Below are 56,836 nucleotides of genomic sequence, written 5' to 3'. Positions count from 1 at the left end.
CTTGATAGCATCTGCTCACTCCCGTGCCAGGTGCACAAGCTGGACGCCTCGTGATCACGTCGAGAGGCTCGGTCTGGCACAGATAGTTACAATCTTTCGGCTTTCTCCCTTCATTCTGCTGAACTTGTTTACATCTCCCAAGGTCTTTTGCTAATCAGAGCAAGAATGTCCTTCTTTTCTCCCGGCGATGCACAGAGTAAAGGAAGCAAAATACAGGACCTGGATAAACTAATCGAGGGGGCTTGGAGAGCATTCAGAAACAGAGGACACAGAGGTGCAGGCTTCAAAACAAGATAATAGTTCCCACCTCCCTATTATGGGCCATAATCATGGCTGAGCACAGGAAAACTCACTGGGGAACCGAGACCCTGTATAAATACTTGAGCCAACGGGTTGTGGCTTGGAATTTATACACCACCACTAAGCAGGTAACACAGCAATGTGAGATCTGTTTACAGAGTAATCCTAGAACAGGCCCCAGGGTGCCCTGGGACAAACAGGGAAGGGAATTTATCCTGGGCAACAATGGTGAATTGATTTCCCTGAACTCCCAAGAAAAGGGGGGTATAAGTATATGCTGGTATTAACAGACACCTCTTCAGGTTGGCCATAGGCTTTTCCCTTGCAGGACCAACAGGGTGCAGGGAGTAACTAAAGTACTGTTACAAGAGATAATTCCAGGATTTGGGGTTCCAGAACATATCATATCATATCATATACAGCGATCAAGGTGAAAGAGCAAGCTTGTGGAGCTACACGTGAGTTAAGAAGACATCTCAACCCCAGTGGAATATTAAGAAGACTGGACCATTGGAGCTAAGGATTAAGAGACAGTAAGTTTAGAATGTGTTTATAGATTGCACTTGCTTTAGCCTGGTGTGAAATCACCTATTCAAATATCACTAGCGGTTAGCCTAAAGCTCACTGATTGTTGGATACGTACAGCCTTACCAAGAGATGGACGAATGGAAATCCCTCAGTGTGGGATTCCCTCCACCAATTGGACACTATGGGTGGAGCAGGAAGTAGGCGTAGGTGTGCAAATAAAATCACGACAATAGGAAAAAGGACCTAAATTCAGTATACAACTATAGACAGGCCTCAATGTGAGACCCTTCCTGAGAACTAGAAAGGACATTATGAGGAGGATACTTAGTGCTTCAATGGAACAGCGCCTCCTCCAGGGATACTGAGAACCTCTTGGAAAAGGGTGAAGCAGGTGATAACCCCCATATAGACAGGCCCTCTGGGTTCCGTAGTTTTATTGGATGGTTTATTCCTAGACTAGGAGTAAGTGAATCAGAAAAGGCAATTATCAGTATAGCAGCTACATTAGGGAAATCAAGAACTCAACTATGGATGCTATACTTGGATTGCAGACAGAGGTATCCTCTCTTAGTCAAGTAGTATTGCAGAAAGGAATGGCTCTTGATCTCCTGACGGCCAAAGAAGGAGGGGTGTACGCTATAATCAATCAAAACTGATGAAACTCAAAGAAAAGAAACAGATGTGCACACTAAACTATGGGAATAAATTCAGGTGATCCACCAAGTTATTTTGGATAACACCTCATTTGGATTTACAGAACTGTGGAGCAGATTAACCAGTTGGTTACGGAGCTTTGCCTGGCTAAAGCAACTCTTCAAGGCTTGTGTAGTCTTACTCTTTCTTGGAATATTCGTATGTGTTGTTACATTGTTTCTTGAGTATGTTTAATGGAAACAGCATAAGATACACTAGAAGATGGAAAGCGGGGCGTTTTTCATAAATCCTGAGGTGAGAATGGTGTCATCTAGCGACGTGACAATTGCTAGATTGTAGAAAAGGGGGGAATTGATGTGGGACTATTTCTTTAGAATTGTTTCGGAATTATGTACTAGGTAAGGAGGTGTAGAGCAGAAAAAGTGACGCAGATGTGGGGAAGTCTCTGGACTCTCAGGACGCGCTAGAGACATAACAGCACACCAATGTGGTTAAAGGCTATTAGTCTGCTTTATTGTTAAGCACTACTCTATTTATACATGTTAACAAAGCATTCTGCAAAACACTCCTCAACCGTTCACACAGGTGCTTAGCCAGTCAGAGCCGTGAGATGTTCTTTCTTCTTCTGAAGGTGTCCTTGGTTCTCACGCCACTTATCTTGCTCCGCAGCTGCTGCTCCATGCAGTTTTTTCTTACGTTCCCACATTTCCCCCTTTTTTGTTTATTAGCAAACTTCTACCATACTATAAAATAATAACACTAATTATATTAATAATACAATCATTATAACTCAATCAAGGCCTCCATTGACAATACTATAAGTGTGAGAAAGGAAACAAGGCAAACATAACATCATGACAAGAAATACTGTTAACCTACTAAAAAGAACAAACACGTGTTTGGTCTGCAGCCCAACTTTCTGCAACCTGGAAATAAATCCCCAAGGGCCCCATTCTGTGCTAATCTCTAACTGCTTTGAAAGAAGTCTTCAACTTTTATATATTCTGATGTATTGATTTTGAAAAATCACTAAGATTTGTACAACAGATGCTTTTAGAGTGCTCATGATTGTGCCTTTGGGCTAATAGAAAATTAATAGTTGAGGAACTTTGCATGCCAGATAGAACTAGGGGCATTATTACTTACTGACCCTCAAGAAACAACAACCTGCAGAAAAAGGGTGGTGAATGCGATAGGCAGTGCCAGCAGGGCGTCCCCTGCTTCAAGGTGCACTTTTCCTCTCTCACCCACCACAGATTCTCTCTTTCTTTTGTTCTTCTCAGGGTCCAAAGAGTATTTTCCATTTGTACACTGCATCCGCATGGCCAGTGCGTGATACAGAGGCCAAATGGAACATCTGCTTGCAGAATAAACTATCAAGGTTAACTCTCTTAGCGTGTGCCTTTGTCTCAGGTGCTGCATGATCATATTTTAAATTCCTGAATAGTGGGATGAAAGAGAGTTAATCATTCTATAATATAAGGTCATCCCTTTGCTTGGGATTCCTTTCCAGGTTTTGTCTTAGCGCTACTAATACATTAAAATAGCTATCTCCATAGATTTCAGCATTAGTAACATTAAATCCTGTTAATTCACATTCAATCTATTGCAATACAACAAGTTACAAAGCAAAACCAAATAATAAGAAGCACACAATCCCAATCACTATGAGTTCATGGTCGTTTCAAGCCTGGTTTCAGTCTTTCTCATCATTTCGCATCCTGACACCGTTCTTTTTGTGGGTTCCGTGAGCTGCAATGGCAGTACGCACAACCATTCCCCCTTCTTCCTTTTGCGCAAGCAAGACAGTAGTGGACAGTTTGTTAAGTAAGCATTTTACAATACAGATAACTATACTTATGGTTATAATGCCTATTCCTAGCAACAGCTCCTGGTATAAGGACAGCTAAATGCTACCCGTGCGCTATGTTTAGAGTGGATATCACGCATGTCCTGGAAAGTGAGAGAAAATATAGTGAATTTACCAATGTAACATGGACCCCCAAAAACATTTCCTGGTATTTCCAAACATAAAACATGTTTTCTTTCATCCCTTAGATGTGTTACCGACCTTTTGAGTTCCAAGAAGATTTAACTCCTGTGAGTCCCAGGGTATTGTGGTATTGAGACTCCTAAGAAGTTTAAAAAAGAACAATCATCTGGAGTATCCAGTACATTGCAACTACCTGTGGAGTAAGCCGAAAAGTCAGAATCATTGAGAAACAACATCCCTATAAAACAAGTTTGGAAGGGATCAGTGGCAGAAGCAAGTATTAAACAGAAGTTGGTCCAGCCTGTTGATTTAGTCCAGGTGACCCACATATTTTGCCACGAGTTGATTTGGTGCGGTTCAGGTAGTGCTTCTGCACCAAGGGCAAACACTGCGAGCAGGAATCCAAATAGGGCCATCATCTGTGAAAAGGCAAAAATAACCTCTTTCTACAAGTATGGTAGTACTTGGGCCCTTCCAATCTCCAGTCAGTGGATCTTTGTAAGATACTTTTGCAGTCTCAGATAGCATTCTCATACTAGTGCCTGAATGATGCACAGTTATAGCATGTATGAGCTATATGAGCCTCCTCCTACAAAAGGGAAGTTAAGGGAGAAAAGAACGCTCATGAGGCGATCTGGCACATCACGTGTATCGCTCATTCGGTTTAGTTGTGTTTTTAGTGTAGCATGTGTGCGCTCTATAATAGCCTGACCTGGAGGAGCATGTGGGATCCCGAACTTATGTTGAACTCCCCACTTTTGCAAAAAGGACTGTACTGACTGCAACTTTTAGGTTGGCCCATTATCCATTTTAATTTGTTTTGGAACTCCCAAGATAGCAAGACATGCAATCCAGTGTTTAATGACGTATCTAGCAGATTCACCCGCTAAGGGAGAAACCCATATAAATCCAGTAAGTGTCGATAGCAACATGAACACATCGCAATCAACCAAAACTCTGCAATATGGGTGACATCCGTTTGCCACAGTTCCAATGCTTTCAATCCTCGGGGATTAGTCCCCAGCCCAAGGCCACTGTTATGGTAACTGCACTGTGGACATGTTTGAACTATCAACCTTGCATCATTCACACCAATATTAAACTGTCTATGTAAACCACGGGCATTTTGATGAAACATCTCATGAGAGATACGAGCAGCATCGAACAGATTAACAGGAGTTACAACAACCAATTTATCAGCAAACAGCATTACCCTGCCCTAAACCAACAGTGTTTAGGTGACTGCGAATGTGGATGACACAATATGGTTCCTTTCTTCGCCGTAATGTGTGTTTAAGACGTAAAAACAGAGAGATAAGGCACACATTCTTGTTGTCTCTAATGTGGGCATCCTCAATTCTTTGACATATGCCAGCCGCGTAGAGGGAATCAGTTACAACATTTAGAGGTTCATTTGGCCACGCAGTAAAGGCCCATAAAACTGCTTTTAGTTCCATAGTTTGTAAACTGTCTTGCAGCTCCATTGGCACAAACTGATGCTTCCAGCTATTGTCCCACCACACACAGACAGCTTTGTGGCTCCAGCATCCAGTGTCAGTATATACTGTGCGACCATCCACCGATCATTTCGAATACCGAGGTATTCCAATCCAGTCAGTTTTTTTCCAGAAACAACGCTACTCGCTGATCAGGGCGTTCTAAATGAAAATGACCAGGGTACCCTTCTGAAGCAAACTGTAAGGAGAGGGAGTGACAGTACGCCCACTCTGCCCACAGCAAGGTAAAAGGTAAACTAATATCGTCAGGTTCTTGCCCCGCTATGCAGAGAACTCTCTCTCTGCCTCAGTTCAGCTACTATATTGATACGAGTCATCAAGGACGACCGAGGCTGAGCAGGGGGAAACAGCCATTTCAGCAAAAAAAAACAAAAACACAGAAGGAGAAGTAGAAGATTGCTTAGTAGGCCTGTTTTGAGGAGAAGTGTGGGTTTGTTTGTTTGTTTGTTTGTTTGTTTTTGTTTTCATTGACAAATGACTGCGACAGCATGCTTCTCCTGGACATACAAGACAAGGGAGATGTTGTGATGTAAGGACTGACAATAGCTAGCTGCTGATTGAATTTGGGGGGTAATCTGAATTAGAGCCTGCTTAGCCTCAGGCGTCAATAGGATAGCATCATTAGCACATCTCCCTCTTGACAACAACAGTTCTAATTGAACATTGGAAATGCCAACCGTTGGCCGTAGCCATTGTAAGCGACCTAAAAGAGTTTGTAAGTCAGTGAGTGTGGAAATGTCAATTTTCAATTCTACAGTCTGAGGGCATATCATAGCATCTGATAATTTCCAACCCAAATTTAACATAGGAAAGGTGCGTTTCACTTTCTCCGGTGCCACTGTAAGGCCAAATTGAGAGAGATGGGAGATTAATTGCATTTCCCAGCTATTATCAAAAGGCTGTTCCTGAACAGCACAGTATGCCATCCATGTAATAATAAATAATCATATGAGGGTTTGCTTTACAAATAGGTTGCAAGGTGTGGCTACGAATATCTGACACATAATTGGAGAATTCTTCATGCCTTGAGGCAGTACAACCCATTGATACCGAGAGGCTGGCTCCACTTTATTGACAGATGGCACAGAGAAAGCAAAACACTTACAGTCTTTCTTGTGGTGTGTCTCCCATATTCCCCTTTTTTGTTTATTAAGAATGGATTTCAATGTTAGATGAGTATGATGAATGATAGCTTGTCCAGTGGGAGAATGAGGAATGCCTGTAATATATCTAACACCCTATTCTTGGAGGGAAGTTCGAATGCCTTTAGAAATATAAGCAGGTCCGTTATTGGCTCTAAGTTACACGCAGGCTGCAGAGACGCAGCGTGAGGGAACGTAGGCGGGGTAGAGGAAAGCAGCGTCACCCCGAGCAACGGGGGTGGGGCGGAGGGTGGGAGCGAGATGAGCGCCAGGGACGGAGCCGAGGGCAGCAGCGATGGGGGGTGGGGGGGTGAGGGAAGGGAGGGAGTCGCGATTTCTTTTCCCCGCGGTCAGGGGTGGGGTCGGGGCTGCGGACCGAATGCGGAATGCGGACCAGGGCTGCTTTCTGCACCGAGGGGTAGCGACGGGGGTGGGAGGGAGGGCGATGGGGAATAATCGGAAGAAATTCTTCCTTGTCGAATTTGTTTAAGCCCTTCCATTATTTGGTTCCAAACAGATAAAAGTTTAGCAGCCGTGCTGTCATAGTAACAAAAACCTCCCGGAGCTTTGCGCCAACCCTGCCCCAAAACTCTCCATAGAAAGAGAATCCAGTTTTCGGAAATTCAGGAACATTTTTGCTTTACCATTTGAGAAAAGTAACCAATGCTAAGGTAACTACAGGCTGATTCTGAAACGTCAACTAACTGTAACGCTGCAAGATTTACCGGCTGCTCCCTCACCAGTGATGAACTCCGCACAGATCCCGACCGCTCAGCCCCTGTCCCGCAGAACGGTGCGGGCGCGCGCGAAACGAGCTCTCCGTAGTTCAGTCGGGCGGCGCTGCCAGATGAGTCGGTGGAGCAAAAGGCACTGTCGGTAGGTCAGGACCCGTAGAAGGCACTAGTTGAGAGCCTCGGTCAGGCCCCGTATCTTTTTTTTGCCACATACAGATTTCCAGATTACATAATCGCTCTGTTAATATTTTAACCTTGCAATCCAGTTTTTCTAATCCCTCACCCTCACCAACGCTCTCTGATTCTGCAGGAGGCTGCTCCTGGCAGTGTCCATCAGGGGTGATGTCAGATACAGTCCTTTTTTCCTGCTGCACTACTGCAGATGACTCAGTAGCAGTGTCATTTGAAAGATCAGGAGCTGCAGCCCCTAACAATGCTTTTACTTGACCCGCCGAGGAACACACAGGGTGTGTGATACCCCGAACAGGCACGTCAAACTCTGAAGCCAAATTAGTTGTTGTACCGGCCAGTGCCTGCATAGCTGCAGCGGCTGCCTGTTGCGCGGCTCGCATAGCTTTCAAAGAGTTAATAACAGACCTCCACAAGGGGTCAAGGGGCCGCAATAGTTTTTCTTCCTTTCCACCATTAATGACTGATTCCCACATGCAGTCCCCAATATCACACCATTTGTCGACGCTGAATATCAGTGCCACTTCTGACAGATGTCCCTTCTTCCGAGCCCAGTGCACCAGGGTCTCGGCCATGCCTTTAGGAGATGACTGCTCCCCTCTCTTAGAGAGAATATTTAACGGCAGTTTCTCCGCAGCTTCCCACTCCATCGTGGATACAGAGGGTGGGTCGCGACCCCGCTTCCAGCTAACCGCAGCACTTACGTTGGCGCCTAACCCAGCTACCGCAACACGGTGCCAACCTCTGTTGCGACCGTCCTGCCGTTGTCCACTTCCCCGAATCGTCCCACGAAGGGTCCCTGTTCGGGCGCCAAATGTGGGGAAGTCTCAGGACTCTCAGGACGCGCTAGAGACATAACAGCACACCAATGTGGTTAAAGGCTATTAGTCTGCTTTATTGTTAAGCACTACTCTATTTATACATGTTAACAGAGCATTCTGCAAAACACTCCTCAACCGTTCACACAGGTGCTTAGCCAATCAGAGCTGTGAGATGTTCTTTCTTCTGGTGTCCTTGGTTCTCATGCCGCTTATCTTGCTCCGCAGCTGCTGCTCCGTGCAGTTTTTTCTTACATTCCCACACGCAGACGCTTCGGGGGGGACGTCAGACGGGGGTTGACTCACCCTTCCTAGCAGCAGCCTGGAGAAGGGAGAGGTGAGCCGAGGAACGCATCTCTCGCACCGCTCCAGGCACTCGTGCTCACTTACTGGTTCCTTGCTGTGCCACTACAGCAAGGAATAAGAGCTGCAAGCCACAGTAACTCAGCAGTTGGGGTGGAGAATATTATAACTTCTTGGAACCAGTGAATATCTCCTCCTATACTAAGGGTAATATCAGAATAATCTACGCCTCCTTCCTTAGAATCAATCGTAATATCCTCTCCTATTCTTGCATATGTGTAACTTGTCTCTGTAAATATCCTTAAACTGTCCTTTTACGGTGTGCATGTTAGGAGAGGTTACTCCCTCAGTACCCAGCGGGTGTGTGCAGTGCTGTAACTCAAAATATACCTGCTTTATAACCACTTTGTGGTTATGGAGTTTGATTTTCCACAAGTCATCCTGTTCAGGCCATGATCTGTGTTCTTCCACACATATGGAAGTTCTGTTTAGCCTTGAGTGAGACAGAAGTGAGAACACTTGGAAGAATCTGGTGAACCATGTCCCAGACTAGACTAGGGTGGGCTTCTTTGTTAGCTTCCTTATTTTTTTGTTTGTTTGTTTGTTTGTTTGTTTTTTTATTATTTTTGTTTTTCTTCTCAAGAGCAGAGTCAGAAGAGGATGTGTTAACCTCCTCTGCCATAGCGATACTAGCCCTTTTGTTACAAAACCATTGCTTTCTAGAAGACTTTGATGTGAGCGGAGGAAATAATTTTGCTCATGCGTGCAGCTGGGTTACCAGCACAAAGGAAAGAGATGCGGCTGTGATCACGGCAAAGTTCAGAGGAACATCCCCTGCAGAAAGATGTGTAGAGTTTAAACATTGCCAAGTGAAACTTGGAGCCCACTTTTGCCCCACAGAAAATGCAATAGAAAAGGAAGCAGTCTTCTCCGGACACAAACCCCCGGTTACCCCGAGGGCGGTTCCTTCTGGGTGACCTTAAAGTCAGTAGATCTACATAAGTGAACAGCAGAGCTGGCCCTCGTACACAGAGAGCTTAACCATGCTCATGCCTTGCAGAGAAGACCGAATTGAGAAAGCAGGATAGGAAGTTGTTAGCAGTAGAAGTCACTCGCTCAGTGAGGAGAAACGTGCCATGAGTGCCATGGGCAGCGCTCAGTGAGGAAGTGAGCCAGCTGCAGGGAGATGCTGCCCTCGAGAGCAGGGCAGCCGGAGATTGCCTCCAGCTGGGACCTGCTCACGGGTGAGAGGAGTTAAAGGAGCGCCAGGACAGCAACGTGGGGATGTGCGACCCCAAGGATGTGCGAATGTCCCCAGCAAAGGCAGCAAAGGGACGGAGCAGAGAGCGACGCTTCATTAGCGTGACAAAACACAGCCCCCATCCTCCCCTCTCTCCCACGGCTGCAGATGTGCCACGAGAACGAGCTGTGAAACTGCCCACGGCCTGGCAGCCGGCTCGGGGCGTGCTCGCTGTGGGAATTGCTGCCCGGCACCTGAGGCTGTGCCGAAGCGGCCAGAGCCTGGCTGGAAGCCATCCGGGCAGCACCGCGGCGGCAGGAGGTGCAGCAAGGCCGTCCTGCGGCCAGCTCCGGGCTGCGGGCACTCGGCATCCCCTGCTCTCCCAGGAGCGACTCCCAGGAGCCCGGTTGCCTGCACCAGAGGTGGGAGCAGCCTGCTCCGCACCCAAGGTAGGAGCCCTTCGTGCCTCGTGCAGAGGAGCGCACGCTTCCTGCCCCCTGCCAGCAGCGGCGGGAGGGCAGCGGGGAGCGGCACCGGGCGGGGCGGAACCGGCGCTGCTGTAGCCCAGGCGGGAGCCCGGTCCCGGCTCCAGCTCCTGCCCAGCACGGCAGGTTTGCTGGGCCAGACGGGCTGCAACGAGGGGAGCAGCGGTTCCCAGGCGTGTTGCAGCCCGGCTTGGGCTCCGAGAGGCACAGGAAGGGGTTGGAGCTGGGACAGTGAGGAAGTGAGCAGAGGAGCTCAGCGTGCTCTGCTGCCCGGTTGGCTCTGTGTAACGCAGCCCAGCCGGGAGTGCGTTTCTCCCTCTGGGCCACGGCAGACACGAGATGATCCCGCTCCACAGCTCTGCACGCATGGATTGATGGCAGCTTTCAACTCCTCCTTTGGAGTGTCTGAATGGGAAGCCTCCAACGGGGGAATTTCCACTCCCCTCTCTCTCCCCGGCAGCCCGCAGTTTCCCTTCGGGGACCCAGCAGGCAACATCTGCCTCTAGCGGCCCTTCCAGCGTTCCCTTCTGTGCGCTTAGCGCCGGGCTGACGGCTCACCTGGGGTCGTGCAAACCCCTCCCGAGGCTTTTCTTCAGGCTGTCCCGGCAGCTGCAGGTGCCTTTAGCGCACACCAGCTCCGGCACTGGGCTGTGTAATAGACGCTGAAAAGCCGACAGCCTGCGGGCTGACTGGAGCACACGTTGTGAACGCGGCCGAGCAGCACGTCAGTAAAGCGCAGCCCGGGCTGCCCGGTGCAAAGGGCGCACGCTGCTGAGAACGCCCCCTGGAAGTGAGCGCAGGGTGCGTGCTGAGCTGGATGGGGAGCAGCGCCCCCTGGTGGGGGACGAGGGAAATGCAGCCGCCGAGGCATTCTTGGTGCAACGAGGGACCGGGGCTTGTTCAGCTTGGAGAAGAGAAGGCTCCGGGAGACCTCCCAGGCCTTGAAGGAAACGTTTAAACTGGAGGGGGAACAGATGTTTACGAGGGTGGATAATGACAGGATAATGGAGAATGGTTTTAAATTGAGACAGGGGAGATTTAGTTTAGATATCAGGGGGAAGTTTTGCATTCAGACGGTGGTGAGGCATTTTAAAAGGTAGCCCATAGAGGACGTGGATGCCCCATCCTTTGGGGCATTCGAGGCCAGGCTGGATGTGGCTCAGGGCAGCCTGGTCTGGTGGACGGTGTCCCTGCACATAGCAGGGGGTTGAAACTAGATGGTCACTGTGGTCCTTTTCAACCCAGGCTATTCTATGATTCTTTGATTACCTTTAGATCTTCGATGTAACGCATGGCCTTAGAGAAGCTCATGGATTTCCAAACTAACTTTGCGTCTCTTACAGAAGATCTGTGTCAGCAAGGTGTCTTGATATCAAGCTAAGAAGGAAGCTGTGTGCCCAGTGTCATTCAGGCAGTGTGGTTTCTCCCTGGGAAGGGACACAAAGGGGAGCTGTTGAACAGGCACTGTGTCAGAACCTCTGCTTTCCCCCCCATCCCCCACTCTCTGCCCCTAGACTTCCTTTACTATAGAAGCTCCCCACAACTCCCTAGTTTCCCCATTCCACCCCTCTCTCCATCACCAGATCCTCTTTCCACCCCACAGCAGTCCCACTCACTCACACCTTCCCCCCCTAGATTCCACACAACCCCCCTTTCCAGCCCAAAAAAGTCCCACTGACCCCTTTCTCACCCCACCCACACCCTCCTTTATCCCCTCTTACCCCCCCTTGGAATCATGCAGAAGGATCTGCATGAGACATCCTAGAAAGGTTTGGGGGCTCCAGGGGGCTCTTCTGGACTCAACCAGAAGAGTCTGGAGATATCCCAGAGGGACCTTGGGGTGTCCAGGGAGTCCCCAGGTTGGTCCTGTGGCACCATGGAAGGATCTGGAAGTTCCCACTATGGGCCCAAGAGCTCTGAGGAGTCCCTGGGCTGATCTGGAAATGTCCAAGTAGGGTTTTGGTAGGGCCCAGGGAGTTCTCATGTGGGTCTGAGTGGTCCTGGAGTCATCCAGAAGGGTCTGGGGATGTCCCAGAGGAGTCCTGGGGTGTCCAGTGGGTGCTCATGCGAATCTGGGGGGTCTGGCCATCCATCTCATCATCTGCTGTAACATGATCACAGCACTTTCATCAGTGGTTTGGACTCACAGCAACAAGACGCACTTTGTCAACTGTGTCACCAAGGAATCATAAGAATTGGAATCGTTGGGACTGGTTAATATGGACTGCTGTTTGTACTCTACAGAACCCATCCTTGCTCAGTGTATTAATTTTAGTTTAGCTACTTTTAGGATTGTTTTAGAACCGTGCTTCTTTTTCTCTTAATAGAGAAGGGGGAGATGTGGGATAAAGTCATTATCTTGATAATTGTTGCTGCTCAACATCGACCTCTGGCGAGGGGACAGTCGGACGGACCGAACGACCAGCGTTCCTATGCCGAAAGCCAATTTATTGCTGCGTAACAAGCACTTATATACCGTGACACGCGACCGCCCAGGAAACCCACGAACCCACCCAGGAAACCCATGAACCAATCCCCACTCTCCTTGTACCACCCCTTGTTCCACCCTCAACCCCACCTATTACCCTACACTAATGAGTAAAAAAGCTTAGCAGTAACTTGAGCCAGATGTAAACACACACGAGGCTCCTGCTTCCTACATGTAAGTTGCTGTTTCACGGGTATAAAAGGTTGTAAGCATCTTCAGTAAAGGTCCTTCATCCTTCCTTCTGCACCAGCAAGGGAGTCTGAGCCTCTCTCTCCGCACCAGCAAGGGAGCTCGAAGCCCTCTTGCCAACAAAGAGGAGAGGAGAGAAGAGAAGGAGAGAAAAAATTGAGCAGAACAAAGGAAAAAGGGAAGAGAGGAGCTTGTAAGGGGGAAGAAGAGTGATGAACGAGTGCCACTCACGCTGCTATTCTGCGTCCCTCCCCAGGACTCCCACAGCTTCCTCTTCCCAGCCCCGCTCAGCTCCTCGCGGGCTGCAGACGCTGCTGAGGCTCTCGCACTCCACGGCCGTCATCTTCTTCTCGTGCTGCCGGACCGCTCTCTGCAGGGCTGCGCTGAGTTCCTGCCGCTGCAGCCAGAACCGCAGCTCCCGTGCTGACGGATGGAGGAGCTTCGTGCCGGCACCCACAGCACGTGGTCCCCGGGCTGCCGGTGGCACGGCAGGATGCTCCCCTCCCTGCCTCCCATCGCCCCTCAGCTACGGCACCCTCCTATAATCTGCCTAAGGATTCCAAGACCCTGCAGAGGGCTCCGGTCAGGCCGATCGACGGCTGATGCCAACGGCACGAGGTTCAACACCACCACACTCCGGGTCCCGCACGTTGGTCACAACGACCCCAGGCATCGCTGCGGGCTTGGGGCAGAGCGGCCGGAAGGCCGCGTGGAGGAAAAGGATCCGGAGCTGCGGGCCGACGCTCGGCTGAACGCGAGCCAGCAGCGCGCCTTGTGCAGGCGGCCGAGAAGCCGGCCGAGCAGCAGCAGCCGCTGATCGCCCCGCGCTCAGCCCCGCCCCGCACAGCGCCGGCCTCGGGCCGGCACCGCGACCGCCGCCTGCAGCGGGACGCCAAGGTGCCCCGGAGCCGCTCGTCTCCAGCGGGTTCCCCACGCCACCGCAGGGCCGCGCCGCCCGCCCGGACGCCCCGCTCCCCCACCTGCCGGCGGCCGCCAGCCCGCGCTCGCCGCTCTCCAGCAAGGCCCGCGCGGAGCGGGGCGGGGCGGGGCGGGGCGGGGCGGGGCGGGGCGGGCCCGGCCTCGCTGAGGCCCCCCACGTCCCCGCCCTCCTCCCGCAGCCGCAGCCGAGGCCCCGGAAGCGGAGCGGGCGCACGACGGCAGGCATCGCCGAGGGCAGCGGGGCCGGGGCCACGGGGACGCGCGCGGTGATGTCGCAATGACGGCGCGCCCGCGGACAGAAAGGACCCCGCGCGGAGCGCCCGCCCCGTTCGGCGCACCGACCAATGGCAGAGCGGAGGAGGCGGGGCCGAACGCGGGCTCTCCGCCAATGGCGGCTGCGGACGCGGGGCCGCCGCCATGGTGATGCCGATGGCGCCGGCGGGATGGAGGAGCCGCGGCGCTCCGCCGCCCCGCCGCCGCCCTCGGGGACGCCGCGCGGTCGGGGGAAGGCGGCGCGGGGGCACCGCCGCCGGCCCCGTCCGTCCCCCGTCAGAATCCGGCTGTTCTCGGAGGGGGAACCGAGCCGTCCTCGGTCGTTGTGGCGAGGCGCTGCCGGGCTGCGAGAAGCGGCGGCTGACCGCGAGAGGCGGGACCCGTCCGGTGTCCGGGAGCGGCTCCTGGCTGAGCCGGGCAGCCCCGGAAGAGAGGGAGCGATCGCGCGGATCGAGGCGCGTTCGAGCCCGGCACGGAGTCTGGCCAGCGCCTTCGCTTCTCGCTCGGCTCCAGTCATCGGCAGCGCTGTGCTGAGCTGCTGCCCCGCAGCTGCAGTCTCCAAGCGCCGTTTTCCATCTGATGCCGTGGCGACGGTGCGCCCTCCCTCATTGCAGCGCGTGAAGCCATCCTCGTGACGACAGCGCATGCGTGATGGCGTCGCCATGGCGAAGGCGCCTCAGCGCGCCTGCGCCGCTCCGTCGCTGTGGCGCCGCGCCGTCCCCGCTGGGTGACGTCATCAGCCCCGCGACTGAGGAGGAGGCGGAAGTGGGGCGGGGCACCCCGGGGCTCCGAGCGCCGCCTCAGCTTCTACAGGTGGGTGTTCCGGGGGGGGCCACGGGGTTAAGGGGGCTGGGGGCCACGTGCCGCTCTGCGTTGGCCCCGTGGGGTCTCTGTGGCGCTCGGGGCTTCCGCTCGGCGGGGGCAGCTGCCCTGTGTCTCCCCGCCTCCCCCACCCCGTGTATTTCACTGCTCTCCTCCCCTCCCCCTGCCACTGGTCGCCCACAACCTCCCCCGTCTCTCTGTGTGACCCCCGGGGTTGCGCCTCCCCTCCCCTTTTTCCCCCTTTCAGTTCCTCCATTCTGATCACTGTAGTCCTCTTCCACCCCTCCTGTCTGTGCCTCCCCCGTTCTGACCCCCGGGGTCCACCTGTCTGCCCCCTCCCCCTCCCGATCCCTCATTGCCACGTGAGCTCAGGTGCATCACCAACTGCCCCAGCACTTTACCATCACCCAGACCCGCAGTCACTGCGGAGCCCCGTTTGCAATGAGGATCTGGAGAACCTCTCCCAGCCATGGGCAAGTTGCACAGCAATGCATCCATCCCACGGTGAGGCGTCCAGAGCCGCTGCAAGCAGCTCCAGTCTTTCTCGCACGGAATAAACCAACGTACGGAGCGGTGCGGGGGGACAGCCGCTGCCCTCTTTCTCCTCGTGGCTTTCTCCCCGCAGCCTGGCCAGGGCTCAAGGGGAACGAAAGGAGTCGTGCTGTCAATCCTGCTGTAGCACAGGCCTCTTTAGCAAGACTGTCTGCCCAGCCCCTCTGCGTCGGGCTTCATCGGGTAACGAACACAGCAGCAAAGCCGCCCTCGGCTCCTCGGGGAGGGCCCACCGTCCTCGTGGAAACGCAGCGTGACAGCACGCGGGTTCCAGCAGCACCGGCGCTGTGACTTCCTCTGCCCACCCTGGAGCCGCAGCCCGCGAGCTTTCCCGGCCTCGCACACTGAGCAGCCGAACCTGCCATGCTGCACGCGGTCCCTCCGGGCAGAGGCCCGCCAGCTCTGAGCCTCACCCGGCCGCCGCTTCAGCCGTGGGGAACGGCGGCACGCAGGCTGAGCCGGCCGCCATCGGCACGGGGCGACGGCGAAGACCCGGCCTCTCATTGGTCAGCGCTGGCACCGCCCCGCCACTGGCCTCCCTCTCATTGGTCAGCGCCGGCGCCGCCGGCTCTCTTCTCGCTCCCCTTCCCTTCAGCTCCCTTGCGGCGTCTCTCCCCTGCCCCGTTCCCGTCCCCTGCCGTTACCTTGCAGCATCTCCCACCAGTTTCCTTCCCTTCCCCTCCCTTGCGGCGTTTCCCCCCAGTCCCCTTCCCTTCCCGCATCTCCCTCTGGTCTCCTTCCCTTCCCTTGCATCATCACCCCGGTTTCCTTCCCTTCTCTTCCCTTGCGGCATCTCATACCGGTCCCCTTCCCTTTCGTTCCAGCGTTTCCCCCTGGTCCCCTTCCCTTGTAATGTCTCACCCTGGTTTCCTTCTCTTCCCTTCCCATGTGGCAAATTCTCCCAGTCCCAATCCCATTCCCTTCTCTTCCCTTACACAATTTCCCCTGTCCCCCTCCCTTCCTATATGGCATTTCCCCACAGTTGCCTTCCCATGCCTTCCCTTCCCTTATGTCATCTCTCCCATTTCCATCCTTTCCCTTCCCTTCCCATGGGGTGTCTCCTCCTGGTCTCCTTTCTCTTCCATTACCTTGTGGCATCTCCCACCAGTTTCTTTCCCTTCCCTTCCCTTCCCTTCCCTTCCCTTCCCTTCCCTTCCCTTCCCTTCCCTTCCCTTCCCTTCCCTTCCCTTCCCTTCCCTTCCCTTCCCTTCCCTTCCCTTCCCTTCCCTTCCCTTCCCTTCCCTTCCCTTCCCTTCCCGTTGCCCCTTGTGCAAGTCATGGAATCGTGCACCATTAAGTTTCATTATTACCATCAGAACACGCTGGATGTGAGAGTCACCTTTTTTGCCCCATTAGTAGGCCATGACAGAATTGGATCTCCTCTGAAAGGACTCTGGGTTCCCACTGCTGCTGTGTGTGTGTCCCTGCATGGTCCCTGCTGGATCACAGAACCCACAGGGTAGGAGGAGAGAAGCTTCAGACGAGACAAGGGGCATCGAGGTCAGCTCCTGGACATCAAATCACGTGCCTCAGAGCGTATTCCTCCAGCATCTCTGGATGCTGCCTGCTGACTGAGAGAACCACCAGGGAGTGTGTCATCAGTGACAAAAAATACAAAATGAATGTCTTCTGGTATTGCTGGAATACAAAAAAAGCCAGAAGGGGCAAGACAAGAAGCGAGACGAGGTAAGGGGAGGCCAGAAGAGGATGGCAAAAGAGGTGAGGTGAGATGAGGGGATGCCAGAAGGAGAATCCAAAAGAGGTGAGACAAAAGGCTAGGGGAGACAAAGGGGGATGAGAAGGGGATGGGAGAAGGGGGTGCCAGAATGGGACACCAGAAGGGGGTCAATAAGAAGTGAGATGAGATGACACCAGATAGGGATTCCAGAAGGGGACACCAGATAGGGCAAGATGAAAGGTGAGATGTGATGAGGGGAGGGCAGAAGGGGGCGCCAGAAGGGGCGAAACAAAAGGCAAGACAAGACAGGAGGTGAGGCGAGATGAGGGGACTCGAGAAGAGGAGTTGGCAGCAAGGCTAACCACCATGAGCCCAGGTCCTTTTTTCAGCCGTAGTTAATTAACTCTTGAATAACTTCCCAAATGCCCCTAGGCTTGGCAGAGTCCCCTGGCACAGTCTGAGCCTGGTTTGCAGCCAGCTCATACTTCGGCCCCAGGGCATGGGAAGGAGCCGTGGATCAGGAGACAGGCACTGAGTGCTGGGAACCCAATGGCACCGAGCCCCAAGCCACCAAATCAAGCATCTGGTACTTGCCTTCTGTCTTCCAGGACCACCTGGAGATGGTCCCTATATCAAGGATTTGTCCAAGTAGGTATGCCAGAGTCCTCTTAAGTCCTGTGAGGCACCAAGGTGAGAGACCGATCCCTTGGGGCCCTAGGAACATGACATCTGGGGACACTGAGAAGTGAGAGGCCAATGGGGACATGGACAGTGGGGACATCATGGTGATACGGGGACATCGTGGTGACATGAGGACAGGGGGACACATAGAAGCAGGTGGGTGACAGGGACATCAGAATACAGGGCAACAAAGACACGCATCCCTGGCAGTGTCCACTCAGCGCCCTTGTTGCCAAGCAGGAGATCAGGAGTGAATAAAAATCTGGCAGTGGCAGCTGGGTTTCCTTGTCATTTACTGCTGCAAAACCCAAAGACCATGACTTTTAGATCTTTGAAATCTCAGAATCGTGGGGTCTTAGACTCATAGAATGAACAAATAATGGAACCACAGAATCACAGAATCACAGTATCGTAGAACTATAAAGTCAAGGAGTCACTTGGGTGTGACAAGACCCCTACAGTCTCATCAGGAGACACGTCATGTATTTTCTGCTCATAACCAACATCAGGAGTCACCACGTTACATCCAGAAATCTGCATCGTGAATCTGAAACGGCAGTAGTGCTGCCTCTGTCCATGAGGACAATTTGTCCTTAGGACACGCAGTCAGGCAATCAAAAATTTGTGTTGGGGTTTGGAGTCACTGGGCTGTGTGCCTGAGTTTCAGCAGAACAAAAGGTGTCCTACTGGTTTTGTTCCCGTGATGGTCCAGCCTCCTGTCATGGCTTCAAAGAAAGTGACTCTTGTTTTATCCAGATGAAAAGAAATAATAAAACACTGATAAATGGCTCAGAACTGTAAATGGCTCAACGGTTCCTCAAGGAAAAGCGGTGTGCTAATTTTGAGTGTTATGTCTGGCAGAATGGATAGCTGGTCACGGCCTTGTGGGACGTTTCCCATCGATAAGAGAGCTGCTGTGCTCTGAAAAGATCACTTGAATGTCTGCTTTGGAAATTGCCCAGAGAGCAGTCAGCTGGAAGAGTTTTCTTTGGGCTGCTTCTGCTCTGCAGCGTTTGTCAGGGAGCTTATCAGTGCTGTGTGTTTTGCTGTATTTAAATACAGACTGACATCACACTTAGGTGAGGTGAAGACTGTTTTTAAGATAAAGGCATGTGGTAGTGAGGGTCTGGCGCCCGGAAGATATCGCGTTGTACGGGAAGACAGGGTCCCCCTCCCGATAGCCAATAGCGTTCAGTGCCCAGGTTATATAAGGCTGTTTTTCCTGCCAATAAACACCATTTGCCGTCCACCACATTGGTGTCAGCGAGCCGATGGACCGAGCGACCTGGGATTGGTCGCCGTGCCGTTCCCGAACCAGGTCGCCACGCCTACGATAGGCAACAAGGCAAAGCAGGTGGGTGATACTTGGTAGTAACTTCACATTAAAGGTTCCACTCAGGAAAACCCTCTTTGCTGGTTTGATGATATCTAAAAAGGAATCCTAAGTTCTTTGTGACTGTACAATGCTGAAACGTAAAGTGTGATGGGGTCCGAGGTTCTCAGGCTGCTCAGCCAGCAGCTGAGCATGGAATCATGGCTTCTTTTAACTTGGAAAAGACCTCTCAGGTCATCCAACCATTAACTCAGTGCTGCCAATTCCACCGCTAAACCCACAACCTGTGACATGTCACCATATCTGCATCATGTCACCCTGCTGGGCCCCGGGCTTGTGGTGCTGGGGAGTAGGTGCAGGGACAATGGCATGGCACATCCTTGGTTGGGCTTGATGTTCTTAGAGGTCTTCTCCAACTTCAGTTCTTCTGGGATTCTAGGACAATAGGACTCTGGGATTCGGGCATGATATTAGGATTCCCCCCTTTGGGGCTCGGTGCCATTGGGTTCCCAGCACTTAGTGCCCTTCCCCTGATCCCTGGCTCCTTCCCATGCCCTGGAGCCAAGGTAGGGGCTGGCTGCATGCCAGGCTCAGCCTGTGCCAGGGGACTCTGCCAAGCCCAGGGGCATTTGGGAACGTGAGGGGGGTCCCAAGAGAATAAATGCAGTCCTGGCTTCTTGCAGCCTCACCCAGCTCCCAGCGTACAGTGGAAGATGAAAGCAGTTGCTGTCATCGTGCTCCTGCTCCTCGCCTCCATGTGCCTCCAGGCACAGGCTAGGGTGTGCAGACGGGTTCTTGGTAACGGGCTGGCTCGCAACCACTTTCTCCTTGGGTTCCCTTGCTTCCTGCTCTTTGGGTCCCCTCTGTCCCCTTGGTTTCCTCGCTTTGGGTTCCTTTGGTTCCTTCTCTTTGGGTCCCTGGGTTCACTTGGTTTCCTCTTTGTGAGTCCTATTGATTCCCTTTCTTTGGGTCTTCTTGGTTTCTTCTCTTTGGGTTTCCTCTTTAGGTCCCCTCTGTCCCCTCTCCTTGGATCCTCTCGGCCCCCCTTCTTGGGTCCCCTTGTTTCCTTCTTTGGATCTCCACCTTCTGGTCTCCACCCCCAGCCGATCCCCACATTCCAGGGACTCCAGATGACATGTGGAAGCAATTGGGTCTGTGGGAACCAGTAGGGATTTTCGCTTTAAGACCAAGGGGAGGCCATATGGGGTTGTTGCGAAGGCATCACCCGCTGCCATATGCTTTGCTATTAACTCCAACCCAAACTGTCCCTCATCCTCCTTCCTCAGCTCCTGGATGACTTCGAGGTGGGAGCAAGCGGAGCTTTTGATTTAGGAGTGAGTACTACGGTGCCCTCAGGAGGTGCCTCCCATTTGGGGAGCCCCAGGTCCTCAGTGGTTTTTGAGGAGGTTCTGGTGCCCACTGGGATCTCCTCATTTCTCCCACTGCAGCTTAAGTTGCTACGAGGAAAGCGGAACTCCCATTCCCTTCCCCCTCTGCTGGCGCTCCCAGATCCCGTGGTTGTGAATCTTCCTATCAAGGTGAGTGACACTGGGGGACCCCTGTATCCTGCAGGGTCCTGGGCTGTGGGGGGACCCCAAATCCCTCTGGACTGGGAGGTGTGGAGGAGATCAAAAAGGATCCAAGAAGAACAGTGCCATCCCTGTAAGGTGCAGGTGATCGTCGTGGTACCATAAGGACCCCATAAGGTCACCCAAAGAACACAAAGGGTTCTGGTGCCATACAGACCAAATAAAGTGACCATAAGGTCACCGCCTGCACTTTGACTTTCAGGATGAAACACTGGTGCTGTCCCCACCATGTTCCATAAGGACTTGATCATCCCTGCATATCGCCACCAGATCTTTGAAAGAACACAGTCCGTTTTCCCATAAAGAAACACCAATAAACACCCCCAGCAAAGGTCCTGCGTCTGTGTGTGCCTCTATTCTTGCATCCATCAGTCCCTTTGTCCTTTTGTCCATGTGTACCCATTATCCCTGCAGTAACTCCATTATTCCACGATTCTGTGATATCCAGTGGGTTGAACACATTACTGAAGTCGAGGAGATGGCACTGAGTGACGCTGGGGGGGACAGCCCACCAGAGGTAGCACCCAGTGTCCTCTGGAGCCCTCAGCACAATTTCTGACTCCTTTTTGTGCCGTTTGGATGCATTCTGTCCCTCCTGCACTCTCCCTGTGGGGCAGCTGCAGCCCCTGCCCTCTGCTTCCCTCTCCCTCCATCTCTTCTTCCCTCCATCCCTCCCTCCATTCTTCCTTCAATTCCTCCTCACTTGGCCTTGCCTTCTACCCGCCCTCCCAGCTAGTGGCAGGGCACCCAGTCCATTTGAATTGAAGCCATAAGAGGGTGCTGTAGTCCTGGTGCTTTATAATCCTAACAAAGCTTTTTCATTTTCCCCTTGATGTAGCCCACCAAAATCTTTCTCCATTGCAATTAATGATCCCTTTAAAGGCTGTGATCTGGGGAGGTCAGCCAAAATTTCCTGGTGTATCCGTTGTTTCATACCTACAGAAAAGGAGCACCTTTTACTAAGTCAAGCTTATGCGAAAAATAAAGAAGTGTTTTTGAGGTTGCTTACATTCATTTTCTTCCCGACTAATATATATATTCTATATATTATCTATATTATCTATCTATATTATCTATATAATCTATATTATCTATCTATATCTATATATTATCTATCTATCTATATATTCTATATATTCTAATATATTTAGCTTTTTATTCCCTTCAATCCTTTCTACAATATGGCAATCAATGCAGAAGAGAGAAAAAAACACATTTGAAATAAACAGAGAAAGACAAGCTCATTGTCACTGATGTGTCGTTTTGCTGTTGTGGCATGCCTTCTGGTATTCTGCCTTCTCTGTTATCTGTCTATACTATTAGCTTTTTGGATCAAAGCCATTTTCTCTACACATAGAGTTATACGAACGATATTGTAGAGCCTTTGGTTTCTCAGCACTGGCATTTGTCAAGGGATAAATTGCTACTGCCCCGTTGCAAAAAGGAACTACTAATACCAAGATGCATTTGTTGCTCTGAGCTGTCGTGGGCTGGAGTCCTGCAAAGTCAATCTGCAGTCATTCCCCTGGGCCTTCGGTACACTGGTGCTGGCCTGAGGCTTTTACTCCAGCATAATCAGCACTGGTCAGGGCACAAGCATGACAGTTCTTACATCAGCAATCTACTGTCTTCCTCATGTTACGTCACAAATCAGTGTCCTTCACTCCGCTTAGACCATTTGTTTTTGCTCATAGGTTAAGTGGATTAGACAGCTTTTAGTAAATTGAGGCACAGTCCAATAATGTTTGCCTTCTGCCACTATAGCACAATACATTTGATTTTCCCTTACTCAGAGGACTGGCCGGATGGATCTTTTCACACTGTTCCACTTAACTTCCCTAGCTGGAAGGAGATGTTCTCCCCAAATAATGGATTCTACCACAGTTACTTGGCGTGACCTGCACTCGACTCTTTCAGTCTGAGTTTGCCACAGATAATCCAGGACGTTTCGTGGATATCTGGATATCTACTAAGAATCAGGAAGAGTTTCTTGGATTCCAGTGGCCACTTCAACTGTGGATCATCCCCAACGATCCACTGTCTTATTGTGGGGGGGAGGATTTAGTGTGCCGGGCTGGGCTGCAGTACAGGGACAAAGACAACTGCTAGCAATCAGATCCCTTGGGGCTCTCCTTCCAGGCTCCATCTGTAGTCCCAAAGGGTTCTGGTCTCCTGCAGGTTCTCTCTGACAACTGTTAGTCCCAGGCAGGTACCTCAGGAACACCAGGGCCTCTCGAGATGGCACCGGCTGCTTGTGGTCACACGGTGGAGCTCTGCTTGAAAACCTGAAGTCATCTTCAGTGTTTTTCAAACACTCAGCACCTCCTCATGAGCTGCCCTGGTTCAATCCTGTCAGTGAAACACGCACACAATAAGTGGAATTTCTATCATGAGAAAACGTGACCTTTCAGGATGGATATTCACTGTATGGAAAGAAATACCAATCTTCCGCTGTTCTTGCACTGACAACTCTCTCTCATTCTGTGCATGTAACTGCCCTCATTTTACAGGTATTTCCACCTGCCCTGATTAGGCTGACCATGTTGGAAGCCACCTTTCCAGCTGCCTGTCTCAACCTTTGCAGTTTCTATTGTTATCCCAATTTCCTCTCCCCTTAATCTCTGATCATTTATAGCCCTTTTAATGAGTGCAGTTCTTTGAGTTTCAGGGAGCTAATGTTTGTCCCTCCTTAGCAGTTTGTCTCACTGTGTCCTTAGCCAGCTAACTGTTTAATTAATATGCCTTTCATATTAATATTTATCATTTCCTATCTATGTACGTGACATATTTCTTGTACAGTTATCTTTTGGGAAGGAGAACTTCAGTGGAGGCATACAGCTGAGGAGTACGTTCTATTTCTTGGTAACCTGTGTTACGCTTTGTTACGCTTACTGTTCTTTGTTTAAAGGTAAGAGAAACCCTTCTGCACCCGTGTCCTCTGAGGAGAGCAGGTGGCAGCTGCTACAAAGGATCTGAAACATTCAGTGCAGACTTTAGAAGAGAAGTCTGATGTAAGGAAAAGCAAGGCAAGTGCCAGGTGGCATTAAGCAGACAGGGCTGGGGAGATGGGCAGTCACGTTGTCCATGCAGTGTCAGATTAAGCAACTGCTCTTCCTGCCTATGCAGGTCTCCTTAAGGGACACCCTGGATCCACCCTGGATCCACATCAATTGGAGAACGATGCTCCAGAGCCAATGGAAGAACATTATGGAACAGACACAGCTCACTGTAACCTTCTGCACTTTAGAAAGATCCACGGTATATTTAGTGCTACTTCTGCGAACGTAAGGTACTGAGAGGAGAATCACGGAATCATTAAGGTTGGAAAGCTCATCCAGTCTAACCATCCACCTGCCACCAACACTGCCCAACAAACCCTGTCCTGAAGTACCACAGCTACCCTTTCCTTATGCACCTCCAGAGACTCCACCGCTTCCCTGGGCAGCCTGTGCCAATGCCTCGCCACCCCTTCTGGGAGAAACTTTTCTTAATATCCAATCTGAACCTCCCATGGTGCAATGTGAGGCCATTCCCCGTAGTCCTATTGCTATTTACCTGGGAGAAGAGGTCCCATCTCACTGTAACCTCCCTCCAGGTAGCTGGACGGAGCGATAAGGTCTGCCCTGAGCCTCCTCTTCTCCACACGGAACCATCCCAGCTCCCTCTCCCACTCCCCGTTAAGTCTTGCGCTCCAGACCCCTCCCAGCTTTGGTGCCCCTCTGTGGATACACTCCAGGGCCGCCATGTCTTCTTGTAGGGAGCGGCTGGGCTGGGCTGGGCTGCAGTTGATGGGACAAGGACAACCGCTAGCAATTTAGATCCCCTGGGGCCACTGGCAAATCACAGCGACGATCGCATCCCCGCTCCTGACTGCCCCATTTCAGGCTGCCATTGGGCTCCTTGGCCACTGGAGGGCACTGCCGGCTGTCACCAGCACCCCAGACCCTTTTCGTCCGTGCAGCCTTACAGCCGCTCTGCCCCAAGCCCGTAGTGACGGTGCCTGGGGTTTCTGTAGCCGAAAAGCAGCACTCAGCTCTTGACGTTCTTAAAACTCATGCAGTTGCAGTCAGCCCAGTGATTCAGCCTATCTCAGTCCGTCTGTGGGACGCTTCCTCCTAACTTGGTGTCATCTGCAAACTTACTGAGGGTGCACCCAATTCCCTCATCCGACTCGTCAGTGAATACACTGAACAGGACAGGCTGCAGCGCCGACCCCTGAGGAACGCCTCTCAGAACTGGACTCCATCTGGATCTCTCTGGGCCTGGCCCTCCTAGCAGTTTTTTACTCAGCAAAGAGTGTACCCATCCCAGCCATGGACTGCCAGCTTCTCCAGGAGAATGCTACAGGAGGCGGTGTCAGAGGCTTTGCTCCAGTCCAGGTAGCTTCCACCCACAGCATCTCATCCACCAGGTGGGTATGTAGTCATAGGAGGACATCAGGATGATCCTTCTCGTAGATGGGCACCACATTAGCAAGTATTCAGTCACCTGGGAACTCCCTGATTGATTAGGGCTGCTAGGATGCCATGTCCACCAACTGCCTCAGTACCCTCAGGTGGATCCAGTCCAATCCCATGGATGTGTGACAGCCCGGGTGGAGCAGCAGGTCACGTGCTGTTTTATTCTGAATTGTGGAGGGTTTATTCTGCTCCCCACCCTGTCTTCCAGTTCAGGGGGCTGAGTACCCTGAGAATAACGGGCCTGACTATTAAAGACAGATGTAAAAAAGGCGTTGAGAACCTGTCTGCTTTTCCTCATCCTTTCTCCTTGCACTGGGGTGGAAGGGGATCCATCCTGTGCCAGCCACGTGCACTTGTGTTAGGCTGTTAGGGTGCCTTGGCATGTTTATACAGATATTTATTTGGGTCCCAGATTGACCAACTGAACCGAGTTAGATTCAGAGAATCATAGACTGGTTTAGATTGGAGCGATATTAAAGATCATACAGTTCCAACCCCTCTGCCATGGGAAGGGTTGTCATGCAGTAGATCAGGTTGCCCAGAGCCACATCCACCCTGGCCCTGAATGCCTCATAGGATGGGGCAATCCAAAACCTTTCTGGGGGACCTCTTCCTGTGCCTGACAGCCCCCACAGTGAAGAATTTATTTGATCACCAACAAAGATATTAAAAACAGCAGTCCCAAGATGGAACCCTGAGGGATTCCTTAATATAACCACTTATTGTTAGCCTCCACCTGGACACAGAGCTGCTGACCACAACCCTCAGGCTGCAATCATACAGCCAGCTACTAATCCACTTTTCAAATCCACGTATCTCCAAATTAGAGATAAGGATATGGAGTGAGACCATATCAAAGCCTTGCACAAGTCCAGGTAGATTACTTCAGTGTATGGGAACTGCTGAGTCACGGCCTGAACCTCTGATTAGTCACCTGAGGCGAGCAATGAGGCAGCCCTGGGAGCACAGGTGAAAGCAATTCACCTGTGCTGCAGGAAGGGGTGGAGCCTGGCTGCACCTCTCCTAGACCCATTTAAGAGCTGACTACCAGGGGGGAAGGATCTCTCTCTCTCTCTTCGGAAGATCCACTCCACTGGTCTTTCCTGAGCGAGCCCACGACACGGGTGAGCCTTCTATTTATTCTCTTTGTCTCGCTGTGCCTAACTCTCTTGCTTATTTCATTACTATAACATCTTAATATTATTAAACTATATAATATTCCTTTATATAATTTTCATTAATTATACACTTGGTGAGCCAGGCAGGCAAGCTGAATATACTGAAACTTACACTATGTCCTTTCTTTGGAATTTCTGTAAATGGTTCAAGGGGGAGAACACTACCCCCCTAGATAAAACAATTCCAGGGCAGATCCCAGGATTTGCGGGATCCCCTTATTATGAATTGGCAACTATCATTGAAATTTGCGGGATCCCCTTATTATGAATTGGCAACTATCATTGAAAAATGGGTCCCCTACGTGTTGTGGGAAACGTTTCCCCATATCGCCTAGCGGATTACTTTCAGGGACTAGGCAAAGATATATTAGTCACTAGAGAAAGACAATTAGCTGCTTCTACAGTGGCATGGCCACTATTAAATGCTTTAAACAATGCCGAAATAAGGAATAATACTTCAGTGAATGAAAATGAACTTTTAAAAGATCGTATTGAAAAGTTAGAGCAGGAACTTGGCCTATTAACAGGAAAAAAAAACCAATTCTATGTCTTCCAATAGGTCAAGTTCGTAGTATTTCAATAAACAATGACCAGGCTCCTGAATCAACGGACTGTGTTGATCAGGAAAATAAACCATCTAAATCGAATCTTGAATCCCCAATTTTGACGGACGCACTAGAAGTCCGTCCTGTTATATCTCAAAAAACAAAAAAGGTACAGGACAGACCAGCAGGGGTGCCGCCTGATCAGTGGCCCCCCACTCAAACCCACTTGCACGTAACAGCCCAACCGTACACGGCAACAGAACTGATGGACTTAGTCCAACGATTCAGGCAGAAACCTAGAGAAAGTGTGCCGGCTTGGTTATTAAGACTATGGGATTCTGGGGCAGAAAGTGTTCTGGTGAATGGCCTGGAAATAGCCAAATTGGCCACAATGACCGTCCATCCTGCTCTTAGACAGAGATTATATGCAGGTAATCAATATAATGATGAAAACCATTCAATAATAGAATGGTTAATGGTGGCCTGCCGTATGGTATGGCCCAATAAATCTGATATTCCTTTACATACAGGGATGTGGTCCTCCATAAAACCAGGTAACGGTCACAGGATGTGCATTTTCAGTAGCCTAAGCGTAGCCTAAGTTGCTAAATATTGCAACATATTGGCATTGTGTGTTTATTGCTGTCTTTTTCAGGGCTTGCAAGAGTCAAAATGGAGCATGAAAACTGTAGTTAGAGAGTTTATTCTGCTAGGATTGTCTCAATCCCACAAAGTCCAGTCAATTCCCTTCTTCTTCTTCCTCCTGTTCTACATCATAATTCTCCCAAGCAACATCCTTATCATTCTCACAATTCAGGGGGATTCCCAGCTGGGATCACCCATGCATTTTTTCCTGGCTAATCTGGCATTCTTGGATATCTGCTACTGTTCTGTGACCCCACCCAAAATGCTGGCTGACTTTTTCTCAAATCCTAAGATCAACTCCTACAAGGCCTGATTGACCCAGCCTTTGTTTCTTCACTTCCTGGGAGCAGCAGCAGCTTTCCTGCTGTTGGCCATAGCCTGTGACTGTTACGTTGCTATTTGCAAGCCTCTCCACTACACCATGCTTGTGAACAGGACTGTATGCTGTGCCCTGGCTGGAGCTTCGTGGGGCGGTGGCTTCATTCATGGCATCATTCTATTTGCTCTCACCATCAAGCTCCCCTTCTGTGGCCCCAACGTCCTGGACGACTTTGTCTGTGATGTGCGTCAGTTGGTGAACTTGGCCTGTGCTGACCTTACACGGCGGAACTTCTGATGTTCCTCAACAATGGAGTTGTCATTGTCATGTGCTTTGCACTTCTACTCATCTCCTACATAATCCTCTTGCTGAAGCTCCAGACACACCAAAACAAAGAACAAAATAACCTCCACCTGCGTTTCCCACATCATCGTTGTTTTTGTCATGCTTGGCCCAGCTGTCTACATATATGTCCTACCCTCTGAGGCTGTCCCAGTGGAAAAGGTTTCCATTGGGAAACCTTTCTTTTCCATACGGTTGTCTTCCCTTGACTAATCCCATGATCTACATGCTGTAACAAGGAGATCAAAAGCTCCGTGTGGAAGTTGGTCAGCAAATACATATTAAAAAAAAATTTGAAAGAAATAAATGAAAGTTTATTTGTTCCTCGTTTTGTTCATGCAATTTTCTTAGGAACAAATCCACACTGTACGTTATGTAAAAGCATAATGTACAAGTGATAACCTTCAAGAAGTCCTTTTCTATCAAAAAAATCCCTAGAGTGATACTAAAACCTGTATGGAATAAGTTAAGGAAGAACCAACCTGTGTAAAGGAACCAACTCATGCACTATGAAGTTATCATTAAGAATCTTTTAAATTCATTAGAAAGTATCTGGTAGGTGTTGAGACTTCATAGAACTATTACTGGACTACTGGTTCAGCTTCAACCATGGTAATTCATTATTTCAGTTTATAGTCAAACTTTCACTGTTGATGCTGCCTTCTCGTTGGACTCATTCATGATCCCACCATTGAATGAGTTGATTACATTTCCACAAAGGGAGAGTGTGAAAGCTGCTGGATGATCCAGCTTGCAGGCAAGCTTTGCAATTCATATAGCATAGGCAAGACATTGCAATCTGTTAAGTAAAAATCAAAGACAATGTAGCTATAGCTTTACAGGACGTGCAGATCATAAACTTTATCCATACAGTTACAGACATTTGCAGCACAGATGTCTGTCTGAATTAGTCACTAAGGATTCCAGCAAAACTAACAGGCATTTCTAGGGAGAAGTTCAGCTAACCCTTTCTTAATTTCTACTTTGAGAAGTAATAAACCATGCCTTAGGCGTTTTTGTCTCGCCCCTTGTACTTGCCCTGTAATCCGCTTTATAGTTTGACCCCAAGGTGGTCAGCCAAATAATTCTTCTCAATGGGAAACTGTGCTTTCAGAGAGCATGGTTTTCTTACTGCAGTGTAACTTCCTTAGGCAGTGTAGATGATGCAGAGTGAGCTAAACACGTCTCCGTCCACAAAGTCCTCCAATAATCTCTCAGAAGACATTGCATCCTACAGGTCATGGAGTTCTTGGTTCTCACATAACGCTCTAGCATGCTGTAAATATCCAAATGCAGTTGCCCTTGCAGTAGGGTATTTTTGTTCTTGTTGTTCCTTTCTTCACTAACTTTCTACATATCACTAGGTGAAAGAAAACGCCATAAAGAGTGCCTTTCTCAGGAATGCACTCAGCTCTGAGCACCACCACTTATACACGGCCTTCTGTCACACTGCTGCCATCAGCTGCCGCTGTCGGCCTCCCCAGTGCTTCCACCATGGTTACCTGACATCCCTACAGTCCTGCACCCGCTCAGAAGTAATACTTAAAATGCATTCTTCCATACTTCATGACAGAGGACTGAAGAGACTCACTTTTGCGTAGTGCTAAGGATGGTCCATCCCCAACACGTCCCTTTGCGCGCTGCAAGGCCCAGCTGGCATTCTGGCAGCCTGCTGGCTGCTGCTCCCTAACGCAGGGAACCGCACTGTGCTGCTTCTGAGGAGAGAAAGAAAGGAGGGTCCATGGAAATGGGCACCCAACATCTGCAAAGAGATGCAGCGTTCCAGATCGTGCCAGAGACAGGATATCACAGTGCTGAGTCATTAGCTACCACTAAAGGAAACAAACATTTGGGAGAGTATTCACAGCAACTGCTGCAATTTCTGGGCATACCCCAGCTTTCTTACTGTTCAGGTGGAGAAGACTGGCGCTCACAGACATCAGTTCAGTGGGTTAAACCAACACACCTGCAAAATGCCAGCATTATTCAGGAAACAGTCTTCAGGTGCCACAGTTCAATCCACGCAAAGTTATTGTGCAGAGCCTTAGCTCTTGACTTCCATTTCTTCCCTAAATTTTACTACTGCAAGCAGCTAGAACAAACCTTTCAGGTGAAATTCAGGGCAGCAGGGACCTGGCAAACCATAACTAGGTGCAGCTGGCAGGAGGGCAGTTCACGCTCTTTGCTCCCACCCTGCCCCAGCAGGTTAAGGAGCCTGGCAATGCTGTCCTGTTGCAGCACATGCAGAATCCAACCGGTTATGGAGGTAACAAAGGACCAGTAGTGCTCCCCCTGCTCCAGCTTTTCCCCTTCAAAATGAGAGAAAGGAAGAAAACCCAAACAAATAAATCCAGCCATACTTTTCCATATGCAGAGCAGGAATGGGAACTGCGTCTGTCTTCTCATTGAGACAGTGGTGGGGAAGCTCAGTTCCTGGGGTCCTCTCCACAGGGACTGCCCCCTGGCTTCACTCTTTCTTCAACTGCCTCAATCCCCAAAATCTCCTTTTGGAAAGAATCCCTAAAGAAAGAATCTGCAAGTGAAAAATAGTAAGGAGAAGCATTTTCCCAGCTTTCTTCTATCATGCACTCTAAAGTACTCTTGAGTAGGACAGTGTCTTAAAATCAACTGGTTACAAGAACCATCCCCAAAATACAACTAGATTCTGTACAGCTGCCATGATTTCTGACAGCAAGTGTTCTCCATCTCCTCAACATTTATACACCTTGAAGCAAGTGGCTGGTGTTGCTGTCATGAAGAAAACTCCCTTTGTCTTCCACCCCTACTGCAGCCGCAATAGCTGCACTGGTACGATCCACGTGTTCAACAGACCTCAGCTCTGCCTTAGCCAGGCACAGTGGCTGTCCTCCTCCCTCCCAGCTCACACACCAGAGCACTGCTGTGCCACATGGTAAGAGCAGCAGTGACAGTGGGCAGCACCCATCAGCCTCCACCCTGCTCTCACCACCAGCTGGGACAAGGGCTGACATAGCGGGCCCACCCCAGCCCAGCTTTTCTTCTGAGACACCTCCCAGCAACCACTCAGCACCAAACCCAGTTCACCCACTCGGCCTGCTCAGCCTGAGCTGTGCCCAGCTCATGCACGTGCTGCAGCAGTGCTTCTGACGGGTTCTCACAGGGCGATCTCTCTCAAGGAAGGCCCAGAACCCAGTCTCTGCGTGCAGCACCAGCTCTGCTCACCAGCTGTGGGACAAACGCTCCCACCCCAGCAACAGTTGTGACCTCTGTGAGTGCCCACATCACTTCTGGGCCTCCATCAGACGTAATCCAAATTTTAAGAAACCAACAGCAGGGTCACCCAATGGAGTTATCTGAAGTAAAATAACAAAGAAGTTAAGATGACTCTTGTGTAGCCAGCTCAGGTCACCCTCTTGCTCAGGTGCTGCATGATCGGACAAAGGAGATGTTGCCTCTGAGGTGGAGGCTGGAAGGGTCTGGGCTTTCAAACTGTCAGCAAGCATTTGGATGAGCCACCTTCCTGCTGAGGAGCTCCTTAACATCATTCCTGCCTCCTCCGGTACCATACTGGGAGATGCTCCAGAGTTCATTAGCCTGGACTCCCATCAACAGCTGCTCCTGCACTGACCTTCACTCACACTCTGATACCGTCCACTTCCAGCACAAGTTGACCTGCAAGGAAATGTGGGATTAATGCAAATGCAGAAGCCCACGGCTGTGTCACCACCACGTATTGCAGCCTTGGGAAGTCAGCTACAACTACAACCTTGGTCAGAATTAAAACAGGCACAGTACATTAACTGTGACCTCTAAACTGAAGTAATTGTCACGATCAGAAATACATACTGAAATTGCTCACTTAACTATTGGTGGTTACCTCCAAACTCTTTTGCTTTTGGGAGAATATGGACTCAGAATTGAAGGATACAAGAAAAATGACATCTGCTTCACTGGAGGTGGTTAAGCTTGGAAGTAGGATTCCAAAATGAAAAGGTTTTCAACTCCTTATAAGGCAGAAAGCGATGGGATGATTGCTGACGCCTGCAGAAAGCCTGATCTGCTCTGCCACAGGTGGCTGAATGACACAAAAGCTGTGCTGCTCATTCAGAAGTGTGTGGGGCATGGGGTGGGCATGGGGCACCAACACACGGGATGTCAACACTCCTCGGGCACTTTCCCATCAGAAGGGAATTCCCTTCTCCCTGCCATGCCATGTCCACACCACTCCTAAGGGCTGTACTGACACAGTCAGCACAGAATCCATGCAAACGTTCTTTTCTCATCGTGGTGGTTTTTAACAGACGCAAGCAATGAGACATCAGGTCACTGTGTGGGCTGCTGGGTGACACTGCCATCATTTCCAAGCCATTGCTTCCTAGGGGCAAATAAAGTAAAATACTTTAAGAAAATTTCACACAGAGATTGCATACTATACTATTCTTTTACACAAAGCAGAAGGACAAAACAGGAGATACGTGCAGCTGCATCAACACCCCAGTTGCTGAAGGAATGGAAAGAGATCAAATGACAATACGTTATTCTCATACAAGGACTGCTCATCAGCACCCACTGCCCAAGGAGCAATGCAGGGAAGACTTGCATTTCTTCTTCTCCTAGCCAGAAACTGTTTTTCCTACCTTAAAAAGGAAAGGAAAAAAAGCCTGACATAGTGCTGACAGGGCAGGCAGATGTGGCACACCAAGGCATACTGAATCTGCAGAACATTTGAAACTTTCACCTTTCCTCCAAGAGCAGTCTAAACCTTCCATACCCACTCCTACTTTCACCACTATTCTTACCAAAGCTGCTTTTTCAGCTGGGGCTCCTCTCTGTCCTCAGCAGTATGACTCAGCACACAGATGCACCTCAGCTACATTTCGTTTCCACGCCCACTTTGTGGGACCGTGGGTTTCCCATCAGAAGGCTTCACACACACCGTGCGTTCAGCTCAGTGAAAGGAGACACAACTGATACAGGCTTGTTGTGCAAGAGAAATCCAGGTTCTCTTCTCATTCCCACAATCCTTCCAGTAGTTCAGTCCATTTGGTACATTACCATGTCCCGGATTCTCAGCTGTGTTTTCCACACACTAATCTGTCTACCAACAATGCATACACAGGAACCAAGAAACCAATAGCTACACTCAATCATAACCCAGGGCAAGGAAATCTCAGAGCAATCCTAAGTGAAATCACCACTTTTCTGAAACTCTGCCTCAAGCTCCTCACGCTCCCCCTCAACTCTTTTCTCAGAAGCCCACTCCTCTGCTTTTTCCTTTTCCTCTGAATGCTTGCATTTTTGTGCAGCCAGGACTTGGGAGAAAGCTGGGATGCAAACTGCAGAGAACTGTCCCAGCAATGAACAAACAGAAAGCCTGGGCAGAAAGACAGTGCATCAAGTCCAGATGCCTGTTATGTATCTGTACCTCTCTTTGGTGCTTTCTCCAGCTCTGTCTTCTTCCCCAGCCTTTCCGCACGGCCATGCTGCAGTGGAAGGCCACTGGCGTCAGTTTCTCGCAGAGAGAAAGCAGGAAATACTTGAAGAGCAACTCTTTGGAAGAAGATTTTAGCACAGCCAGCCACTAACTTCAAGTTTTCAAGCACAGTTTCTTAAATTTGCCTTTCCACTGCTCTAACATTATGCCTTCCTTACAGTCAACACGAGGCACTTTTCTCTCTCCTCCATCACACACACCCTTTCACAAAGTCCTATTTAGATGAAAGTACCCAAACTACAGCTCACAAAACATTCTTACCCACAGAGGCTTTCCATTTCCCCCTTTCTCAATAAGAGTCAATAGAATCCCATGCTCCATCCCTAAAATAAAGTACAGCCTTTCCATGTCACAGAAAGCAGTTGCCAATAGAATCCTTGTCCTATTAGCCCACATCCACCAAAATCCCTCCAATACACCATTTCTACAGCCAAAACAAACTCATTTTTTCAACTGAAATGCATTTACAGAAAGTATTACTAGTCTCATTCCTGCTGAGTGAGTGGCAAATGAATCCACATCTGTCTGACAGCTCTACAATGCACAAAGCAAAGCTGCACAAGCAAACACAACGCTGTCAGGTGCATGAGCTGAGAAACACTTCATTCCTAAGTCAAACAACTGTGAGTACAAGTACCTCCACACTGTTTGGCCTCTCCAAGGAACAGACACAGCTCTAAGAACCATTTAGACACAGACTCGGATCGCTCTACTGCCACCGACAGCCACTGTCAGCCTCTCTATTGCTTCCAGTACAGCGCTGCCATCAGTCACTCTTTCCTCTCAAGACTCTCTTGTTTTCTCACTTACCTCCTTAGTTGCACTAAGGAAATGGTTCTGCCATTAGCTACGGCATCCACCCCCAACCAAACCAACACATCTATCAGTCAGCAGGGTTGCACCCCATGAGGCCAGGCCTCATGCCATGACAGCAGAGGAGCAAGGTCCAAGGCTGCAGCAAGGGAGAATTTGCTCAAAGGCAACAGCCGTGGGCACAGGCAAGAAGCTGCTTATCTTCAGAAGGATTCAGGTAGGCAGGGATCTCCTTTGCCTACACTGCCAACCCTTCAATGAGGGCTGGGAAGGGGTGGATCCTGGCTCCACCCCTTCTGTCATTCTGGAACATGGAATGCTCTGGGTTGGCCCTGCCTTTCTACCAGGTGAAAAATCAGGTTTCAAGCCATGTCTCAGCATTTACACTACAGCATCCCTTAGCATTAACTCCACAGGACAACCCTTAACCCTTTACCTTAACCTAAAAGGCTAATCCTTAACACTCACCCCAAAAGATACTCCTCAGCCCTAATCCAAAATGCTAACGCTTAACCCTCATTCCCATCTCAAAAGTGCTGCTGTAGTCCCTAACAAAAAGGACAAGCCATAAACCCCCAACCAGGTGGGCACACCCCCACCATCACTAACATCAAGTGTTAAGCCTTAACCTTTAAACCTAACAGAAAACAGTAACATGAAACCCTAACCCCAAAGGGTTACCCTCAGCACTTAGCTCTAGCACTAAACACTAACACTTCATCACAATCCACAAGTGTAAACCTTAGGATCATAGGATCACCACGGTTGGAAACAACATCTAAGATCATCTAGTCCAACATTTCCCACTAAATCACATCCCTCGGTACAATACCTAAACACTCCTTGAACACCTCTGGGGATGGTGATTCCACCATTTCCCCTTCCATAAAAACCTAACCCAAAAGGGTATATCCCATCACCATCACCCACAAGGGTAACTGCAGACAAAGGCAATAGCAAATACAGCTGCTTTAAACCAGTCCTAAATTACCCAAGAAAAGTAAAGGACACAAACCTGTAAATACAGAATGAGCCAGCAGGATGAGGAAATGAGCAGAGATTTCAGAAACGCGTCTGCTGTCAGGGAGGGGAGTTCAGGCCTGCCCCAGCACCACAGATCTCCATGACACGACACAACATGGGGAGGTGGCAAAGGTGACAGGGCTAGGAGGAGAGCTGGCGGAGGAGGAAGGTTGGATGCCTGGCAGTTTGAGAGGGACTGAGGTAGCCTCACCCATCACAGACGTGGTCAGCGCAGACACTTTGGTGTCCGACATGATGTAAAGTGTCTTCGTAGGGCTGGACGTGGTCACTGCAGAGAAGGAAAGAACGTGGTCAGCAGTTGTGGGGACAGGGTGCCTACCCTGGGCTGCAGCCCTGGCAGCAGAGTTCAAAGCAGGTTTCAAACAGGCTTCAAACTGCACAGAAAACCCCCTTGTCTCATTTTGTTTTCAGACTGACTCCAAAATAAACCCCAGCACTGCCACAGCCTGCGCAGAGCACAGCAAGGGAGCCCCAAACCTTTCAGCTCCCTTTCTAGACCCCTCAGAGTCTAAGAATCCTCCCTCCCTTTAGTGATCTCACTCTCTCCCCAGGGGGCTAGGACCATAGGCTTCTTCCTTGGCCATCCCACTCTCAGAGCTGTCACACAGCTCGTGCATCTTCAACTCTGACCCACCAGCACTGAAGCGCACACACCACCTGACATGGCTTCACAAGCAACTATCTGCCTTCGCATCACATGCCTCTACCTGCCTTTGCTAAGCAAGCACGCACCTACCTGCCTTTGCTTTGGAAGCATGCACACGCTTCCCTTTGCTAAGCAAGACCACAGTCCCTTTTAATCTCAGGAGGGAATAAAACAGCCCGAACAAAAAGGGTACAGCAAGGCTCTCTCTAGGACGCCTGTTGTCTCAGCAGAGTTGACAGTTACTTAAAATGCACAAAGTACCTACAAAACCATCACGCTCAAACAAGGAAAGTAAACAAGTCCAGGATGCCGTGAAGGGTTCCTAGCTCTTTGTAGGTAATACCTGCTCCGTGGGCACAGGATGCGCACAAATTGCCCCTCATCTCTTCCCCATCCCCTTGCCCCCCCCACCCCCCTGTGATTTCCACAGGCATTTAGAGACTCTGTGGAAAGGCAACATAAGGCTCATGGAGAAGACTGGATGTACATGAGGTTTTTCCCTTCCCTGGTGCTAGAGCACTGCTTGTCTAGATGATGAATGTTTTTCATACAAGCACCAACCAAGCGTGGCAACAAACAGCTGAAATGGCATTTCCCCTGCAAAACAACCAGCCTGTCTAAAGACCTCACCTCAGAGACTTGCCAAAAAGGCCAGAACTCCCTTTTGGCAGGCTTACTCACAGAACAGCAGGCTTCTCTTCACCGTGCATCACATGGACACAAACAGGCTGTTTGTGCAAGGAGGGCAATTTCACCTGAGCACCTCACCATATGTGTTCCCTCCACCCTGCTTTTCTGCAGAGATACAAGGATAAAAACCTCAGTTCCTCTGAGCAACGACTGGAAGGAACTCTGGAAAATTCTCCATTCAAAAGCAGCTCCTTTGTGGTCTTGGTTCCTGAGGGCTCCTTTGGATCACCTTTCAGGCAAAGTGTAGGAGGTTCTACTGTACAAACCTATGTACCTGGGTACCTTTTTCCACCCCAAAACTAATTCTGACAGAGTTGTGATGCAGACATTGGACACGGAGAAGAAGAGAAAAAGAACAGAAGAGAGGATAAAATTAAGGATACCGGTAAGGAAGAAGCGCAGAAGATGAAAAGCACAATAGGATACAGGCAAGACAGCAAAAGAGATGAGCAGTAGCGGAGAGAATAAAGGGAAGAGACGCTGAGAAGGATAAGAGCAGAAGGAGAACAGACAAGAAAGAAAGAAGAGCAGAGAAGAAGAAAAAGGATGTAGGTAAGAAAAACAAGCAGACAAGGAGAAAAGCAAAAGAGGTATTAGCGTATACAGAGCGTATACAGAGAAGACAAAAGCAGAAGTGGAGAGAAGCTGAAGAGGAAAAGCGAGAAAGGAAGTCTGGCAGAAGTACAAGAGACGGTAAGAGAGGAAAGTGGCAAATGAGAAGAGCAGAAGAGAAGTGAGTACAGAAGAGCAGAAAACGAAAAGAGCAGTAAAGAAGAGCAGATCGTGCTATGAAGAGAACAGTAAAAGGAGAGCACATGAAGAAAGAGGAGAGAGGACAGTGAAGAAGGAACTGCAGAAGAGGACAGTAGAAGGTGTGAGGACTGGAAAGAAACAAAGTGAGTGTAGTAACAGGACACCATTTCCCTTGGGACTCTGCAATCTCTTTCACTTCTGACAGACAGAGGCGCTGAGAAGAACAAGAGCCATGTCTGTGTTCACCAAGGACTCACCTCTGCACGTGCAGCGGCAGCTCTCAGAGAAGCCTTCTTTAGTCCCACTTTCCTCTCTTCAGGTCCTGGCAGGCATGGGGAGGAGCCTGACCACCAATGAAGACCGAGGCAAGACACTTATTGAGCACCTCAGCTCAGCTTTTTCCATGTCTGAGGAAGCCAGTTCTCTGTCCTCATTTATCAGAGGGGGAACGCTCTCCTTGGCCTGTCTTCTGCCTGCGTACCTGTAGAACCCCTTCTTGTTATTTTTCACATCCCACACCAAGTTCAGCTCCACCTGTGCCTTGGCTTTCCTAATCCTATCCCTGCACACAGACAGCAGCCCTGGCAGGAACGCAGCGCTGTGGCAATTTGCAGAGCATAACATGCAGTTCCATCAGCGCATTGTGTTTTCGCACTCAGACGTTACTGGCTGCCGAGCGGAGCGGCTGATAAGGCCATAGTGAGCCACTTTTTCCTAGCAGTGTATGTGGGACCTGAGGAAAATGTCCTCGCGCGTGTTGAGGCAAAAGATACAAGTATTCTACTGGGACTCTGGTGCTTCTCATGAGGCACAGTCATGGAGGCAGAAGGTAGAAGTATTCATTTGTGTCCCCATGCAAAGTTATTGAGGAGGAACGAGGCTGTTCTCCCACTAAAGCTGAAAGTTTCAGAACGATCACTCATGGATTCCTTTTGCTAAACTCATGCGCTGGTTCTTAAACTGATGTGCTAATCCCTACTGCTGAACAGAGCAACCCACATCAATCCCCCCTTTTCCTTTGAGGATTACGATGTTCACATCCTAATCCTCACCACCTTTGACCTTTCATACTTAGATACATCTCCACAGTCCAATCACACTACAAGGAAGGATGCATACATACAGCGATTACACACACCATCCCCACAAATAACTTCTTTAACCAGTGCAATTTGGGAAGCCAGGAAGTCACGCTGGTTTCAGCTCACATCGTCTTATGTTGTGCAGTATTTCACTTTGGTGCCATATCTTATCTCCATCTGCTTCAATTCTACCACTCTGACCTACATGAACACAACAATATCATTTATTGCTGCATGAACTCCTTCTTGTGCACCTAACAAGATACCTGAAGCCCTTCTACATTGCAACACCACCCAGGCCAAGCTCTGGACTTTTTCCCTTTTCTTCTTCCTTTCTGCCCCTCTTCCCCTCTCTCCTTCTTCCTTTCCTTTCCTTCTTTTCCCTTGTCCCCTTTTTTCCCCTTTTTCCATTTCCCTCCCCCCTCTCCCTCCCTCCCTTCCTCCCTCCCTTCCCATTCCTCCCTCCCTCCCTCCCTCCCTCCCTCCCTCCCTCCCTCCCTATCAGCCTGGCTCTCACGCTGTTGTCCAGATGCCCGTCTTCCTTTTCCCACACCTCCATGCTCTGCCCACATCCCCCTGTTTGGCTGCATCTCCCTGCGGATGTCCCACCCCACAGCCCCACTCACAGCCGCCATCCCCGGAGCTCTGCCCTCCCCCAGTCGCTCCCCCACCTCCCCAGGAGATCCCTGAGGGCTCTCCGTTCCCCCCCCACCCTTCTTCGCCCCCCGCTGCCCCTCGAACCCCACTCGGGCTTCAGGCCGTGCGTGCAGGCCGCGCTGCCACGGCGACAGCGCGCCCTCCCTCCTTGCGGCGCGGGAAGCCGTCCTTGCGGCGCGGGAAGCCGTCCCCGCGGCGACAGCGCATGCGCGGCGGCGTCTCCATAGCGACAACGCCCCGGCGCGTCCATTGCTCGAGCGACGTGCCGTCCCCGCTCCCCGCGGAGTGACGTCATCACGCGGCGACCCGAGGACGCGGCAATGCGGAAGCGGAGCGGGGCCCCGCGCTGCTCCAGCGCCGCGGCGCAGCCCCGGGACTCCGAGCGCCGCCTCAGCTTCTACGAGTGGGTGTTCGGGGGCGGCGGGGGCACCGGGGGCATCGGGGCTGGGGCCGTCCTGTCTTGGCCGCGTGGGTCCTCTGCTGCTCAGGGCCTCTGCTCGGCGGCGGGAGGTGCCCTGTGCCCCCCGCCCTTCCCCCCCACCCACAGTGTTTCACTGCCTTCCCCCCACACCCATCCCCCCCGCCGCGGGTCACCCACAACCTCCCGAGTCCCTCAGTCTGACCGCTGGGCTTACGCTCTCCCCCCCCGTTCCCCGCCTCCACTTCCCCCATTCTCATCGCTGGAGTCCTCTTCCACCCGTCCCCTCAGTTCCTCCGTCACTGTCTGCCCCTGTTCCCCATTCTGACCCCCAGGCTTCCGCGTCTGTCTCTCACTGATCCGTTGTGTCCCCATTCTCTCCCCCGACCCCCCCAAGTCTTCCCATTTTCTCCCCTAGATTCATCCCCCTCCCCCGTCCCTTCTATCTGACCCCCAGAATTCTCTGTCCCCTCAAGTTCCCCCGCTCCAATTCCCCCATTCACATCATAGAATCTCCTACCATTCCCCAGTCCCCTCTATTTGCACCCCCAGGGTCCCTTGTCTTCCCTTCCTCCCCCTGCTTCTGACCCCATTTTCTGTCCCCTACAGTCCCCTGTACCCCCATACCCTCCTCCCTGCCCTCTGGAGTCCGTTCCCCTATGTTGACCCCCAATTTCCCCCAACTGGACCCCCTTTACGTCCCATAGAACCCCCCCACGATCTCCAGTTCTCCCCTCCCACCCCTCCCTCCACCCCCAGACCCCCTTTCCACTCACGTGGTCTGCCTCTCCTCTTTACCCCTCCCCCCCCAACTAGCACTCTCTCCTCCCAGACCCCCTTTACACCCCACAGAAGCTCCACACAACTCTCCAGTTTCCCCCCTCCACCCCTCCCTCCATCCCCAGACCCCCTTTCCACCCCACAGAATCCTCACTAGCTCATTTCTCCCCCTCCCACCCCCTGCCGAACCCCCCTTATCCCCCGTTGGAATCATGCAAAAGGATCTGCAGGAGAAGTCCTAGAGAGGTCTGGGGGCATCCAGGGGGTTCCAGACTCATCCAGAAGAGTCTGGAGTTATCCCAGAGTGGTACTGGGGCATCCAGAGAGTCCCCAGGTTGATCCCATGGGCCCCTGGAAAGATCTGTAAGCTCCCACTAGGAGTCCAGGAGCACTGAGAAGTCTCTGGTTGTGAGAATCTTTCTTTGTTTTTTGGCTCAAAGCTTGCTTCCTGAGGTATTTCTTGTGATAAGACTCTGATTGATTTGTTGAGGAGGCAAGAGATGGGTGCTACCGTGTGACAATTGACATCCCTCTGGGAACATTTGAAAGCCCCTTCCTCCAGAGTTGCTTACCTCTGGAAGAGAGTGCTCAGAAGTGCTTACTGGCGGAAGATCTGGCCTGTGACTAAATAGCTCCAGCCTTGTATGGGAAAATTGGGGAACGATACCATCGTGTCCTGTGAAAAACAGGATGCAGATGGGCATCCCTGCTCCCTCTTATCTGCTGTCAAGGCCCGGAAGGTGGGAACAAAGGAATTTCTGCTAAGATCCCAGAGCCAGAAACTGCCACTCCAAGGAGTGGCACTCAACCACTTTGGATTTGAGCTGTCACTCCAAAGACAGCTGACTCGACCACTTTGAAAGCATTGAAAAAGGGCCATCATCACCATGGTCACCGTTGTCGTCGTCGCCATCAACAACAATGCCCTATCACCCACCACTACTGAAGATCAAAGGCTGAACTATGAACCACGCTGGATCCATGGTGGTGACTATGTCCCTCTTTCTTCCGATAAAGACTCCTTGCTTCTTCTTTCCTACCTTTTCTATCGCCCTCCTTTCCTTCCCCATTACCCTAATTCATAATAGCATCCGTCCTCCCCTTCCCCATCTCCCTAATTAAGATCTGTAATAAACTGGTCGGACCAACATTTGAACCGTTGTTTCTTAATTTCACGCCGGGTATACAGATATTAAAAGAACCTCCTCTCCCTCCTATAAATCGGAGTGAGACACTGGTCTGATCTGAAGATGTCCCAGTAGAGTCTGGTACGGTGCAGGGAGTCCTCATGAGGGTCTGAATGGTCCTGGAGTCATCCAGAATGGTTTGGGGATGTTCCAGAGAGGACTTGGCGGGTCTGGGGGGTCCTCATGTTGATCCATGGGGTCTGTGGATTCATCCAGAAGGGTCTGGAGATGTCCCAGAAGGATCCTGTGGGGTCCAGGAGGTCCCAGGTGTGTCCAGGACATCCTCAGAGGGATTCAGAAGGGTCTGAGGATGTCCCTGAGAGGACTTGTAGGGTCTGGGGGGTCCTTAGGTGGGTTCCAAGGGACCTGTTGTCAACTGGAGGGGTCTGGAGATGACCCAGAGGGGCACAGGGTGACTGCTGTCACCGTCATTGGGTGTCATTGGGTGTGGGCATCACTTGGGTGTCACCGTTATCACCATCTTTGAATGTCACCGTCATTGGGTGCCTCCAGGTGTCATTGGGTCTCACCGTCAACAGCTGTCACCATCACTGGGTGTCACCATTGTGACTGTCTTCAGGTGTCGCTGTCATTGGGTGTCACTGCTTTTGGGTGTCTCTGTTGTCACCATCGCTGGGTACCACTGAGTGTCACTGTCCTTGGGGTGTCACCATCATTGGGTGTCACTGTTGTCTCTGTCATTGGGTGTTACCATCACTCTGGTGACACTGTTAAAAAGTTGACTGCATGTGACCTCAGTGTGGAACAGCTGTGGCACAGTGTCCCCATCACTGGCTGTCACTTTTGTCACCATCACTTTTGTATCACCATCACTTGTGTGTCACCATCTCTCGGGTGACAGCATTCCCTGTGCTCTGACCACCACATGGGGGCAGGCACAGGCGGCCCCACACAGTCACCGTGCTGTCACTGAGCCTCACACTGTCCTTTGTCACCCCTCCAGGCCTGCCTACAGCCGGACCCAGTGACACCGGCGCCCTCTGGTGCTGTCACCATCGTCTGTCATGAGGACAGGGATGCACACAGTGGTGAACTCTGTGCCACCACCAGAGGGGACCAGGGGTGACATCAGTGTGGAACAGCTCTGACGGGGTGTCATTGTCATTGGGTGTCATCCTCATGAAGAGGGGACAAAAGGACCCCCCTGGGGACATTCTGTTGAAGTTGGGGACACCGTGAGCAGCTTGAAGACTTTCCAGGGGAAGTGGGGACACCGCATCATGGTGTCACATCCCCAAAGTTGGGGATGCCTCCAGAGTGTGACGCCCTGAAGTTGGGGACTCCCCTATGTCATCCCCACAGTGTCACACCCCAAAGCTGCGAACAAATCTGTGTCACCCCAATGGTGTCACACCCCAAAGTTGAGGACACCCCCACAGTGTCACACCATGTAGTTGGGGACACCTCTCTGTCACTCCAATGGTGTCATACCCCAGCACTGGGGACACTGCCACAGTGTTGAACCCCAAAGTTGGGGACACTTTTATGTCACCTTGACAGTGTCACACCCCAAAGTTGGGGACAGTCCCACAGCTGGGGGCGCCCCACATCCCCCCATGGTGTCACATTCCAAAGCTGGGAGGCCCCTTCTGTGTGTCCCCCACCACAGACCACACTGTTCCCATGGGGTGGGGGCAATATACATATATATATGTTTTATACATATACATATGTATAACACATATACAGACCCTCATCTCCATCCCATACCCATATCCCAAATCCATCCCATATCTACAGCCCATCCCATAACCATCTCCCCTTTTCCCATCCCGTATCTCATCCTCTATCCATATCCCAGACCATATTCATTCCATGTGCACATCTAATCCCAAGTCCATACCCCCGTATCCTATCCCAAATTAATCCCATATCCATATCCCAAAATATAAAGAAACACAACCAACAGAACAGCAAAGAAACAGGATTTAATGTCATGGCAGAGTAGAGATGACAACTGACAAAAAAAAAAAAGAAAAAGAAAAAACAAAAAGCAAACAGAAAATAACACAAAAAACACTAAGACACCATGAAACTACAAGCTGGAGGCGTTGGCTCCAGGCCAGGCAGAGCACCAGCACAGAGCACGTCACAGCACAGATGACATCAGCCGGGCCCCTGGAGCCTTTATGCTGTCACAGTGCGTTTCCATGACGACGGAGGGCCCTGCCCAAGGCAGCTGGGTGCAGGCACCTCCTCTGTGAGCTGCGCTGCCCGCAGCCGCTCGCCGTGCCCTGTGCCTCAGAGCAGCCCCGGCAGCAGAGAAGCTCAGCCTCATCCCGCTCTGGGTTGTGGCGAAGTGTTACCGTTTGTGTGATTGGTGAGTGCTGAGTTACCCTCTTGGGTTCGGCTTTCGGCTTAGGGCTTCCCAGATGGGGTTCTGCTTCAGGGTTACGTGTCAAGCGTTCTGCATTTGGGTCAGGTTTAAAGGTCACCCTTTTGGCTGAGGGCGAAGCGTTAAGGCAAACGATTTGGGGTTTGTGTTACCGGTTTCTCTCTGGGGTTAGGCTTGTTATCAGTTTGGGTTAGGGGTTGTGCCGTTACGGAAGGGTAAAGGGTTACCGTGTTGGAGAAGCGGTAAGAGTGATGGGTACCCATTTTTGGTTTGGTTTAATGGTTGCCCTTCGAGGTTTGGATTGGGGTTTAGGATTCAGGGATACCCTTTTGCATTAGGCGCAAGATCTACCTTTTTTGGATATGGCTAGTGCTTGCCATTTTGTGTTAGTGATAAGTGTTAAGGGTGACACATTTCTGGCATGTATAAGAGTTACCAGATCCACAGAAATTCGTAGGAATATTCATAGGAAAAAAACCGATGGAAAGAAAGAAACTGCAAGGAATAAATCAACAAAAGTAGAGAAAACATTGGAAAGCAGTAGGAAAAACTGAGGGAAAAAAAAGCAAACAAAGCCTATGACATCCAAGGGAACAAAATACCCAACAGAAAATAAATAATAACTAACAAAACGAAAGAAAAACAGGCAGGAGAAAAAAAAGACTAAGAAAAATCAAAGCAAAACTAAGAAAGGGAATGGAAAGAAAAGGCAAAGACATACAATGCTGTATCATGGCAAAGCAAAGGATTCAAACAAAAAAAAAAAAAGCAAACTAATGCAAGAGGAAGTAAACGGAAAAAGAAACAGAAAAGAAAAAGAAAGGGAATAAAAGAGAACTAAGTAAAGCAAGCAGAATGAAAGGCCATGCAAAGGAAAGGGTGGAAGGAAAACCAAGAGCAAAGGAGAGCAAAGCAATGGAAAAAGGAATAAAATGAAAAGGAATATTCAGGAAAAAGAGAAAAGAAATGGAAAGAAAGAAACTGCCATGAAAATCCAACCCAAGTGAAGAGAACAGTGGAAAGCAAAGGAAAAAAAACAACAGGTAAGAAAACTAAGCAACAACAAAAGAAAGCAAACCAAAACAGAAAAGTAAAAACTAAATAAAAAGGCAAAGAAAAAAGAAAAAGGGAAGAAAACAGAAAACCTAAAAAAAAAAAACAAACAACGGTTCAAAAAAAAAACCCAGAATACAAAAAGAGACAAAACAGGCAAAACATGTAAAAGAACAAAAGGACAAAAAATGAAAACACACACACACAAACAATGAAATATTAAAAAAACAAAACAAAACAAAAAAAAAACAAAAAAAAAGCACAAAAAGAAAAACACACACAAAAACAAAAAAACCCAAGAAAATAAAAAGCAAAACCAACATAAATTAAAAAACCCCCAAACTAAACACCAAACATACAAAAATTGCAACAAAAACACACAAGCATAAAACAAAAACCGCAAATAAACAGAAAAAAGTTAAAAAGAAAAGCAAAAATTAATCATAAAAAACAGAAAAGCAAAAAACAAAAGCACAAAAAACACACAAGCACAAAAAACCAAAAAGATGTAAAAACAAAAAAAGAAAAAAGCAAAAAATAAACAAGCATAAAATAGAAACAAAAAAGCAAAAAGGAACGAAACAAACCACAAATACATAAAATAAGAAACCAGAATGAGCACAAATCACAAATCAAAAACCAAAAACAAACAAAAAAAAACAGAATACAAATACCAACAATGCACACCACAAATACAAAAGTTACAATAAAACACACAATACAAAAATTACCATCGAACACACACACAAAATGAAGAAAAAAAAAAAAAAAGAAAAAAGAAAAAACAAACAGGAAAAAAAAGAACTAAGCATAAAAAAAAGAAAAGTAAAAAGAAATGGGCAAAAATGACACAGTAAAGAGAAAAAAAGATAAAAAGGAAAAACAATAATAAAAAAGAAAAATCCAACAACTAAAACAGAAACAAAAATATTCAAAGCAAACCCAAAAAGGGAAAAACAAAAAAAAAGCAAAGACAACAATATACAATGGCGAATGAAAGGATTTATACAGACAAAGACGGGGGAAAAAAAATGCCAGCAAACAACAGCTAAATGAGAACGCAAAAAAAAAAAAAAAAAAAAAAAGCCAAATACATTAAAAAGGGGAGCAAAGAGAACAAAAGGGAAGAAGCAAAGTAGAAAGTAGGAAAAGCAAAGCAAAACAAGAAAACCAAAAAGCCAAGGAAAAGAAAGAACAACAAAACGGAAAGCAAACCAAAGGAAAAAATAAAAATAAAAATAAAAATAAAAATAAAAATAAAAATAAAAATAAAAATAAAAATAAAAATAAAAATAAAAATAAAAATAAAAATAAAAATGAAATAAACTTTGGAAACCTAAGCAAAGAAGCAGTAAAGAAAATGAAATCAAGTGAACAAACGAGAGCAAACCAATGCGACCCAGCGGAAAAAGAGACAAGAAACGGAAACAAAAAGAACCCACACCAACCAACAGAAGAGCAAAGAAATCTGCTCCTCAATTGGATGGCTCAGCAAAGATGACAAGAGACTGTGGTGCAGCCAGAAGCAAACCATCCGTGCCTGGGAGGAGGAAAGGGTAGCTACTGGGCATGCTGCGACCTCCACCAGAGATGCACTTTCTCAGCTAGCGCCCGTGCAGGAGTCCGCGGCTGCTAATGAGGACAAACCATCTCTCTGGAGGAAGGGAAAGCGCTCGTGGTCATGCCGAGGAGGAGGTAAGGGTAGCTACCGGGCACGGATGTGCCGGCCATCTGATGAAAGCCTCCAGTCCATGTCGAGGCATGAGGCAAGGACACCCAGGAGGCGGGAAGGCAGCTGAGCCACTGAGGAAGCACCAAGCAGAGGAGGAAAGCAGAGGGAGCTGGCTTGAGTTAAACAAGTCAGCAAAGGAAAGATAAAAATGAAGAATCCAGAGGACTAATGTCAGGTAAGTAAAGGCAATGTAAGAGGAAGCAGGCAGGCATGGGGACAAGGAAGGAGGAAGAATGTAATGAGAAAAAAAAAAAAAAAAAAAAAGAGGAGCTCATGGAATGCAAAAAAAACTACATTGAAAAGGAGAAAAGAAAAGCAATACTTCTAGAACAGAAAAAAATAATGCAAAGGCATGGTCTGGAAAGAAAAAGAACCAACAACAAAGGAAAAGAAACAGCAGAAAGCAAAGCCAAAGGAGCAGTAAACAAATGTGAAAAGGAAAAGAAAAGTAGCAAAGTAAACCAAGGGAAAAAAGGACAAACAAAAAGCTAAGGCATAGACTGCAAGAATATGGCAAAGCAAAGAATTCAAGGAAACACCTGAGACAATAAAAAAGCTAACAAATTTAAGGAGAGTACATGGAAAAAAAAAGGAAAAAGAAAAAAGAAAACAAACAGGAATAAAAGAGAAGCAGCAAAGTAGAAAGCAGTAGGAAAACTAAGTGGAAAAAAAAGCAAACAAAGCCTATGACATCCAAGGGAACAAAATACCCAACAGAAAATAAATAATAACTAACAAAACGAAAGAAAAACAGGCAGGAGAAAAAAAAGACTAAGAAAAATCAAAGCAAAACTACGAAAGGGAATGGAAAGAAAAGGCAAAGACATACAATGCTGTATCATGGCAAAGCAAAGGATTCAAACAAAAAAAAATAAGCAAACTAATGCAAGAGGAAGTAAACGGAAAAAGAAACAGAAAAGAAAAAGAAAGGGAATAAAAGAGAACTAAGTAAAGCAAGCAGAATGAAAGGCCATGCAAAGGAAAGGGTGGAAGGAAAACCAAGAGCAAAGGAGAGCAAAGCAATGGAAAAAGGAATAAAATGAAAAGGAATATTCAGGAAAAAGAGAAAAGAAATGGAAAGAAAGAAACTGCCATGAAAATCCAACCCAAGTGAAGAGAACAGTGGAAAGCAAAGGAAAAAAAACAACAGGTAAGAAAACTAAGCAACAACAAAAGAAAGCAAACCAAAACAGAAAAGTAAAAACTAAATAAAAAGGCAAAGAAAAAAGAAAAAGGGAAGAAAACAGAAAACCTAAAAAAAAAAGAACAAACAACGGTTCAAAAAAAAAACCCAGAATACAAAAAGAGACAAAACAGGCAAAACATGTAAAAGAACAAAAGGACAAAAAATGAAAACACACACACACAAACAATGAAATATTAAAAAAACAAAACAAAACAAAAAAAAAAAAAACAAAAAAAAGCACAAAAAGAAAAACACACACAAAAACAAAAAAACCCAAGAAAATAAAAAGCAAAACCAACATAAATTAAAAAACCCCCAAACTAAACACCAAACATACAAAAATTGCAACAAAAACACACAAGCATAAAACAAAAACCGCAAATAAACAGAAAAAAGTTAAAAAGAAAAGCAAAAATTAATCATAAAAAACAGAAAAGCAAAAAACAAAAGCACAAAAAACACACAAGCACAAAAAACCAAAAAGATGTAAAAACAAAAAAAGAAAAAAGCAAAAAATAAACAAGCATAAAATAGAAACAAAAAAGCAAAAAGGAACGAAACAAAAACCACAAATACATAAAATAAGAAACCAGAATGAGCACAAATCACAAATCAAAAACCAAAAACAAACAAAAAAAAACAGAATACAAATAACAACAATGCACACCACAAATACAAAAGTTACAATAAAACACACAATACAAAAATTACCATAGAACACACACACAAAATGAAAAAAAAAAAAAAAAAAAGAAAAAAGAAAAAACAAACAGGAAAAAAAAGAACTAAGCATAAAAAAAAGAAAAGCAAAAAGAAATGGGCAAAAATGACACAGTAAAGAGAAAAAAAGATAAAAAGAAAAAACAATAATAAAAAAGAAAAATCCAACAACTAAAACAGAAACAAAAATATTCAAAGCAAACCCAAAAAGGGAAAAACAAAAAAAAAGCAAAGACAACAATATACAATGGCGAATGAAAGGATTTATACAGACAAAGACGGGGGAAAAAAAATGCCAGCAAACAACAGCTAAATGAGAACGCAAAAAAAAAAAAAAAAAAAAAAAAAGCCAAATACATTAAAAAGGGGAGCAAAGAGAACAAAAGGGAAGAAGCAAAGTAGAAAGTAGGAAAAGCAAAGCAAAACAAGAAAACCAAAAAGCCAAGGAAAAGAAAGAACAAAACGGAAAGCAAACCAAAGGAAAAAATAAAAATAAAAATAAAAATAAAAATAAAAATAAAAATAAAAATAAAAATAAAAAAATAAAAATAAAAATAAAAATAAAAATAAAAATGAAATAAACTTTGGAAACCTAAGCAAAGAAGCAGTAAAGAAAACGAAATCAAGTGAACAAACGAGAGCAAACCAATGCGACCCAGCGGAAAAAGAGACAAGAAACGGAAACAAAAAGAACCCACACCAACCAACAGAAGAGCAAAGAAATCTGCTCCTCAATTGGATGGCTCAGCAAAGATGACAAGAGACTGTGGTGCAGCCAGAAGCAAACCATCCGTGCCTGGGAGGAGGAAAGGGTAGCTACTGGGCATGCTGCGACCTCCACCAGAGATGCACTTTCTCAGCTAGCGCCCGTGCAGGAGTCCGCGGCTGCTAATGAGGACAAACCATCTCTCTGGAGGAAGGGAAAGCGCTCGTGGTCATGCCGAGGAGGAGGTAAGGGTAGCTACCGGGCACGGATGTGCCGGCCATCTGATGAAAGCCTCCAGTCCATGTCGAGGCATGAGGCAAGGACACCCAGGAGGCGGGAAGGCAGCTGAGCCACTGAGGAAGCACCAAGCAGAGGAGGAAAGCAGAGGGAGCTGGCTTGAGTTAAACAAGTCAGCAAAGGAAAGATAAAAATGAAGAATCCAGAGGACTAATGTCAGGTAAGTAAAGGCAATGTAAGAGGAAGCAGGCAGGCATGGGGACAAGGAAGGAGGAAGAATGTAATGAGAAAAAAAAAAAAAAAAAAAGAGGAGCTCATGGAATGCAAAAAAAACTACATTGAAAAGGAGAAAAGAAAAGCAATACTTCTAGAACAGAAAAAAATAATGCAAAGGCATGGTCTGGAAAGAAAAAGAACCAACAACAAAGGAAAAGAAACAGCAGAAAGCAAAGCCAAAGGAGCAGTAAACAAATGTGAAAAGGAAAAGAAAAGTAGCAAAGTAAACCAAGGGAAAAAAGGACAAACAAAAAGCTAAGGCATAGACTGCAAGAATATGGCAAAGCAAAGAATTCAAGGAAACACCTGAGACAATAAAAAAGCTAACAAATTTAAGGAGAGTACATGGAAAAAAAAGGAAAAAGAAAAAAGAAAACAAACAGGAATAAAAGAGAAGCAGCAAAGTAGAAAGCAGTAGGAAAACTAAGTGGAAAAAAAAGCAAACAAAGCCTATGACATCCAAGGGAACAAAATACCCAACAGAAAATAAATAATAACTAACAAAACGAAAGAAAAACAGGCAGGAGAAAAAAAAGACTAAGAAAAATCAAAGCAAAACTACGAAAGGGAATGGAAAGAAAAGGCAAAGACATACAATGCTGTATCATGGCAAAGCAAAGGATTCAAACAAAAAAAAATAAGCAAACTAATGCAAGAGGAAGTAAACGGAAAAAGAAACAGAAAAGAAAAAGAAAGGGAATAAAAGAGAACTAAGTAAAGCAAGCAGAATGAAAGGCCATGCAAAGGAAAGGGTGGAAGGAAAACCAAGAGCAAAGGAGAGCAAAGCAATGGAAAAAGGAATAAAATGAAAAGGAATATTCAGGAAAAAGAGAAAAGAAATGGAAAGAAAGAAACTGCCATGAAAATCCAACCCAAGTGAAGAGAACAGTGGAAAGCAAAGGAAAAAAAACAACAGGTAAGAAAACTAAGCAACAACAAAAGAAAGCAAACCAAAACAGAAAAGTAAAAACTAAATAAAAAGGCAAAGAAAAAAGAAAAAGGGAAGAAAACAGAAAACCTAAAAAAAAAAGAACAAACAACGGTTCAAAAAAAAAACCCAGAATACAAAAAGAGACAAAACAGGCAAAACATGTAAAAGAACAAAAGGACAAAAAATGAAAACACACACACACAAACAATGAAATATTAAAAAAACAAAACAAAACAAAAAAAAAAAACAAAAAAAAAGCACAAAAAGAAAAACACACACAAAAACAAAAAAACCCAAGAAAATAAAAAGCAAAACCAACATAAATTAAAAAACCCCCAAACTAAACACCAAACATACAAAAATTGCAACAAAAACACACAAGCATAAAACAAAAACCGCAAATAAACAGAAAAAAGTTAAAAAGAAAAGCAAAAATTAATCATAAAAAACAGAAAAGCAAAAAACAAAAGCACAAAAAACACACAAGCACAAAAAACCAAAAAGATGTAAAAACAAAAAAAGAAAAAAGCAAAAAATAAACAAGCATAAAATAGAAACAAAAAAGCAAAAAGGAACGAAACAAAAACCACAAATACATAAAATAAGAAACCAGAATGAGCACAAATCACAAATCAAAAACCAAAAACAAACAAAAAAAAACAGAATACAAATAACAACAATGCACACCACAAATACAAAAGTTACAATAAAACACACAATACAAAAATTACCATAGAACACACACACAAAATGAAAAAAAAAAAAAAAAAAAAAGAAAAAAGAAAAAACAAACAGGAAAAAAAAGAACTAAGCATAAAAAAAAGAAAAGCAAAAAGAAATGGGCAAAAATGACACAGTAAAGAGAAAAAAAGATAAAAAGAAAAAACAATAATAAAAAAGAAAAATCCAACAACTAAAACAGAAACAAAAATATTCAAAGCAAACCCAAAAAGGGAAAAACAAAAAAAAAGCAAAGACAACAATATACAATGGCGAATGAAAGGATTTATACAGACAAAGACGGGGGAAAAAAAATGCCAGCAAACAACAGCTAAATGAGAACGCAAAAAAAAAAAAAAAAAAAAAAAAGCCAAATACATTAAAAAGGGGAGCAAAGAGAACAAAAGGGAAGAAGCAAAGTAGAAAGTAGGAAAAGCAAAGCAAAACAAGAAAACCAAAAAGCCAAGGAAAAGAAAGAACAAAACGGAAAGCAAACCAAAGGAAAAAATAAAAATAAAAATAAAAATAAAAATAAAAATAAAAATAAAAATAAAAATAAAAATAAAAATAAAAATAAAAATAAAAATAAAAAAATAAAAATAAAAATAAAAATAAAAATAAAAATAAAAATGAAATAAACTTTGGAAACCTAAGCAAAGAAGCAGTAAAGAAAACGAAATCAAGTGAACAAACGAGAGCAAACCAATGCGACCCAGCGGAAAAAGAGACAAGAAACGGAAACAAAAAGAACCCACACCAACCAACAGAAGAGCAAAGAAATCTGCTCCTCAATTGGATGGCTCAGCAAAGATGACAAGAGACTGTGGTGCAGCCAGAAGCAAACCATCCGTGCCTGGGAGGAGGAAAGGGTAGCTACTGGGCATGCTGCGACCTCCACCAGAGATGCACTTTCTCAGCTAGCGCCCGTGCAGGAGTCCGCGGCTGCTAATGAGGACAAACCATCTCTCTGGAGGAAGGGAAAGCGCTCGTGGTCATGCCGAGGAGGAGGTAAGGGTAGCTACCGGGCACGGATGTGCCGGCCATCTGATGAAAGCCTCCAGTCCATGTCGAGGCATGAGGCAAGGACACCCAGGAGGCGGGAAGGCAGCTGAGCCACTGAGGAAGCACCAAGCAGAGGAGGAAAGCAGAGGGAGCTGGCTTGAGTTAAACAAGTCAGCAAAGGAAAGATAAAAATGAAGAATCCAGAGGACTAATGTCAGGTAAGTAAAGGCAATGTAAGAGGAAGCAGGCAGGCATGGGGACAAGGAAGGAGGAAGAATGTAATGAGAAAAAAAAAAAAAAAAAAAAAGAGGAGCTCATGGAATGCAAAAAAAACTACATTGAAAAGGAGAAAAGAAAAGCAATACTTCTAGAACAGAAAAAAATAATGCAAAGGCATGGTCTGGAAAGAAAAAGAACCAACAACAAAGGAAAAGAAACAGCAGAAAGCAAAGCCAAAGGAGCAGTAAACAAATGTGAAAAGGAAAAGAAAAGTAGCAAAGTAAACCAAGGGAAAAAAGGACAAACAAAAAGCTAAGGCATAGACTGCAAGAATATGGCAAAGCAAAGAATTCAAGGAAACACCTGAGACAATAAAAAAGCTAACAAATTTAAGGAGAGTACATGGAAAAAAAAAGGAAAAAGAAAAAAGAAAACAAACAGGAATAAAAGAGAAGCAGCAAAGTAGAAAGCAGTAGGAAAACTAAGTGGAAAAAAAAGCAAACAAAGCCTATGACATCCAAGGGAACAAAATACCCAACAGAAAATAAATAATAACTAACAAAACGAAAGAAAAACAGGCAGGAGAAAAAAAAGACTAAGAAAAATCAAAGCAAAACTACGAAAGGGAATGGAAAGAAAAGGCAAAGACATACAATGCTGTATCATGGCAAAGCAAAGGATTCAAACAAAAAAAAATAAGCAAACTAATGCAAGAGGAAGTAAACGGAAAAAGAAACAGAAAAGAAAAAGAAAGGGAATAAAAGAGAACTAAGTAAAGCAAGCAGAATGAAAGGCCATGCAAAGGAAAGGGTGGAAGGAAAACCAAGAGCAAAGGAGAGCAAAGCAATGGAAAAAGGAATAAAATGAAAAGGAATATTCAGGAAAAAGAGAAAAGAAATGGAAAGAAAGAAACTGCCATGAAAATCCAACCCAAGTGAAGAGAACAGTGGAAAGCAAAGGAAAAAAAACAACAGGTAAGAAAACTAAGCAACAACAAAAGAAAGCAAACCAAAACAGAAAAGTAAAAACTAAATAAAAAGGCAAAGAAAAAAGAAAAAGGGAAGAAAACAGAAAACCTAAAAAAAAAAGAACAAACAACGGTTCAAAAAAAAAACCCAGAATACAAAAAGAGACAAAACAGGCAAAACATGTAAAAGAACAAAAGGACAAAAAATGAAAACACACACACACAAACAATGAAATATTAAAAAAACAAAACAAAACAAAAAAAAAAAAACAAAAAAAAAGCACAAAAAGAAAAACACACACAAAAACAAAAAAACCCAAGAAAATAAAAAGCAAAACCAACATAAATTAAAAAACCCCCAAACTAAACACCAAACATACAAAAATTGCAACAAAAACACACAAGCATAAAACAAAAACCGCAAATAAACAGAAAAAAGTTAAAAAGAAAAGCAAAAATTAATCATAAAAAACAGAAAAGCAAAAAACAAAAGCACAAAAAACACACAAGCACAAAAAACCAAAAAGATGTAAAAACAAAAAAAGAAAAAAGCAAAAAATAAACAAGCATAAAATAGAAACAAAAAAGCAAAAAGGAACGAAACAAAAACCACAAATACATAAAATAAGAAACCAGAATGAGCACAAATCACAAATCAAAAACCAAAAACAAACAAAAAAAAACAGAATACAAATAACAACAATGCACACCACAAATACAAAAGTTACAATAAAACACACAATACAAAAATTACCATAGAACACACACACAAAATGAAAAAAAAAAAAAAAAAAAAAGAAAAAAGAAAAAACAAACAGGAAAAAAAAGAACTAAGCATAAAAAAAAGAAAAGCAAAAAGAAATGGGCAAAAATGACACAGTAAAGAGAAAAAAAGATAAAAAGAAAAAACAATAATAAAAAAGAAAAATCCAACAACTAAAACAGAAACAAAAATATTCAAAGCAAACCCAAAAAGGGAAAAACAAAAAAAAAGCAAAGACAACAATATACAATGGCGAATGAAAGGATTTATACAGACAAAGACGGGGGAAAAAAAATGCCAGCAAACAACAGCTAAATGAGAACGCAAAAAAAAAAAAAAAAAAAAAAAAGCCAAATACATTTAAAAGGGGAGCAAAGAGAACAAAAGGGAAGAATCAAAGTAGAAAGTAGGAAAAGCAAAGCAAAACAAGAAAACCAAAAAGCCAAGGAAAAGAAAGAACAAAACGGAAAGCAAACCAAAGGAAAAAATAAAAATAAAAATAAAAATAAAAATAAAAATAAAAATAAAAATAAAAAAATAAAAATAAAAATAAAAATAAAAATGAAATAAACTTTGGAAACCTAAGCAAAGAAGCAGTAAAGAAAACGAAATCAAGTGAACAAACGAGAGCAAACCAATGCGACCCAGCGGAAAAAGAGACAAGAAACGGAAACAAAAAGAACCCACACCAACCAACAGAAGAGCAAAGAAATCTGCTCCTCAATTGGATGGCTCAGCAAAGATGACAAGAGACTGTGGTGCAGCCAGAAGCAAACCATCCGTGCCTGGGAGGAGGAAAGGGTAGCTACTGGGCATGCTGCGACCTCCACCAGAGATGCACTTTCTCAGCTAGCGCCCGTGCAGGAGTCCGCGGCTGCTAATGAGGACAAACCATCTCTCTGGAGGAAGGGAAAGCGCTCGTGGTCATGCCGAGGAGGAGGTAAGGGTAGCTACCGGGCACGGATGTGCCGGCCATCTGATGAAAGCCTCCAGTCCATGTCGAGGCATGAGGCAAGGACACCCAGGAGGCGGGAAGGCAGCTGAGCCACTGAGGAAGCACCAAGCAGAGGAGGAAAGCAGAGGGAGCTGGCTTGAGTTAAACAAGTCAGCAAAGGAAAGATAAAAATGAAGAATCCAGAGGACTAATGTCAGGTAAGTAAAGGCAATGTAAGAGGAAGCAGGCAGGCATGGGGACAAGGAAGGAGGAAGAATGTAATGAGAAAAAAAAAAAAAAAAAAAAAAGAGGAGCTCATGGAATGCAAAAAAAACTACATTGAAAAGGAGAAAAGAAAAGCAATACTTCTAGAACAGAAAAAAATAATGCAAAGGCATGGTCTGGAAAGAAAAAGAACCAACAACAAAGGAAAAGAAACAGCAGAAAGCAAAGCCAAAGGAGCAGTAAACAAATGTGAAAAGGAAAAGAAAAGTAGCAAAGTAAACCAAGGGAAAAAAGGACAAACAAAAAGCTAAGGCATAGACTGCAAGAATATGGCAAAGCAAAGAATTCAAGGAAACACCTGAGACAATAAAAAAGCTAACAAATTTAAGGAGAGTACATGGAAAAAAAAAGGAAAAAGAAAAAAGAAAACAAACAGGAATAAAAGAGAAGCAGCAAAGTAGAAAGCAGTAGGAAAACTAAGTGGAAAAAAAAGCAAACAAAGCCTATGACATCCAAGGGAACAAAATACCCAACAGAAAATAAATAATAACTAACAAAACGAAAGAAAAACAGGCAGGAGAAAAAAAAGACTAAGAAAAATCAAAGCAAAACTACGAAAGGGAATGGAAAGAAAAGGCAAAGACATACAATGCTGTATCATGGCAAAGCAAAGGATTCAAACAAAAAAAAATAAGCAAACTAATGCAAGAGGAAGTAAACGGAAAAAGAAACAGAAAAGAAAAAGAAAGGGAATAAAAGAGAACTAAGTAAAGCAAGCAGAATGAAAGGCCATGCAAAGGAAAGGGTGGAAGGAAAACCAAGAGCAAAGGAGAGCAAAGCAATGGAAAAAGGAATAAAATGAAAAGGAATATTCAGGAAAAAGAGAAAAGAAATGGAAAGAAAGAAACTGCCATGAAAATCCAACCCAAGTGAAGAGAACAGTGGAAAGCAAAGGAAAAAAAACAACAGGTAAGAAAACTAAGCAACAACAAAAGAAAGCAAACCAAAACAGAAAAGTAAAAACTAAATAAAAAGGCAAAGAAAAAAGAAAAAGGGAAGAAAACAGAAAACCTAAAAAAAAAAGAACAAACAACGGTTCAAAAAAAAAACCCAGAATACAAAAAGAGACAAAACAGGCAAAACATGTAAAAGAACAAAAGGACAAAAAATGAAAACACACACACACAAACAATGAAATATTAAAAAAACAAAACAAAACAAAAAAAAAAAACAAAAAAAAAGCACAAAAAGAAAAACACACACAAAAACAAAAAAACCCAAGAAAATAAAAAGCAAAACCAACATAAATTAAAAAACCCCCAAACTAAAC

General features: G+C 46.9%; 2 long non-coding RNA genes and 1 pseudogene across 31 annotated transcripts; 1 reads left to right on the top strand and 2 right to left on the bottom strand.

Moving 5' to 3' along the window:
• Positions 1 to 7,620: 7,620 nt before the first annotated feature.
• Positions 7,621 to 13,539, bottom strand: LOC149911836 (uncharacterized). 3 transcript variants are annotated; one of them, XR_016462839.1, is made up of 3 exons: positions 11,625 to 13,539; positions 11,173 to 11,330; positions 7,621 to 8,197 (listed from the first exon to the last, which is right to left on the bottom strand). It is a non-coding gene; the product is annotated as an uncharacterized LOC149911836 (long non-coding RNA). The 3 variants fall into 3 exon arrangements; XR_016462838.1 differs by lacking the exon at positions 7,621 to 8,197 and adding an exon at positions 8,348 to 10,862; XR_016462840.1 differs by lacking the exon at positions 7,621 to 8,197 and adding an exon at positions 8,348 to 9,012.
• Positions 13,540 to 21,225: 7,686 nt separating this feature from the next.
• LOC149911835 (uncharacterized) lies at positions 21,226 to 39,281 on the bottom strand. Of its 28 annotated transcripts, XR_016462827.1 has the most exons (6): positions 37,613 to 38,868; positions 35,238 to 36,707; positions 30,297 to 32,290; positions 29,843 to 29,902; positions 29,528 to 29,651; positions 21,571 to 22,796 (listed from the first exon to the last, which is right to left on the bottom strand). It is a non-coding gene; the product is annotated as an uncharacterized LOC149911835 (long non-coding RNA). The 28 variants fall into 28 exon arrangements; XR_016462807.1 differs by adding an exon at positions 21,226 to 21,383 and having other exon boundaries at positions 21,905 to 22,796; positions 29,528 to 32,290; XR_016462808.1 differs by adding an exon at positions 21,226 to 21,383 and having other exon boundaries at positions 22,661 to 22,796; positions 29,528 to 32,290.
• On the top strand, positions 26,359 to 29,296 carry LOC116233223 (olfactory receptor 4N2-like; annotated as a pseudogene).
• Positions 39,282 to 56,836: the final 17,555 nt, after the last annotated feature.

The sequence above is a fragment of the Phasianus colchicus genome, unplaced genomic scaffold (assembly GCF_987193195.1).
Source record: "Phasianus colchicus unplaced genomic scaffold, bPhaCol1.hap1.1 HAP1_SCAFFOLD_56, whole genome shotgun sequence".
NCBI lineage: Eukaryota > Metazoa > Chordata > Aves > Galliformes > Phasianidae > Phasianus > Phasianus colchicus.
This window is presented reverse-complemented; position numbering and strand designations above follow the sequence as displayed.